Below are 55,859 nucleotides of genomic sequence, written 5' to 3' on the forward strand. Positions count from 1 at the left end.
GTCTAAAGGATGCACTGACGGAGAAGTAGATTGGTGAATGATGGTGTATATTTATGAATGAAGGTTGTGCTGTACAAAAAGGAACAAAGTTGTGAGGTATGCAACGATGTGAAGGAACATGTGGGACACTTGGTGAGAAAAAATAAGTCAGAAACAAAAGAACAATGGTATGATCTCCTTTAGAAAATGGTTAAAGATTGTAAGCTTTTAGAGCAGACACATTAAGTCCAGAGTGGTGATTATTATTTCTGTATTTTGAGAGGCTGTTTTATATATATAACCTGATATTTAGGGACAAAAATGAAGCCAAATAGGTTAGGGTTAAAGAAATTCAGAAATAGGGGTAAGGAAGACAGTGTCTATATTTTAGAACCACACATACTCTTTGAAATCAATGGAAGAAAGGTTTATTTGGTCTGGGACTGAAATTTTCTGTAGTGCATAATCTAATTCAACCTATCTGTATAGCTCATTTGAACAACTGAAACACAGGGAGCACAGAATAAGGAAGAGGTCCTTTAATCCTGTGTAGATTATTGTTATGCCTGGATACATCCTAGAATATATTAAGCAGATAATCAAAAACTATTAGCAAAGTCCCCTGAGGGATGGGAGAGAAATATGGAACTATTAAACCTTATCATCAGAGAATCCCCTGATATTGTGTCAAACTTTAGGGACCCCCAAGTCAATAGGCCATGCCCTCCATCATGAGGCTTACTCTTGTGAAGCTTACGTAGGTAGTGGAGAAACTTAGACTACCTGTAGACATACCTGAGTTACTTCTGGAGGACCTCTTTTGTTGCTCAGATGTGGCCTCACTCTCTCTAAGCCCAACTCTGCAACTAAAATCATTGCCCTCCCTCCTATGTGGGACATGACATCCAAGGGTGAAAGTCTCCCTGGTGACATGGGAGATGACTCCCAGGAATGAATCCAGACTTGGCATGGTGGGATCAACAATTCCATCCTGATCAAAAGGTGGAAAAGAAGTGTAACTAATAAAGTATCCGTGGCAGAGAGAGTTCAAATAGAGTCGAGAGGCTACTCTGGAGGTTGCTTTTCACAAGCTTTATTTAGGACTTGCTACCTATCATAACCTGCCAACCCCCAACCAGTACTATTCCAGCCAATCCTAAAGAATACCTAGGGCAATACATAAGATTCCACAAGCGTTCCAGGCACTAGAGTAACTTTCCAGAAATCTACAACCTCTAGATGGGTCCCTGGTCCAGATAAGTCCTAAAACCTAGCCTAGCTTCTCCAGAACATCAGATAGTTCCATCTCCCTACCCCAAATTAGTGACATATCCTTCCAATATGAAAAATTTAGAATTGCCATAGCCCAAACACCCCTAAAGAGAGGTATGGAAAAATCAAAGGTGATTGAATTATACAGAGAAGATAGGATTTAACAAATGAATTTGAATGCTGAATCATTAAATTGATATCTATTTTATTCTCCAGTATTTCAGAGCAACTAGAAGTAAAAACCTAAAATTGTGACATTATAACCCGTGTCAAAGTCTGAAATACGTTCTACAACTAATTGTGATGCTGTGCTTTGAAATTTATAGCTTTTTTGTATATATGTTCTTTTTCACAAAAAAAAAAGAAGGGAAAAAAATCAACTGTGATGATCAAAAAGTATTTAAGCCCTCTAGCCTCCTATGTTCTGGAGCAGCTAGAAAGAAAAATATGAGAAGATTGTATGGTAGCCAATGACAAACTCTGGGATCTGTCCTGTAACGACTTGCCAAAGAGTACTTTGAAAACTATTGCCTTTTTATATCTGTGCTTTGTATATATGTTATACTACACAATAAAAAAGTTGGGCGTGCCACGGTGGCTCAGCAGGCAGAGTTCTCATTTGCCCTGCCAGAGACCCGGGTTCTATTTCTGGTGCCTCCCCATGCAAAAATAAATAAATAAATAAATAATTTTAAAAGCTTTAAAAAAAAATACTGAAGGGAGTCCTGTTAGCTGAAAAAAAAACAGAAAAGGGAGGTCTGGAGAAGGGAACAGAATTGAAGAGTATCAGTAAGGGTAACTTAAAAGATAAAAAGAGAGCCAGGGAAAAGAATATATACATCAGACAAATAAAAACCAAAGAATAAGATGGTAGGTTCAAGAAATGGCTTTACAGTAATAACTTTGAATGTTAATGTACTAAACTCACCTATGAAAAGATACAGACTGGCAGAATGGATTTAAAAATATGATCCATCTGTATCCTGCCTACGAGAGACTCAGCTTAGACCCCAGGATACAAATAGATTGAAAGTGAAAGGATAGAAAAAGATGTTCCATGCAAGCTATAACCAAAAGAAAGCAGGAGTGGCCATACTATTATCAGACAAAATAGACTTTAAATGCAAAGACATCATAAGAGACAAGAAAGGAAACTGCATATTAATAAAAGGGACAACTTACCAAGAAGAAATAACCATCATAAATATTTATGTTCCCAATCAAGGTGCTTCAAAGTACATGAGGCAAACATTGGCAAGGAAGCTACAGATGTTTCAACAATAATAGTGGGAGACTTCTGTATTAGCTAGGGTTCGCTAGAGAAACAGAACCTACAGGAGATATCTATAGATATAAAATTTATAAAAATGTCTCACATAACCATGGGAATGTAGAGTCCAAAGTCTGTAGGGCAGGCTGCAAGCTGGTGACTCCAATGAAGGTCCTCAGTGAACTCTCTGAAAAGACTAACTAGAAAACCATGGGAATGGAAGAGGGCAAAATCCGTAGGTCAGGCTGTGAAGCTGGCGACTCCAATGAAGGGTATGGATGAACTCCACAGGAGAGGCTCGCCGGCTGAAGCAAGAAAACTGACTGTCTCTTTTGAATCCTCCTAAAAAGCCTTCCAGTGATTAGACTAAATATCACTCATTGCAGAAGACACTCCACTTAGCTGATTACAAATACAGTCAGCTGTGGATGCAGACAACATACTCAATGATTTAAGTCCATGAAATGTCCTCATAGTAAAAGACAGGCAGCATTTGCCCAACCAGACAACCAGGCACCACCACCTGGTCAAGTTGACTCATGAACCTGACCATGACTACTTCAATATACAACTCTGCTCTATAGATAGAACAACCAGACAGAGGATCAAAAAGGAAATAGAGAGCCTAAACAATGTGATAAATGAACAGACATATATAGATTGTTACACCCCAAAACACCAGGATATACATTCTTCCCTAGTGCTCGTGGAACATTCTCTAGGATAGATCATACGCTTGGGCACAAAACATGCCATAATAAATTTAAAAAGATTGAAATTATGCAGAGCACTTCCTCTGACCACTATGGAATGAAGCTGGAAATCAGTAACCACCAAAGAACCAGAGGTTTTACAAATATATGGAGATTAAATAACACAATCATAAACAATCAGTAAGTCAAAGAAGAAATTGCTAGAGAAATCAGTTAATATCTGGAGATGAATGAAAATGAGAATATGACATATTAGAATTTATGGACTGAGGCAAAATGCAGGACTCAGAGGGAAATCTATTGTCCTAAATGCCTGTATTAAAAAAGAAGAAAGAACAAAAATTGAGGACCAACCTGGGAGAACTAGAGAAAGAACAGCAAACTAACCCCAAAGCAAATAGGAGAAGAGAAATAACAAAGATTAAAGCAGAAATAAATGAATTGGAGAACAAAAAAATAGAATCAATAAAACCAAAAGCTGATATTTTGAGAAAATCAATAAAAGTGATGGCCCCCTCTGACAAATAAAAAAAGAAAGAGGATGCAAATAAACAAAATCAGAACTGAGAGGGGGGGTCATTACCATGGACGAAGAATATATTTTAAAAATCATAAGAGGATACTATGAACAACTATATGCCAACAAACTAGATAACTTAGATGAAATGGACAAATTCCTAGAAACACACAAACAACCTACACTGACTCAAGAAGAAATAGAAGATCTTAACAAACCAATCACAAGTAAAGAGATTCAATCAGTCATCAATAATCTTCCTACGAAGAAAAGCCCAGGGCCAGATGACTTCAGAAGGGAATTTTACCAAACATTCCAAAAAGAACTAATACCAATCCTACTCAAACTCTTCCAAAAATTTGAGGAAAAAGGAACACTGCCTAACTTATTGTATGAAGCTAACATCACTCTAACACCAAAAACAGATAAAGATGCTACAAGAAAGGAAAACTACAGGCCAATCTTCCTAATGAATACAGATGCAAAAATTCTCAACAAAATACTTGCAAATAAAATCAAACAGCATATTAAAAGAATTGTATACCATGACCCAATTATATGCCATGACCAAGTGGGCTTTCACAAGACAATCAATCATGTAATTACAACACATGAACAAATCGAAAGGGAAAAATCACATGATCATCTTGATTGATGCTGAAAAAGCATCCAACAAAATTCAGCATCCTTTTCTGATAAAAAATACTTCAAAAGGTAGGAATCAATTGATGTCCTTAATATTATATAGGGCATATATGAAAAACCCACAGCCAGCATCATACTTAATGGTGAGAGACTGAAAGCATTCCCCTAAGATTGGGAAGAAGACAAGGATGCCCACTGTCACACTTATTATTCAACATAGTGCTAGAAATTCTAGCTAGAGCAATTAGGTAGAAAAAAGAAGTACAATGCATCCAAATCAGAAAGAAAGTAGCAAAACTTTCATTATTTGCAGATGACATGATCCTATACTTGGAAAATCCCTAGAAATCTATGACAAAGCAATTTGAGCTAATGATCAAACTCAACAAAGTGGTGGTATACAAGATTAATGTGCAAAAATCAGTAATGCTTCTATACACAAGTAATGACTTAGCTAAGGAAACAATTAAGGGAAAAAATTGCATTCACAATAGCATCTACTCAGAAATAAAGTACTTAGGAATAAACTTAAGCAGGGATGTAAAGGATCTGTACACAGAAAACACAAAACATTACTAAAAGAAATCAAAGTAGATCTAAATAGGTAGAAAGACATTCCGTGGTTATGGATAGAAAGGTTAAATGTTAAGATATCAATCCTACCCAAATTGATCTACAGATTCAATGCAACACCAATCAAAATTCCAACAGCCTAATTTGAAGAGTTGGAAAAGCTAGTTATAAAAATTTATTTGGAAGAGAAAGATACCTCAAATACTGAAAATATTCTAAAAATGAAGAACAAAGTGGGAGGACTAACATTTCCTTATTTTAAAGTTTATTATAAAGTCACAGTGGTCAAAACAGTATCGTACAAAGATAAACATATTAACCAATTAAATCGAATTGAGAGTGCAGAAATAGACCACCAAATCTATAGTCAATTGATCTTTGACAAGCCCCCAAACCCACTGAACTGGGACAGTATAGTCTTCAAAAATGGGCATGGGAGAACTGGGTATCAACAGCCAAAAGAATGAGAGAGGACCCCTACCCCTGAGTAAAAATTAGCTCAAAATAGATCAAAGACTTAAATATAACAGCTGGTACCATAAAACTCCTAGAAGAAAATAAAGGGAAACATCTTCAAGACCTAGTAATAATAGGTAACTTCTTAAACTTTATATCCAAAACACATGCAACAAAAGAAAAGATGGATAAATGGGAACTCCTCAAAATCAAATGCTTTTGTGTCTCAAAGGACTTTGGCAAAAAGGTGAAGAAGCAGCCAATTCAATGGGAGAAAATATTTGGAAACCATTTATCAGATAAGAGTTTGATATCCAGTATATTTAAAGAAATCATACAACTCAGCAACAAAAGAACAAACAACCCAATCACAAAATGGGCAAAAGATATGAATAGACATTTTTCTGAAAAGCAAATACAAATGGCTAAAAAGCATATAAAGAGATGTTCATTTTCATTAGCTATAAGGGAAATGCAAATCAAAACTACAATGAGATATCTCAAACCTATAAGAATGGGTGCTATTACGCAAACAAGTCACTACAAATGTTGAAGAGGATGTAGAGAAATTGGAACACTCATTCACTGCTGGTGGGAATGTATAATTGTACAGCTGCTGTGGAAGACATCTTTTTTTTTTTTTTTTTTACATGGGTAGGCACCGGGAATTGAACCCGGGTCCTCCAGCATGGCAGGCAAGCGTTCTTGCCTGCTGAGCCACCGTGGCCCACCCTGTGGAAGACATCTTGCTGGTTCCTCTGAAAACTACATATGGAGTTGCCCTATGACCCAGCAATACCACTACTCAGTATATACTCAGAAGACCTGAAAGCAGTGACATGAATAAACATTTGTGCACTGATGTTCATAGAAGCATTATTCACAATTACCCAAAGATGGAAACAATCCAAGGGCCCATCAACAGATAAGTGGGAAAACAAAACATAAAATGGAATATCATGCAACAGTAACACAAAATGAGGTCCTGAAGCATACAACAACATGGATAAAACTTGAGAACATAATGGTGAATGAAGTAAGCCGGACACAAAAGGATAGTTGCTGTATGATTTTGCTATGACCCCGGTAAAGGTAAAGTCAGAGTTTCATAATGTAGACTATAGGGGACATAGATATACACATAAGCTAGAGATAGGTGAATGGTTACTTAATAAGGTTAAACTTAAATGTATGGGAATGGATAGAAATGATGGTAATCCATTAGTGGATTTATAAGTTATACTGCCATAATGAAGGTGAATATAATTGAGAGGAGCTGTATAGAGCCATGTATCTCACTGGTTTAACACTACAAATATAAATAAGTTTATGCATGAATCACTTCAAAGGTATGAATCTTGTGCAAAGAGTCAATAATAGAGGGGTGTTCTAGTTTGCTAGCTGCTGGAATGCAATGTACCAGAAGCAGAATGGCTTTTCAAAAGGGAAATTTAGTAGGTTAATTTAATAAGTTGCAAGTTTAGAGTTGTAAGACCATGAAAATGGCCCAAATTAAAGCAAATCTATAGAAATGTCCAATCTAAAGCATCCAGGGAAATATACCTTGATTCAAGAAGGCCGATGATGTTCAGGGATTTCTCTGTCAACCAGAAGGGCACATGGCAAAGTCTGCTAGCTTTCTCTTCTGGCTTCTTGTTTCATAAAGCTCCCCGTGAGGCATTTTCCTTCTTCATCTCCAAAAGTCACTGGTTGGTGGACTCTGCTTCATGGTTCTAAGGCATTCTGAAGCTTTCTCCAAAATACTTCTTTTATAGGATTCCAGTAAACTAATCAAGACCTCCGAAGAATGGGTGGAGATAAGTCTCCATCTAATCAAGTTTAATACCCAATTGAAAGTCACATCTCCATGGAGATAACCTAATCAAGTAGGGATTAGAAGAAACCACTCTCACAAGATGGTTTAGGATTAAAACATGGCTTTTCTAGGGTACATAAATCCTTTCAAACTAGCACAAGGGGTATGGGGGAAAACTACTGTTGCATGCTATGGGTTATATTTAACAGGAAGACACCAGTACCACAGCAATATTAGGGGTAAATAATTGGGGGGATAGACTTCGGGATTTTGGGATTTTCTTTTTGGTGAGGGCGAGTTTATCTGTTATTTTTCTCTTTGGAGCAATGAAAATTTTCTAAAATTCAGGGTGATAATGATCATACGAGTCAGGATACTGTGAGACATGGATTGTTTATTTTGGACATTATCCATGATTCCCAATGGATGAAGGAGGCCAAAGGGTACAATGACTGAGAAGCAGAAAGGCAAACTATGGTGTATGCATATGATAGAATATTGTGCAGCTCCAGAAAGGAATGAAGTCATGAGACGTGCAATGAGGTGAATGAACCTTGAGGACATTATGTTGGAAAATCAGCCACAAACAAAAGGACACATATTGTATGGTCTTTATTAGAAAATACTTATAAGAAGATTGGAGCCTACATTGTAAGCTCTTATAGCAGTCACATTTATTTCTGAGCTTTAAGGGTTATTTCTAGATTCTGATACATTGTGCTATATATGTGTAACCTGGTATTCCCCTGAAACTTTGGGTATCTGTTTGACACCTAAGACTCAGAGCTGGGGTTCTGCAGCTCTGAAAGTCAGTGTTGCTACATACAATGACTGTTGAAGAAACCAAAAAAGAGATCAGGCTTCAATTAGAGATAAAAATGAAGCTGAATAGGTTGGGACTAAGGTCAACCAGAGTATAGAGTAAAGGATAACAGAGTCTGTATTTTAGAACTTCATCTATGTATGAGACCAAAGGAGGAGAACTTAATTTTGTCCAAAATCTAAGTTTCTGTAGCACACAATGTAACTCAACCTACCTGAAGAGTTCATTAAACAACCCAAATGGGAAGGAGAGTTTGTAATTCTGTACAGCTCAATGTAATACTTGCATACATCCCAGAGTGTGTTGAGCAGATAATTTTAAAGTATTGGCAAAGTCCCTCAAGGGATTGAAGAAAAAATATGGAACTATTAAACTTTCCCACCTGGAAAACCTCAAATACTCTCTCAAACAATTGGGACTCCCAAGTTAATAAGCCAATTCCTTGATCTTGAGGCTTGCTGTTATGAAGCTTATTTCTGTAATGGAGAAGCTAAGCCTACCTATAATTAGGCCTAAGAGTTACTTCCAGAGGACCTCTTTTGTTGCTCAGATGTGGCCTCTCTCTGAGTCCAACTCTGCAAGTAAAATCGTTACCCTCCCCCCTATGCAAGAATGATGTCCAGGGGTGTGAGTCTCCTTGACAACATGGGATAAGACTCCCAGAGATGAGCCTGGCCATGGGAGGTTAACAATGCCTTCCAGACCAAAAGAGGGGGGAAAAGGTAACAAAATTAGTTATTAGTGGCTAAGAAATTTCAAATAGAGTCGAGAGGTTATTCTGAAGGCTACTCTTAGACAAGCTTTAGCTAGATATTGGTAACAGCCACAGTTTGCCAAACCCCAACCAACATCATTCTGTTAACCCTAAAGAATACCAAGGGTTCAATCTGAGATTCTACAAAAGTTGCACACACTAAGTTTACTTTTCAGAAACCTAAAACCTTCAGATGGTTCCTAGGGCAGGTAAGTCCTGAAAACCAGAGAGGTCAGTCTCTCCAAGAACATCAATCAGTTTCATCCCCCTATCCCATATTGTTGACACCCCTTTTCAACATGAAAAAAATTAGAATGGACATAACCAACTATCCCTAAAGATTGAGAGAAGGATCAAAAGAGAAAGAGGAGTTATAACAGAAAAGTTGGGATTTAACAAATGAGTATGACTGCTGAATCATCATATTGATACTTCTTTTTAGTCTCCGGTGTCTTGGAGCAGCTAGAAGGAAAAACCTGAAACTGTGGAACTGTAACCCATACCAAATTTTGAAATCTGTTCTATAACTACTTGTTAAAATGTACTTTGAAATTTATTGCTTTTTTGTATATATGTTATATTTCACAATAAAAACAAAAAAAAATCGAGGCTACTGGATTAAGTTCAACAGGTTCAGGTATTTCCTTCTAGCTATTCTTTGTTAAGTTCTCTTGACTCACAGGCCAATACTCTTTTCATGAAGTTGCACAAACAGGTTGTTAACATATCTCATGCTCAGTTGTTAAAGAATGTATTCATTAGACATTTTAGGGCACTTATTTTCATAATCTTCAAGCTAATATGCACCTATTTCTTTGTATAAGTCTTTCTATGTGGGTTTTCCCTCATTCCCAAGTGACTGCCTAAAGTCCTGAATTATGAGAATCATTCTTCATTTATTTGCTACATTAACTAAGTTAACATGCTGCACACAGTGCTTAATAAATGATATATCTTTAAATGTGCCTAATACTGTGGTAAGTACATGGTAAGTATTCAGCAGGTATGCCGGTGTGAATCTGTGGTGGACCCCAGAAAAGCCATGTCCTTTAATCCTCATTCAATATTGCTGGGTGGGAGCATTTTGATAGTTCCTATGGAGATGAGACTCACCCAATTGTGAGTAGTAACTTTTGATTAGATGATTTCCATGGAAGTGTGTCTCCACCCGTTGAAGGTGGAGTTGCTTACTGGAATCCTTAAGAAGAGGAAACATTTTGGAGAGAGTCCCTTTTTGGAGAACCACAAGAAAGCCAGCAGATGCTGCCATGTTTGCCATGTGCCCTTCCAGCTGAGAGAGAAACATTGAACATCATCGGCCTTCTTGAACCAAGGTATCTTTCCCTAGATGCTTTAGATTGGACATTTCTATAGACTTCTTTTAATTGGGACATTTACTCAGCCTTAGCACTGTAAACCAGCATCTTATTTAATTCCCCATTTTAAAAGCCATTCCGTTTCTGGTGTATTGCATTCTGGCAACTAGCAAACTAGAACAGCAGGTATGTGGCAATTATCTGCATCATGGTATTATTTTGTTTTCATGTGCAGTCTAGTAAGGAATAGGGGAGAAAGTAGCACATTTGGGGTCTGAAGACCTGGCTTCAAGTCTGGACTGTCACATACTGGCATGTGAGCTTGGGCTTGTTATCCAACCTGAAACCCTTGTCCCCTCTGTAAAATGAGCATAATAGTACCCTATTTTTCACAGTTGTTTTGAAGCCGAAATGAAATAATATCTGTGAAATCAACTCTCCACATAGTAGGAGGTCAGTAAATATTAGTTGAACGTATAAGAGTTTATCTGATTATGCAACTTTAGGGAGATGGGGGCAAAATAAATAAAACTGTGGCACTCTCATTGGTGTTTTAATGCAAGTAAAACTGGGTTCAAATGAACTTCAGAGGCAAGTGTTAAGGGGAAAGAAGGGATAGAAATGACCCAAAAAGGTAATATGAGGAAGGATTGGGCCAGGTGCTTGGGCCCAATCTCGTATCCGGGAGTATTAAACACTCCAGATTTTTCCAGCACCCAAAGGCAGCACTCCCACTGCCATCACCACCACCACACACGCGCGCACACACACACACACACACAGACACACACACACACACATGATCATAAGCAGTAATGTTTGTTCTATGGGGCCCTTTTCCTACCTGACCACAGCCACTGGGACAGGGGGTGAGAAGTAGACCATTCAGATTCTCTCTTTGGGTTGAGTCCACATTGGGGGAGAGGGAAAGGAGGAATATAAGATGATTCTGGGACATCTTGTACCAGAAAATACAAAGTGTTTGAAGACTAATGGGGTCAGAATAGGACACAGAAGCCAGCTGGAAGGGGCTCCCAGGGGCCAAATTCAAGGCAATTTGAGCATCAAAAAGAATAATTATAGTGTCTATGATACTTTGAATTTTTTTTAAACTACACATCTGTGGTGCTTCTCAAGAGAGAAAAAGAGGGAGAGAGGGAAAATGGTGGAAAGCTCTTCTTTACAAGGCATGCCATCTGATAAATGAGGACAGAGTGATCGAATTAGAAAGCCATCCCTTTGCAACACCCAATATAGCAATTGATTAATGCAAGGATCATCAAAAAGTTTTAGGTAAAATGTGTAGGGAAACAAAATAGTCACACAATCTCAATTATCTCCCCACAAATTTCTTATTGATTATAAAGGGCAAAAGTGTCTTTACAATGGAACACCTAGTGATTACTCTATTAACTATGTTATTAAAATTGGTATCACGAATAGTTGTCTTTTATTTTATTGTGATGAAATAAGAAATGCACAGCATCACCTATGTAATTGCTTTTGCCAATTAAAAGAAAAACAGTTCTTCTGAATCTAATTATGAAAAAACAACAACACAAATTCAGAATGAGGAACATTCTGTAAGATTACTGACCAGTACTTTTAAAAATAGTAAATGCCAAGAAATTAAAAAAAAAAAAAAGGGTGACTGTTCTAGATTTTTAAAAAACAAATAAAAGCAAAAAATGCAATATATAAAGCTTGGTTTGATCCTTGATTTAAAAAAATAAAACAAAGGGAATTTGGAGCATACCTGGGAAATTCTGAATATATACTGAATATTGATGTTATTATTGAATTGTGATTCATTTTCTTAGGCATTAAATAAGTGTATAGTAGTTTAAAAGGGAAAAGACTTTATCTTAGGATATAAATTCAGGGTTGATACATCACGACATCTGCAACTATCTTTCAAATGATTCATCCAAGGAAAAAGGGAGGAGCATCTAAATGTGGCAAAATGTTAACAATTGATGAATCTGATGGAAAGTTTATTGCTTTATACTTTCACCTTTTCTATAGGCTTGACATTTGTTAGATAAATTTGAGAGGAAATCATCTCTTTTCTGGAAATTTGCAATTGGGTTTAAAAATGTAAATCTTATGTTGATCACGTGACCCAAAGACAAGAGGAAACTCAGAAGCCATGGGCATTTGTGCACATATGAAATCAGAAGGAAAGATAGATGATAAAGACTGAGATGGTATAATCGAGGAATGCTTAGAGTTATAATGATAGAAAAAAAGAAAAAAGAAGAAGAAAAACACTTCCACCAAGTGTTTGGAAAAGCAGAAAAAAATGTGGCCTACATAGAAAGATGAAAACAGTCATCCAGAGTGATGAAAAAAAGGAAGACTATGAAGACCCAAAGATTTCAGATGATTTTTTTTACTTTCATTTTCATACATTTTTGTAGTCTGAATTTTTATTTTTACAGGAGCATGTATTTCTTTTATTAAAAAAAAGCTGTTCTCATTTTGGGGGGAAAATAACATTTTCTGTTTCATAAGTGGTCTTTCTAACCCAGGAAATTAATGCAACAATTGTTTTATGGTGGAACATTTATTCATTCAGCAATATTTGTATATGAGAGACTATGGTATTGGTTGCAAAGACTCTGGATATATCGTGAAGGTCCTTTCATCTTACCTTAAATTTTTTCTCCCTATTTTATTATCTAAATACTATTGTACCAACAAAAAATAGAATAGAATTGTAGAAGAAAGAAAAGTTCCCATGTTAATTGTTTCATTCTTGTTCCCCACTAATCCATGCGCACATTATTTTACCCAGTTGTAATCATCTGACCTTCCTTTTACTACTCTCTTTTGAATCTATTGTTCATTAATTTAAAACCTCCAGGAATCTATTCATTTTGGGGACTGCTCTGTGTCAATCCTAAATGCATTTTTCAAGCTTCAAAAGATACGCACTGTTTGTTACAAATGGGAAGCCTGTCTCATCCCTGTCTTCCCAGCTCCTAGCACAATGCCTAGCACCAACGAAGCCCTCAGTAGATGTTTATTGAATGATTGAGCCAGAATGTGCAGCTACGTCACGAGACGGGGGTGTTTATGTGGGTTTAGAAGTGTACACACATGCACGAAGCTATGGAATGCAAATAAGAACATTTCCACCCCAACCCAGAGCCCTGACTCAGAGCCCTCTGGTGCCTTTTGTCTCCAAGCAGCAGGGAATTCAAGCAGAAAATTCACTATTAATGGTTCAATAAAAACATTCAGGTCCTGGATGCAGCCCCAGTGGAGGCCGCGTGGCAGTCTGGAATACAGATGTGCCTCCTCGGGAGGGAGCCCCATTCTCATTTAGTCTTCTCTGTCATCAGGATCCGAGCCTGAACTCCTGGGGCCAGGCATGGGTAACTCTCAACACTGGTGGGCAAAATGACCCAAAAAATCAAAAAAATAAAAAGGCAGCGTGAAGGTTCATCAAGTGCCAGTTAGTCACTCTGAAAAAGTTCCTCTCCTGGAGTTCTGCACTCCATTTCGTTATGCATGGCACAGAGGTTAATGGCCTACCTTCCGTCAGAGAAACAATTCCATTATCTTAACCAACCATGTGGCTTCAGATTTTTAAGAGCTATACTCGTGTTTCAGAGAGATAGATTTTGCAAGTAATTCTATTGGCGCTGGCTGCTGTGCATGCCTGGCGATTGTTCTTTGATTGTAATGAAGGTAGACAGAGTTGTTAACTATGGTGGGGGGGGTGGGGGGGGGGAGTGGAGGTGGGGAGGGGGAGGGGGTTGTTGAGAGGAAGGAAGGACAAGAATCTTTTTTTTTTGGAGGTGGGGGTGGTGCACGGGCCGGGAATCAAACCGGTGTCTCCCACCCAAACATCTTTTAACTGATGCAGAGAAATCAGACTTAGAGATCTTTTATTTTATTTTGAAAAGGGCGAAAGTTTTGTTGTTGTTTTTTAACTACGCCATTTCATATATTCCTCTTCTAGAACTGCTAAGTCGCGTGGAGAGTTAGTCATCTCACAGGAGCCACAGTGCGCTTTCTGGACGTGGCTGTCTTCTGGGAAGCTGGGGAGAGGGAGGAGGACGGGGCCCTTCTCTGCTGAGCACAGGCTGTTCCTATGACTGTCTGGCCTCTGATGGTGGTAGGGAAGGAGAGATTTGACTTGATCCAGAAACAGGAACTATTGGGAGATTAGGAGATTTTCATAGGACTTTTTTTTTTTTTTGGCTGGGAAAATAGAACGCTTCTGGTACAGTTGCTAAACTGACTACTCTTCTGTCTGTTTCTAGCAGAATTTTGAAGCTGTAGTCATCCGTGTGGATACAACCATGTAAAGACAGATGAATACCTGCAATTACACTAGCCCGCTTTCTCCAATCAATAAGTAGTTAATATCACCCTTTAGCTTAACTCCTAAAAGACTGCCTTAAGCATATCGCTTCCCTGCTCAAAAACTTTCAACATCTCCCTGTTGCCTGGGTAAAATGCAGACTAGTGAGGTCATCATTCAAGGCCTTTTCCAGTCTTCCCCAGCCTGCATTTCCAGCCTTGTCTCTACTTTCCATTTCCACATGGTCTCCTCCACTCCAGCTCTTTTGACCTGCTCACTGTCTTGCCCCTTCCCCAATCTCCAGATCTTCCCCATCCTTCAAGACCCCGCTCAAATCTTCCCTGACTGCAAAACCTTCCCACCATTCCAACCAGGAGAGCATCTACCTCCTTGTTAAAACTGCCCTAAATATCTCTTTTTAACCCTGTAACTGCCTTTTACTTGCAGCTCGTCTTCCCAGCCAGAGGATGAGTTCTTTGAATGCAGAAATTTGTATCATATTTCTTTGATTCTTGCTGCCAATTCATATGTGCTTTGTGTATACCAGTAAATATTTGGGACTCAAGGAATACAAGTGGGATTGATTAACTTCACTTGGGGGTGGGGGGTGGGGGGACACTGTGCTCAGCTGGAGAAGAATAGGAGAGAAATATATGTTGCTTTCCTCAAGCTGGTTTTCTCCTGGACAGGCAAGATGTGAAACCAGCAGAGAACAGCATGCAGTACAGATTATATCCTGCAGATATATTTCAGAAAAGTGTTATGGAAGTTCAGGAAAGGAAAAGGCCAATTATTATTTGGTTGTAAGAGGTGGTTGTACTTGAGATGACCTTGAAAGATGACTATTGCTTTCTGTATTGTATGTGGAACTTAGAGTTTTCAAAGCACTTTCATTTGTATCAACTGAATAAATTCTCATACCACCATTGTTAGGTACTACTTTCCCATTTTAAGGAATAAGAGTCCAAGGCTCTGAAAGCAGGAGTTGATTTGGCCAAAGTCACATGGTTAAGACAGGAAGCAAACCCCGGTCTTTTGAGCTCAGGTCCAATGTGCTATTTAGTGCACCCACTACCTTCCAATTCTATCATTCCTTGCCTTTGAACCAGATTTTTGGGATAAGCAATTGAAACAAAATGAAAATACCTTTTAAAAAATATTGGGCAATATTAACCTAAAGAACACCTAGGGCTCTAAGTGAGGCTTTATAAAGTTTCACACACTAAATTTACTTTCCTGAAACCCATTACCTCCAGAGGGTTCCTAGGCTAAATAAGCCCTGAAACCCAGACGGGCCAGCCTCTCCAAGAATATCAACTAGTTCCATTCCCTTATCCTATATTATCAACACCCCTCTTCAACATGGAAAAATTAGGAAGAGCACAGCCCAAAGGTCCTTATAGAGTGGCAGAAGGATCAAAGGAGAAGGAGGAGTTATAACAGAGAAAACAGGATTTAACAAATGAGTATGATGCTGAATCACTATATTGATATTTCTTTTAGCCTCCAGTGTTTCGGAGCAGCTGGAAGGAAAAACCTAAAGCTGTGGAATGGTAACCCATACCAAACTAGGAAATTTGTTCTGTAGCTGCTTGTTGGAGTGTACTTTGAAAATCATTGCTTTTTCTTGGGGGTTTTTGTATATGTATTATAGTTCATGATTTAAAAAGAACATTAAAAAATGTTAGGCAAGCAGGCATACATAGGATAGATTGGAAGAGAGAGAGAAGGAGAACTGGGAGCTCAGACAAATGGCAATAAAGATGAATTGATTACACTTGATATCAAACAGAATATAAAAGATGAAGGAAAGAATGAGAAGGAAGCTCACTGAGATTAGGGCTTTATGAGAATGTGATTGCTGACATTGGAAACTTGGACAGGAATTGACTGGACAGAAATTTGGACAGAAATATGACAACACCTATGTGAGCATCGAGGTGACATCCATGTAAAAACTTGGAGGCACCAGAAATCCAAGGGAGATGTTCTAGTCTGTAAGCTGCTATAATGTGATGTACCAGAAACAGAAGAGCTTTTAAAAGGGGAATTTACTAAGTTACAAATTTACAGGTCTAAGGCCATGAAAAGGTCCCACCTAAGGCAAGCCTATAAAAATGTCCAAATTAAGGCATCCAAGGAAAGATACCTTGGTTCAAGAAGGCCGATGATGTTTGGGATTTCTCTCTCAGCTGGAAAGGCACATGGTAATGTCTGCTAGCTTTCTCTCAGGCCTCTTCAATGGCTTCCCCAGGGCTCTGGCCATTCTGTTGGCTCTGTTGGTTCTAGTAGCTCTCTAGCTTTTTCCAAAAGGGTTCCCTCTTATAGAGCTCCAGTAAGCAACCCCACCTTGAATGGGTGGAGACACATCTCCATGGAAACCATCTCATCAAAAGTTACCACCCACAATTGGGTGGGTCACATCTCCATGGAAACAATAAGAAAGATCTCACCCAGCAATGTTGAATGAGGATTAAAGGACACGGCTTTTCTGGGGTACATAATAGCTTTAAATCGGCATAGGAGAGTTTGTGCTGGGAGAAAACCGGTGAGTCCCCCCGAGGGCAGAATTGTGAAAGCAAATGAACTCGCATAGAAAATGTGTGACTAATTTAAAAGAGGGACAAGCTGGAGAGAGGTTTGTATCTACCACAGGGAACATCCCAGGTTTTAGGATGCACCTTCTGGTGGTGATGGAACCATAAGATCTAGCATGAGAACTGCATGGGGTGCTCTGGCCATACTGTGAGGTGGCAAAACAGGAGACTCTCCTAGGTTTGGGGGCAAGAGAGTAGAAGGAACAAACTGTGCATGTTGGTCACCAAATATTCCACCATGACTTTTATTTCCCTTTCTGGGGTTGTAGCCCCAATCTCTGATAAGGACAACTTCATTCCCCCACCCCCACTCCATTCCAATTCTTATACTTGCCCACGTTAAAGCTAGGCTGCCACTTTTCTGCCTACTCAGAACCTGCAATTTACTCTCAACTTGACATTTTGTTCAAAAAAATAAGATAAACAACCTGTCATCTCGCTCTTCTCACTCGAATTTCTCTTTTACCTTCAGTCTGATCTACAATTAGCATCTTATTATGTGCTTTCCAATTCCCTAATTGTCTGAATGATTATAGTATATGTTGTCTTGGTCACCACTCATTAGCATATGTCTTGTCCCACAGACTAGCTTCCTGAGGGCAACGACACTTGGCTTCGGCTTCCTTTCATTCTCACATCACCTAGCACAGCACTTGGCTAAAAGACGGAATCGTAAAACCTACGCTGCAAAGGCAATATTTGGCTACTGGCATTGAAATCATACTCACCTAAGTCTTCATTTAAAACCTGGCTCATACCGATCACTGGTTATAAAATTCAACTTTCCCTCAATAGTTCAAAAACTCATCCATTTTAGGAAGCAAAGTTGTGGGGAAACGTGTGTATCTCTCTAGTTTTAAAATCCATTCATGTTTTGATTTAAAGTAGTTTAAAAGGTTGAAGAGGGTTTGCTGTCTTTGAAAATAAGAAGCAGCTTTTCCAGCTGGGACCCTGCTAGTCTGGTTACTAAGGAGACCAGTTGGATGTAGGTGCAGTAATTAATCAGTAAATACCTAGCAGCCAAACACTTGGTGCGGGGAGAGGCTCTTGACTTTGAGAGGGAAAACTGCTTGGTGGATAGAGGTTGCAGTAGTTCAATGTGGGAGTCCAAATAAAGGTGCCTTCTTCCCTCTGTACTCCCTCCACTGGAATTTTCTGGAAGTTGTTTTAAGAGCATCTAAATCTCCTCAAAACTTACCTGTCAGAATGAAACGGAGTCTCATTCTTGCAGCCACTCTGGCTTGGGCCTCTCTATTGCCATGAGGAGAATAAGCTCGTATCACTAAAAGTCACTTCCACTATTTAAATGAATGTGTATTATCAGCCAGCAAAGCAGAGGGTCTCTCACTACTCTATGACCAGGGAACATATCTGAAGGAGGCCTACTGACCACAGACACATGATTCAGTGGTGGTGACCCCTCAATTCCAGTAGAATGCCGAGGAGCCTGCAGTCTTGCAAAGCCAAGCCCTTAAGTGATTCTGAGCGCCCCACACTTCCCACTCTTCCTAGTTCATTGTTGCTTTTATGAGAGGCAAGGTTCTGACCCCCCTGTACTAATGGTGGCTTTCAACTCCCTCCTTGCCTTCATTTCTGCCCTTCTCGTCCCTCTGCTCCTAGTGAAGACAGCTTAACAATATGCAGCTTCATGTAACCCAAAGAGAATGTCCAGGTCATTTGGTTCAACTTTTCTATTTTGTAAATGAGGAAAGAAAAATTCAGAGAATGAAAGTGACTTTTAACACTCTTTTTTCCACCTCAACTACAAGGGAAGAAAAGCATTTAGCACCTGAATTTCCTGGGAATGGCTAGGTGCTCAGAGACAGTATATTAAGATATAATATACAGTATAATATGATATAATGTGTCACTAATATGGACTTGCTACATGACCAAGCAATCCCCTTTCTAGGTATATACTCAAAAGAACTGAAAGCAGGGGCTTGAACACCAGGGTACATAGCGGCATTATTTACAATTGCCAAAAGATGGACACAACCCAAGTGATCATCAAACAATACGTGGAAAGTAAAAATGTGGTATATATAAATATATACACATATAAATATAGGAATATTATGCAACCATGCAAAAAATGAAGTTCTTGTATATATGACAACACAGATGAACCTTGAAGACATCATGTTTATGTGAAATAAGTCATACACAAAAGGACAAATATTGTAGATCTCACTGATATGAAGTCCTTAGAATAAGAAAATTCATAGAGTCAGAAACTAGAACACAGTTTACCAGTGCCTGAGGAGGGAGTATGGAGGGAGGAATTAAAGCTTAATAGGTACAGAATTTCTGTTTGGGGTGATGGAAAAATTTTGGTAACAGACGACGGTGATGATAGCATATAACATTGTGAATGTAATTAATAGTACTGAAATATATATTTGAATTGCTTAAAGAGGGAAATTTTAGGTCATATTTACGTTTCTAAAATAAAAATTTTAAATAAAACAAATATTCTGCAAGTAAGAGAAAATGCAAATCAGTGGTATAAACAAAATATAGTAAATTAAAGTTATTGATGGCTCCAAGTAATGGCCTCTGTATAGCTTTAGCATTTGTTCTGTAACTTTGCAGGACACTGATTCAGGAATGGCCTTGGACTTGCTTTAACCAATAGCAAAATCAACAGAAATCCAGCTCCAAGCTTATAGTCTCAAGAGGTTCTTTTCGACTGTACTTTGTGCTTGCACCTCAGCTTTGCCATGAGACTATGCCAGGCTACCCTGCTGGAGGCATATTGGAGACACATGAAGAATAAGACACATGGAGAAGAACCAAGGAGCCCCAGCTGACAGCCAGTCAAACTCTTGAAGCCTAAAAGTCAAGCTCGACAGAAGAACTGCCCTGCTGAGCACCCCCTAAACTGCCAATCTGCAGAATCATGAGCCAAATAGTTTTGTTGTTTTAAGCCTCTGAGTTTGATGTGGCTTGTTATGTAGCAACAGCTAACTAAACCCTAACTGATATTTGAAATAAAGGTTTGAGGTTTTTACTCTTAAGAAAAACAAAAGCAAGTTGGACGTAGGCAGTCCTGGACTGGGATGGTAGTTCCCCAGTCCTCAGGTATCCTAAATCCTTCTATCTTTAAGCTCCATCATCTTTAGCCTGTGGCTTCTAGCCTCAGAGTTGTCTCATGAACCAAGATAACTGCCAGAGCTCCAGCCATCACATTTGTGATGAAAGAGGATGGGCAAAGAATCAGCCCTCTTTGAACAATCTTTCCTGGAAACCCACCCAGTGACTGGCAGCTTGATTCTCATTGGCCACTCTTAGCTGCAAGGAAGGCTGGAAAATGTAATCTTTTAGCTGAGCACATTACCACCCAGAATAAAATCAAGGGTACTGTTTGGAGAAGAACAGAAGCATGGGTAGTGTATAAGAAACCAGCCATATGTGTGAAATCAGGCTCCAGGCTTGACATTCATCAGGATGTAAAACCCATGTCATGCAATGAAAGTGTGTTGATTTCCCAAGGAGCTCATAGTGGTAGCTTTAGAACATAGTTTTTTAAAAAAAATGTAAGGTTTAGGTAAAAGAGGTCTAATTGGGAAATCATGAGTGTGCTGCTTTCCTGGGCCCTTTTGCTATGAACACAGATAGATGAGAATTTTTATTCCTAGCTCTTGTTACTCATAACCCAGGGGCAGGCGCTTGCTTTTTCCTCCTTCCTTCCTTTCTTTCTTTCCTTATCAATTTATTGACATATAATTCATATAACAGAAAGTTCAGCATATTAAAGTGTACACTTTGGTGGTTTTTAGTGATTCCCTATGTTATGCAACCATCCGCCTTTTCTAATTCCAGAACATTTCCATCACCCCAAAAAGAAACCCTCTACCTATTCAGCAGTCAAGGCAGGTGCTTTCCCTAATCCTCCTCTACCCACATCCAGGTTGACAAGAGAGTCAGATTTGCCACTTGAGTGAGTGCTTGAGCTCACTGACTGACCTAGGTAGGCTCAAACCCTGGCATTCGGGAATATTTTGGATTGTCTTGGGAGAGGCAAGGAGAAGGTCATGATGCAGTTCACCCAGGGCAAGGAGAGGAGAGGATCCACATGGATGCTACCGAATCCAAACCTTCCAAGCTGAGCTTACCGTGAGCTGTGTTCTTGCAGGCCGATCCCCACCTGAGCAGCAAAAAGGAAGGAAGCTGAACATTCAGGAGCAGAGACACCTCCAAGGGGCTTGGCGTAAGACCCTCAGGTACAGAAGCAGCTTTGAAGCACTCTATTGTGACACTGGATACTAACATGGGGTGTCCAGGTTCAAGTGGTATTATTCAGTGTGAGAAGGATTGGGAGTGGGGTGCAGAACTAACACTTATTAAAGGCCGCATCTGTTCCACATACAAACAGAATCTCATTTTACTATTCACAACCATCCTGGGAGGTAGTATACCCATTTTACAAAAGGAGAAGCTGAGGATAGCAAAAATAAGTCACTTGCCCTGATGGTAGAGCCAGAATTTCGAACACTTCGATCTGATTTTAAATCTCAGCATCTTACATTGCACCACGCTGGGGGGACCTGTGAAATGCCTTCGGATCCAGCCTGTGGCAGGTAGAGCCACCCCTGTGCAGTGGCCTAGTTGTTATTGCTTGTGGGGCAGTGACATGAGGAGGGGGCTTCCCTTATCTTACCTCTGGGCTTCTCGTGTTTGGTGGGAGCCTGGCATGAGCTTCTCCTCCCTCTGCCCACTTGATATTCTTTATTCCTCAGGCAAAAGAGGTTGCTCAAGGAGACTCCAGGATTTGGGGTCTGCCTTGTCACTGTCACCAGGAGTCTTTTTTTCTGACTGACTTGCCAGAGCGTTCTCAGTCAGTCCTCACAGCGCCTCTGGAAGCAAAGGGAAGGCAGCTGTAGGGCTCCTGGCTGAACCAAGTCCAGGTAAAGCAGGCTTGAAAATGGACTGATGGGGAGATTGGGATATCACAGGTTTGATTGCAGAGCGAGGCGGGGGGAAGGGGGAACAGCCAGGAAGGATTGGAGGTTCTGCTGTTCAGCTGATTAAGGGGGTCAGCGTGTGTATGTGTCATCGAGGTGGGCAGGGAAGGGGAGGGGAGGGCTGTGCGTGTGGAGGGGGAGGATATATATATATGCTGGTGTGGCTGATTCGGCAGAACCCAGCTTCACAACCGAGGGAGCCCAGCTACTGACAGCTCTCAGGTAGGCAACTGCATGCGAACTCCAGCCCCTCCGCAAAAAAAAAAAAACTGCTTGGAGCCTCAGGGCTGGGAAGGGCAACCTGGGGCTCTGTCCTCAGCCTCTCTCCTTTGTCCAGTTTGGATGCTGCTGGCCTCTTGTGAGATGATTTCTTCATTCGTCTAATTTTCAGCACTTGGATAGGGGGCTTGAGGGTTGGTGGTGATTTAAATCTTGAAGGGAGGTGCAGAAGAAGAAAGAGCTGAACTTAGAAAGGAGGAAAAGTTTTGATTCCCCAGTCGTGGCCCCCACTTTCTTGCAGCTGCACGTTGAGAAGAGGTGGCTATCGGGATGAGGTTCGCTGAGGGGCAGACCCTTGGGAGGGGGCTTGCTTTACAGGGCTACCCTCGGGAAGCCCCCTAGTTCCCTTGTGTTTTCTGTTTTCCCCGACATCCTGTTCCGACTGGTTTTCAATGTATCACCGAACTTGATGCTGTTTGGATGGGAGTGTTTAATCCCGAGGGAGCCCTTCTCTCTTACACACCAAATAGAAATTGTTAACGATGATGTAGGGAAAGTCCAACCAGGAGGGTTTAGATCCACCTGCACATGCCAAACGCAGTCACTGTGAGTGAATTTCATTGAGGATTTCTGCAGGATGACCTTGGTCTCCCAGACCCTGACAAATGTGGAGGTCTTTGCTTTCTCTACATCCTTCCCTCTTGCTCATCTCTCCCACCTAAAGGTCTTTGCCCAGATGCGGTGGAATGCCACTTCCAGAAGTCACAGCATCCGCACTCTCCACTCTTCCTCAGTCTCCTGTTCTTTCTCCTTCTTTCTTTATGCATCTTTCTCTCCTGTGTGTCTCAGTTCCGCTCCCTTCATTGCCGGTCCCCTCCTCTCTCCTGTCTCACTCTGAACATGTGCAAGTTCTGGGGGAATTTCAAGTAAGGCAGGATGATTCGGGAAATGGACTATTTAAAGCAGGCTGCTTTGGACTTGAATACTCTGAGCCTGGGCTTAAACATCTGTGTTTAGCTTCCTTGAGCAGCCCATAATTGCCCCAATTATAACCAAAACATTGTTCGGCAGCCTAACAAAAGATGAGCTTTGCATGGCATTCACCAGCAAGCCTAAACCAGAGTTCTGAATACAGAGGGAAAAAGTAACTGCCGGGCTTCCTATCAAAACCTCCCCCCCCAAAATACTGCTCTTTCTTGCTGCTTGTGGTTGTCTGCTGTATGTACAATCCTCTTGCTCATTTACAAAGTGTGACATGGAAATATTCTACAAGCTTCCACTGATGCTGTGATACCCTTAACAAAAAGGATTAGTGTTCTTTTGAGTTTGCTGAATTTTCTGCAGGGGAGGGTCTGCAGGGGAGGGTCCCTGGAAAAAAGTTGTGCCCCCATCATCAGCACCTTAGCAAAAGGTGCTTTTACCATCTGTCGCTGCCTTTGGAGGGCGCTGGGAGGCAACCCGTGGTCATTTCTTGGGTGCAGTTCTGTTCTCTACAGGGCGACAGCCCCTGCTTTATCAGCTGAAGGCTGAGGTTTCTCAAGGATTTAGAAAATGCAGGGGATTTTGCATTGTCAATGAAGGGAGTAATTGCACGATTAGACTCAAACCCATGCTCTCTGGAGCCTGTGACAGGAGCTGTCACAAAGCTATTCATATTCCATCAATCAGGTATTTATCATCTACACTCCACCAGGCAGGGGAGGCATGTTGGGCCTCCGGTGGATTCAACAGAGGTGATAATGACAGCCCTTTACATTTGTACAACGATTTACATTTTAGACAGTGCTTTCACACCTATTATCCCCGGCAACAACCCTGCAAGGCGGGTGTCATTATCTCCACGTTGCAGTTGAGGACACTGAAGCTGAGGTTAAATCATTTGTTCAGTACATGGCAGAGAGAGAGGACTGAACCCAGCCTTCCTAGCTCCAACGCATCTTGCCTTTTGGTCTGCGGGAGATTATAAACTCATTGGAAGGAGACAACACAAACACACGTGAGGGAATTAGGGAACAATGCAAAGCTGTGTGTAATTGAGTCCTAAATTGCATGGTTCTGGAAGCAAGGGCTGGAGGAATTGGGGGAAGGAGTGCTGTCTCGAGGTGGGCCAAAAAACGCAGGGGAGAGTCTGGGGGGCAAGTGGTATTAGAACTGGGCGGGGAAGGAGATAGAATTTGGATGGCTGGGCTTTTGAGAAACAAACACCTACAAAGAGGACAAAAGAGTCAACATATATTGAAACCTATGATGCACGACTATGAGCCAAACTTATTTACCTGCTTATTTCATTTAGCTGCCACTACCCCCGCCTCCCGCCCCCCCATGGTAGGAATGTGAGATTTAGAGTGAGTTTTCTGATGTTTGTATCAATGTGGTTCCATGATCCTCACACACACACACACACACACACACACACACACACGCACGCACGCACACCACCTCCTCAGCTCCCCAAGAACACAAAGGAACCTTTGAAATCACATTTGTTCTGATCTGGGTGGAGCTACTCATAGGCTATCCTAAGAAAGGGATGCCCTTTCTCCTCAGAAAAAAAAAAACAGGAGTTGTCATGAAAAGAAGCTGTCATGGCTCCAGTTGCCAGGAACTCATTAGGCAAACCGGATTTTCTAGAAAATGTTTATCGAAATACCTAGAGGTGCTCCCACCAAACTCACATGAAGGCTTACCTCTAACGGCAAACTAGCTATGAGATTGGGGCACACACCAACTCTAGGAATGAGCCCATTTTCTGGCTATAATCACCTTCAGTATTGCCTTTCTGTGATCCTGTCATGTTTCAAAATACTGGCAGCTGCTTCAGCATTGCAGAAGCACACCCTCTCCAGCTTTGAGGGGCCCCACTTGGTGGGTGGAGAGTACAGCTTGCCTCGGAGGAGTGCACAGTCCCCCTGAAAGCGTCAGTGAATCTCTAACCAGGGCTCTGCCTTCCCTCAATGGCTCAGAGCCAACCACTTCCCTCTCACACTGCCTCCTGCGCTCTTCCCCACCCCCTCTACCCATTCATCCTTTCATTCATTCAGCAAACAGGCACTTGCTGAGTTCCTGACAGAAGCCATGAAGTACGAGGTGGCAGGAGTATAGAGCTTCGGACAGTTCTAACCTTCCTCGGAACTCACGGTCCCCATAGCTGACTGCTAATATGTCTACACCTGTGGTCCCACCGGTGTAAAGGGGCTGTGCAGGCCCCACCATCACCGGGCTTCAGGAAATTGGGACTTTTTAACCATGTATATATATGTGGTTAAAAATATATATATTTAGCATGGGCAGGCACCGGGAATCGAACCCAGGTCTCTGGCATGGCAGGCAAGAATCTTGCCACTGAGCCACAATCTCACCGCCTGACCATATCTTTCTTACTCTGCACTTTAGTGGGCTTTATGTTGTAAATATTTTTAAAATAAACCTGGGAGCATGTGCGCAAAACTGTTTCATTGCCAGAGGTACAAAGTTAAAAATGTTTGGTCTAGATTCATCACTCCTTTTGCTTATCTGCATTTACTAATCCTTCTGAAGAGAACATTACGTACTTTTATTGTTAAATAAAAGCTTTCTAAAATCATTTAATGCCAGAGGACCCGGGTTCAATTCCCGGTGCCTGCCCATGTAAAAAAATAAAAATAAAAATAAATCGTTTAAGTTATTTTGACAGTATGCAGGGATCCTGGACCCAACCAGGAAGATGAAAGCTAAGGTGATGCCTTCCCCTGGTAGCAGCCCTGATGGAACATGTGTCTTTTGCCCTCCTCCAGGCCCCTTCTTGAAACCTAAACCTTGCTGCCCTGTGAAGCTGCTTCCCCAGAAACCCTCACCTTTTCCCCCTCTTCCCTCCTTCTTGCTTCCTCTTACTGGGGAAGGACAAATATTTTGCCATTCATAAAGTCAAAGAATGTTAGCCATCTAATCCAACTGTGTGTTTTTACAGAAGGGGAAACTGAGGCCCAGAGAGAGAAGGAGTCTTGCCCAAGATTCACAGGTAATGACAGAACAGGTCTAGAACCCAGGATGCGTATTTTCAAACACAGGGCTCTTGCTTTTTCATTGCTCCCCAGCAGCAAGCACACTCGGCCTGGGTGGGGCAGGGAAATCGCTGCATCCTCCACTTCCTCTGGTCTTAGCCCCTTCCTCCAGGTGGGTACTTAGAGCAGAATTACTTATTAAGTCTAAGTGTTTAAGTCAGAAGAGGAAAACAAACTAAAGAGGCCCCCTTGGTGAACAAACACAAGCTCAGTGTAGGAGTTCTGTCTGCAATAGGACAAATAAATCAAGCATATAAAAAACCCACCCTTGTGCCCTTCTGATGGACGTGCAGCTGTGGGCAATGAAAGATTCTTCTATGAACTGGGGAGAGGCAACAGTAAAGGGGTTACAATGAGAGATGGGGAGCCCCGAGTTCAGGGCCTTAGAATCAGCTCACCTACATGCAGAAAGAGTATATCTCCTCAAATACCCACAGAGATTGTTGAGTGTGAGTGTGGAAATCAGATAAGTTTGAGTCCCCACTCTACCTCTTCAAGTTATTTCTCCTTTTCAAGCCTCAGTCTTCTCAATGGCACTTACCGCAAAGGGTGGATGCTTACAAAGTAATTAGCACAGTGACTGACACATAAGGCTCGAAATGTAATAGTCATGTGATTAATTACTATTACAAGCAAATGGTGTCCTAATGAGCTTCCACCAGGATTTGCCAACCTTCCCAAAGCAAAGTCAGCTTATGGAATTTATGGTTTCCCAGAACACATGATTTGGAGTCAAAATGCCTGAGTTTAAGTCCTGGCTCTGCTACTTATAAACTGGATGATTTTAGGCAAGTTGTTTGACCTCTGTGAATTTATGTTCATCCCCAAAATGGGGATAATAATAATCCTAAATGATAAGGTTGTATATGAATTTTAAAATGTGTTGTAACCTGTGGAAAGCAATATTCTCTGCACGCAGTTGATGAGAAGGAGGGGTATGAATATGCCTGTGGCATAAGGGCTGCTCCCACTTTCTCTTCTCCATTAAAAGCAGCAAAATTACAGACTTTCTCATAGGTCATAAGACAAAACTCAATTAACACTCAGTTTCGGCTAAAGCTTCATATGTTATCCAAACAGATAAACAACTAAGTATATTGCCTTGGAAGCAAGATTATGTGCAAATAGATTAAGGCTAAAGCATAGTGGTATTTTATGTTTTTAAAGAATGAAGCACAATTAAATTTATGAGGTATCATATTACCAAATAAAAGGTAATCAAACATTTCTTTATTCAATACAAGATGCCCAGATTGTAATACTGTCACACAGAAGTGTTAGCCAAGTTGACTTTCCAAGAGAAATACAAGCCACATGAAATTCAAACATTCTCAGTTAAGTTTTATTTACTGATGGTCCCTACTGTTCAGTAAACAAACAAAAACACCCTATTATCATCCCCATTTTGCTACTGAAAATACTGAGGCTCGCAAAGGTGAAATAACTTACCCAAGGTCACAGTTACTTAAGTGTGAAGTTTAAACATAAATGTAAGACATGAATTAACTAATTACGCACCTTCATTTTAATTGACACTAATTTATATACAGAGCTGTAAAACACAGATGTGGTCAAATCTCCTAAAAAGACTTGAGGCACATAAATGTGGTCAAGTCTTCTAAAAAAATGAAAAATTTCTATTGGGTTTTCCAAAAAAATTCAAAATCTAACTTAACCTAGAACACAATTGTACCAGAAGTTGTGAGCAATACCAAAAAAGTACAAAATGTTATTCCTTTTATAATGATATTTACATATATTTTGAGCTTTTGTGTCTATTATCTCATTTAAATATCACAAACCATCTGTGAGATGGGACTATATTGTCTTGCCCTTTTTACAGAGTCTTTGAATTGCAGAGAAGAAAGGATAGTGTTGCAGTAGATGATTTCAAAGTAATAGGTGGAGTCACTTGTGAAGGTGACATGGGGCACACAGGGATAAGGCGGTTGGAAGTTGTAAGAAAGTGGAAAGGCGCCATGTAGAGGTATGCCAGTGGACAGCAGGGAGGGCCCTGCTCAAACCAAGTATTATTTAATAAGGTTTCCCCAAGTGCCAAACCAAGGAAGCCCCACTTTATGAAGGAAGGCTATCGACTAGGACACAAGTTAATGTTTCAGAAGCTCAATCTTTCTTTACTTCATCTTAAATCCCATTTACCCAGAATTTGAGATAACAAATGCCATTTGATCCACCAAACATTTCCTGAATGTGCAAGTTGCTGCGGTTAATGAAGTTCATGAAAAACCTCAGCCCCAGAGCATTTCATTAACATCTGTCACAGCTTATCAGCTCGGTCTGCGTGACCATAATGGATTGCAATTTTGTACAAGGAAGGAAAGGAAACAGCGTCTTTTCTCCTCGCCTCCCCTTTCATCTGTGACAAACAGCTACTGCCATCATGTGGTCATAGAGGGTACAGCCAAGCTGTTCTGGATAAATGCTACAAAAATGTCTCCGGACTGAAAAGACTGAAACTTAGGAGAATAAGAAATACAAATGTGACTCTCAAATTGAACAAAATTCAGGCAATCTTCAGTTTAAGACTGGGTCATGTTCTAAAACATTTGCTTAAGATGCTGGCTGTTTGAAACTCGAAATATATCTTATCCTCAAAAGAACCTGTAGGAAATAAATAAACAAAATACGAAAGGAAAAGAACCTGTAGCTGATGATGAGCTTCTGTAGTTTGTCTGCAAACACTTATTTAACCTCTATAAACCTAGTACACAGCACTATTCCAACCATGCCGAATGACCACTTTGTAACCGGTTTTTCTGTCAGTATGTGCATCAGAGTTCCAGCTTAGGATGGATCTCGTCTTGTACTGAAACAAAACTCGTTCCCACCCTTCCTTATTCAAACTGGAGAATTAACTAATAGACCCTTCATCAGTGAAGCTACTTCAGTAGCTCCTCTGCCATGAGCATCTTGGGCATCCAATGAGGTGAATGTTCTAGACATCTCTCAACTTTACATTTGCTGAGAAGGAAGAGGGCTCTTCATTGTCATTTGTCAAATTTTTCCTGAGCACCTCCTAAGTGCCTAGCCCTGTGCTGGGTGCTGGAGATACAGAGAACCATAGAACATGACTCTCATCCTCACGGAGGGGACAGTCCAGTGGGAGAAATAGACACATAAATAAATGCAAGTTTATTATGTGAAAAATGCCAATAGAGAGACAATAACAGTATTATAGAATAAACGTGATGGGCTGGGCTCTTTGTTTTATAAGCTCTTCTATAGTACCTACAATGCATCAGATGCTATTTTAAGTGCTTACAAAGGTTTACTCATTTAATCTTCCTTCCAACCTTGAGATAGATACTATTATTCTCATACTTTTACAGATGAGTTATGGAGAGGTTAAGTACAGCTAGCAAGCTGCAGAACTGGAATCTGAACCCAGGCAGTTGGAGTAATGAGCAGATGTGATAACAGGCACCACCACAACATTGCAAGTAGGTCTGTTATGCCTGTTTGACAGATGAGGAGCCTGAGGCTCACTTGCTTCCCGCTATGACCTGCTGTTTCATGATGCCATAGAAATATAGGAAATTCATCCAACCCAGACCATGAGTTGGAAATGGCTTCCCAGAGGGGATGATTCTTGAGGTGTGTTTGAAGTATGAGCTACGGAAGAGGACTCTGGGCATAGGAAACAGCAAGTGCCAAGACACAAAGGCATTAAGGAGCTGCGCATGATTTACTAGGACTACAGGAGATGCAAAGGTGACTGATAGGAGATGAAGCTGGACAAGTGGGCAAGAGTCAATGCTGAAATAAATCCTTGGCATTCATGCTGACAACAATAGAGTTATCGAAATTATTAAGTATGAAGTGACACCATCAGATCTGGAAATAACTTGGAGGAAGGCCAGATCATCAGGAGGACTAATTAAGAGGCTATTACAATAATCAAGGCAATAATCTGAACTAAGGCACTGACCCTGGAGACACAGAAGTAAAAAATGAATCTGAGATATATTATTTTATATACAAGTTTGTGTTCATTATTCATTAGCCAGGGACATCCCATCATCTAAAGATGACATTCAAACCCCTTAGAATGTCAAATAAGACCCTGTTCAATCTGGCCCCAGTTTGGCTGGGGGCTTCCGTTGGGGAATATGGGCAGGAGACCCCAGTACACAGGTCTGTTCACCCTCCGCTCACAATCTGTGATCCTGAACCCTCTATACCTTTGAAAATGCTGTTTCCTATGTCTCTCAGATGCCCTCTTTTCTGTCCTCTTGGCAAATCCTTACTCATCTTTTAAAACTCATCTCAAACGTCACCTCATTTATTTGACAATTACAGAACAACCTCATAGTCAACGGGTATGAAATGTTGTATGAAATGCTTTGCAATGCACGAGAAGAGTTCGGCTCATTACCCAACGTGACCACTGGGTGACTTCAGTGGCAGAATCCCTCCCTTCTCCAGGTGACCTACTCTATTTAACATCTTCTTTATACCAGTGCTTCTCAAACTTTAACGTGTACTAATCACCTGGGAATCTTGCTTAAAACAGATGTTTATTCAGTGGTTCTAGGCTGGGGCCTGAGACTCTCCATTTCTAACCAGATCCCAGATGGTCTACAGCCTACATTTGAGTAGCATGACCTTACACATTTTCTCAGTCAAATCTGCTGAAAAGGATAAAGGCAATTATTTTTGCTTTTCTACACTGAACTCTTTATTGAGACAAAATATATGTTAAGAATGAAATGCACAGAATTTAAATGTACAATTCAATGAGTTTGAGAAATGTATGCACCACTTTGACTTACACCCCAATCCATCACCCAATTTCCATCACCCCAGAAAGCTCCTTTGTGCTCCTTTCCATTTAATGCTCCAGGTAAAGATGGCTCTACAGGTACCCAAAATGACATAGTCCAACGCAATAACTTTCAAATTCAGGAGGACTGACCAAAAGATAAATATTAAAGAGGAGGAGGAAAAACTGCACATTTTTCAGGAAAGACGCATAAATATCATTAACTACTGACCTATTATCTTAGAATAGTTTCTTGTTTCATTTTTCAGTAAACAATTCCACATGCCAAGCCCTGAACATGATGCCAAATACAAGGTGAAGGACATAGTCCTGTCCTTGGGACGAGAGGAAGTATACAAGTCTACCAAGTCTCATATCTTACGCATCTTACTCTTGTATAACACTTTGCAAAACTTCTTACATATCTCACAATCTTCGACAGCAACCCAACACGACAGATATCACAATTCCCATTTTATAGCTATGAAAACTGACGCTTAAGGTCACACACTGCTAAGCTGCAAAGCAATTAATGCTTTTAGCAGCCAAAAAGCTCTGTCTCCACCATGCCACGGTTGCACCAGGAAGTGCTCAGGTAGCTTTGAGGAACCCAGCTGCTAGCCCAAGCATGAATCTCAGGCCTGGCTGGTGGGATCAGACCACCTGGACCTCTGACAATCCTCTCCCTCCTGAGAGGTGAATCTCAGGCCCCTGGCTCCATCCCTTCAAAGGAGTTTCTTCCCTGCATCTCCAGCATTAGTGTCTCCATTTCTGACGAGGCTCTATTAAAAATGGCTCAACTAATTGCCACCACCCTCATTTGCATTGTAGCATCCTGCTTTCTGCGCCTGGACCATGAAAACCCTACTTTGTGACCTCCTGCTGCTCAGCCTCTTCTCAAGTGTGTTCAGCAGTTGTCAGAGGGACTGTCTGACCTGCAGAGAGAAGCTCCACTCAACCCTTGACAGCTTCAGCATGCAGGTAAGTCCAGGAGGCTAAGAGGGGACAGCCTTCTCAACTCCACACTCCCTCTTGCAGAGCAGACATGAACCAAGGCCTCTCTCAGAGGCCGCATGACTCCCCAAAGTCACATAGCCAGTAGAAATAGATCAGGGCATCTTTTTGTTGCAAATACTGCAAGATTCCCATTTTGCCACATTCAAATATGGACATATCTGTATTGCGGTTTCGTTCTTTTTATTGCAATAATGCACACTCATTTTAAAGAATTTGACAAATTCAGAAAAGTATAAAAAGAGAAAATCAGGGGGGTGCTAGGGTAGTTCAGTGGTAGAATTCTTGCCTGCTGTGCAGGAGACCCAGGTTCAATTCCTGGTCCATGCACTTCCCCAAAAAACAAATAAGTAAAACAAACAAAACAAAAAATTTAACAAATGGTGCTGCAATAACAGGATACTCACATGGAAAAAATAGTGAAATGTGACCCTGCCACACAGCATACCAAAAAAAGAGAGAAAATAAGAATAACTTTCAATTCTACCAGTCAGAAAAAGAACCCTGCTTTTTCTCACTTATATATCAGGATAATTTTTACATGTCATTAAATATTATTTTTAAATATTTCTTTTTACAAATATAGTATAATTTATTTAACCATTATCCTACTGTTGAAGATATATGCAGCCCTCCATTTTTTGTTATAGATAATTCTACAATGAATATCCAGGTACTAAATACTCTCATTTTTTATTTTCAAATTTGAAGTGCATATCCAGTGTTAAATTTTTGTTCATTAAACAAATTGTTTCCTCAACTCCTTTAGTTTCAGTCTAAATAGTAATTCCTATAAAATCCATGTTACTCAATTATTTTTCCTTTGTAGTCATATAAACTACTTTCAAAAGATGCCAGGTTTCAAACCCCTTAACCTTTTAAAAACAACCCACAGTAACCACTGATCCTAAAGCAAATGTGTATATATATAAACCATGTATACTTTTAAAAATTTTATTCTGTTCCATTTTTTTTTTATTAGAGAAGTAGATTTACAGAAAAATCACACGGAAAATACAGAGCTCCCATATACTCCCTTCACACACAGTTTTTTCTATTACTTTGCTTGAGTATGGTAACTTTATTACAATTAATGGAAGAATATGATTATGATTATACTATTAAATATAGTCCATATTTATACAGCTATATTAGGGTTCACTGTGTTCTACAGTTCTATGGCTTTTAATTTTTATTCTAATAACATATACAACCTAAAATTTCCCCCTTTAACCACATTCAGATATATAATTCAGTGGTGTTAATTACATTCACAGTGTTGTGTTACCATCTGACACCATCCATTCCCAAAACTTTTCCATCATCCCAAACAGAAATTCCGTACCAACCAAAAATTAACTCCCCATTCCTTACTCCCACTTCAGCCCCTGGTAAACTGTATTCTAGTTTCTGACTCTATGAATTTGCTTATTCTAATTATTTCATGTCTGTGAGATTATATAATATTAGTCCTTTTATGTCCGGCATATTTCACCCAACATGATGTCTTCAAGGTTCATTCATATTGTTACATATATTGGAGAAATAATTTTCATTCTTTTATATAGCTGAATAATATTCCATTGTATGTATATATAATATTTTGTTTATCCATTCATCTGTTGATGAACACTTGTGTTGCTTCCATCATTTACAAGTGTGAATAATGCCACTATGAACATCGGTGCACAAATATCTATTCAAGTCCCTGCTTTCAATTCTTTTGAATATATACCTAGAAGTGGGATTGCCAGATCATGTAGTAATTCTATATTTAACTTTCTAAGGAACTGCCAAATGGTCGTCTAGTGGCTGCATCATTTTACATCCCTACCAACAATGAATGAATGCTCCTATTTCTCTACATCCTTTCTAACACTTGTTATTTTCTGTTTTTTTTAATTGTTACCATTTTGGTAGGTTTCAAATGGTACCATTTTGTGGTTTCAATTTGCATTTCCCTAATCGGTAATGATGTTGATCATCTTTCTATGTTCTTATTCACCAATTGCATATCCTCTTTGGAGAAATGTCTATTAGAGTCTTTTGCTCATCTTTAAATTGGGTTGTCTTTTTGTATTAAGTCATAAGATTTCTTTATATATTTTAGATATTAAATCCTTAGCAGATATGTGATTTCCAAATGTGTTCTCCCATTTTCTAGGTTTGTCTTTTTACTTTTATAACGAAGTTCTTTGTGCACAAAAGCTTTTAGTTTGATTAAGTCCTATTTATCTGTTTTTTCTTTTGTTACTCATATTTTTGGTGTAAAGTCCAAGAAACTATTGCCTAATACAAGTTCTTGAAGATGCTTCCCTTTGTTTTCTCCCAGGAGTTTTATAATTTTGGTTCTTATATTTAGGTCTTTGATCCATTTGAGTCCATTTTTGTATATGGTGAGAAATAGGGAACCACCTTCATTCTTTTGCATATGGATATCCAGTTTTCCTGGATAAATTGGCCAATATCACCCTGATACCAAAGACAAAGCTACAATAAGAAAAGCAAATTACAGGCCAATATCTTTTCTGAATACAGATGCAAAAGTCCTTGACAAAATACCAGCAAACCAAATCCAACAGCACATTAAAAGAATTATACACCACGATCAAGTGTGATTTATCCTGTGAATGAAAGGGTGGCTCAACATAGGAAAATACAATTAATGCAATATACCACATTAATAGAACAAAGGCAAAAAAAAAACAAAAAACAAAAAACAACCCACAGGATCATCTCAATTGATGCAGAATACACATTTAACAAGATAAAATTAGGGAGTAGTCCCACTTCAACTTTTTGGAGAAGTTTGAGCAGGACTGGTGTTATTTCTTTTTGGGATATTTGATAAAATTAACCAGTGAAGCCATCTGATCTTGGGTTTTCCTTTGTAGGTTTTTGTTAATGATTCAATTTCTTTATTTGTTATTGAAACGATGTTTTATTGTTGGACTAATGCATCCCGTGGCATCTCCCAGTTCCCAACAATGGAATAGTATATAGCCTGACAGATTCAGGGTCTTCCTGTCCCAGCTCAGTAGTTTTTGAGGCTGTTTTCTATACAATAATAACTATAATCATGAAGAGCATCCCCAGATATCCCATTCAAAGTTAATTTATTCATCTTATTTATTAATTTTGGTCTTTTCTGAGCACCTACTATGTACCAAGTACTGGGCTAGGTTTAGGAATCCATAGGGAGCAGATGGATGGAGCCTGCAACTAGTGGGAGAGAAAACATGATTCCTAGATGATAGAGTAATTAAATGGCACTGGGAAAGCACAGAGCAGTTGACCCCAATCTAGTTTAGTGGGGTAGAGAAATTTGAGTCTATATGACACCTAACAATAGTGGGCAATATGATAAAGGACATATATATGAAAAACCCACAGCCAACATCATATTCAATGGTGAGAGACTGAAAGTCTTCCCCCTAGGATCAGGAATGAGACAAGGATGCCCACTGACACCACTATTATTCAACATTGGGTTAGAAGTTCTAGCTAGAGCAATTAGGCAAGAGAAAGAAATAAAAGACATCCAAATCAGAAAGAAAGTAGTAAAATTCTCATTATTTGCAGATGACATCATCCTATATTTGAAAAATCCCAAAAAATCTACAACAAAGCTACCTAAGCTTATAAACAAATTCAGCAAAGTGGTGGGATACAAGATTAATATGCAAAAATCAGTAGTGTTTCTATACATTATTAATGATCTGAGGAGGCAATTAAGAAAAAATTCCATTCACAATAGCAACTGAAAGAATCAAGTATCTAGGAATTAACTTAGCCAAGGATGTAAAGGTCTTGTACACAGAAAACTACAAAACATTGCTAAAAATAATCAAAGAAGACCTAAATAGCTAAAAAGGCATTCCACATTCACGGATAGGAAAGCTAAATGTTAAGATGTCAGTTCTACCCAAATTGATCTACAAATTCAGTGCAAGACCAATCAAAATTCAAGTAACCTATTTTGTGGAGTTGGAAAAGTTAACTATTAAATTTATTTGGAAGTGAAGGGGGTCTCAAATAGCAAAAAAAAAAAAAAAATCCTACAAAAGAAGAGTGAATTGGGAGGGCTTACACTTCTTGACCTTAAAGCTAATTATAAAGCCACAGTGGTCAAAATAGCATGGTATTGGCACAAAGATAGACATATCAATCAATGGAATCAAATTGAGAGTTCAGAAATAGACCCTCAGATCCATGGTCAATTGATTTTTGACAAGGCCCACAAATCCACTGAACTGAGACTAAATAGTCTCTTCAATAAATGGGACTGGAAGAAATGGATATCCAAATCCAAAAGAATGAAAGAAGACCTACCTCATACCCTATGGCAAAAATTAACTCAAAGTGGATAAAAGACCTAAACATAAGAGCCAGTACTATAAAACCTAAATATTATAGTCAGGACTATAAAACTCCTAGAAGAAAATAGAGGGAAACATCTATTTCCCTGTATTGTTAGGAGGTGGCTTCTTAGAGCTTACACCCAAAGCACGAGCAACAAAAGAAAAAATAGAAAATGTAAACTCCTCAAAATTGAACACTGCTGTGCTTCAAAGGATTTTGTGAGAAAGGTGAAGAGGCAGCCAACTGAATGGGAGGAGAGAACATTTGGTAACCATATATCTGATAAAGGTTTGATATCCAGTACTTAAAAAGAAATCCTACAACTCAACAATAAAATGACAAACAACCCTATTATAAAATAGGCAAAAGATATAAATAGACATTTCTACAAAGAGAAAATACAAATGGCTAAAAATCACATGAAAAGATATTCATCTTCATTAGCTATTAGGGAAATGTAAATCAAAACCACAATGAGTTATTATCTTACACCTACGAGAAGGACCTATTAAACAAAGAGGAAACTACAAATGTTGCAAAGGATGTGGAGAAATAGGTAAACTTATTCACTGCTGGTGGCAATGTAAAATGGTTCAGCCACTGTGGAAGACAGTTTGGCAATTCCTCAGAAAACCAAATATTGAGTTGGCCTTTGACCCAGCAATTCCACCATTCACTATATACCCAGAAGAGCTGAAAGCAAGGACATGAACAGATATTTGCACACCAATGTTCATAGCAGCATTATTCACAATTGCCAAAAGGTAGAAAAAAATCTAAAAGTCCATCAATAGATGAGTGGATAAACAAAATGTGCTATATACATATGATGGAATATTATGCAGCAGTAAGAATTCATGAGGTCCTGAAGCATGAGACAATAGGATGAACTTTAAGGACATAATGGTGAGTTTAATAAGCCAGTCACAAAAGGACAGATATAGTATGATTTCACTAATATGAACTAACTGGAACATGTAAACTCAGAGCCTTAAAATGTAGAATATAGGGAACCTAGAGATAGAAGCTAGGGAAGGGGGAGTGGTTACCTACTATGTACAGAATTGTTAACTAGTTTGAACTTAAATGTTTGGGAATGGATAGAGGTGATGATAGCTCATTATTGGGATTATAAGTAATAGTGATGCATTGTAGGTGAATTTGATCAAAAGTGGTTGTTTAAAGTCTTGTATATAAATAAATTCTTGCATGAACTATTACAAATGTAAGAAAATAATAGAAGGATATATGGGTAAAACATAGCTATTGCAAACTATGGACTATAGTTAATAGTAATCTTTTAATATTCTTTCATTAACAGTAACAAATTTACTACACCAAAATGATGGATTAACAATGTGGGGTGGGGGGGGTAAGGTGTATGGGAGGATTTGGGTTTTATTTTTTTTATCCCTATTTCTGTTCTGGAGTAATAAAAACGTTCTAAAATTGATCATGGGGATGTATGCACAACTATGTGAAGATACTGTGAGCCACTGATTGTATACTTTAGATTGTTTGTGTGATGTATGAATAAATTTCAATAAAATTGAAAAAGGGAAAAAAAAGGTGAGTGGGAGTGAAGGGGCAGGGAAGCATGTCCTAGGCGCCCATGTGGCAGAGAGGGGATGGGAGTGGATGGAAACATGTGTAAAGGCCTATAGTATAGAAAGTGTGGACATTTAAAGAACTGGAAAAAACTGAGTTTGGCTAGATACAGAGATTCACATGTCTTTTCTGTGCCACAGCCCAAAGCTGCTTTTGAGGCCACCTCAGACTGGCCCAGAGGGGGTTAAAAGTTCACCCAAGTTTACATAGAAATCATGATAGAGTTGATTAAGCAATAATTTTATAATCACCAAACTATTAAGGTTTTTGCTTGTGCCATAGATAAAACTAAAGATTATACAGAATTCTTGAATCCTAGCTTTAACTCCAACACTTTACCTGCTCCCCAAACTATTAGGAACTTAACTATAGGAATAATCCTGATTCTGCTCTAATGTATCTTTTACAAAGTAAATTGAAATTCCTAAGTAGGTGATTTATTTGTAATAATCACGCCAGATTGTGAAACACTAGTTGCTCTCCCACCCTCTTAGGCACTGTTGTAGTGTCCTTGACTGCTTAAGCAAATACCATGAAATGTCTCAGCTTAAATAATGGGAATTTATTAGCTCACGGTTTTGAGGCTAGGGGAAAGTCCAAATCAAGGCATCATCAAGGCCATGCTTTCTTCCCAAAGATCATGGCATTTTGGTGCTGGCTGCTGGCAATCCTTGGCTCCTCTGTCACATGGCAATGCATATGGCAGCCTCTCCCGGCCTCTCCATTCTCTTCCGGGCTCTACTGAATTTCAGCTTCTTGCTTTCTGTGGCTTTCTCTTTATATCCAGCTGAATTTCATTCCGCTTATTAAGGACTCCATTAAGAGGATTAAGACCCATCCTGATTGAGGTAGGCCAACCTTAATTGAAGTAATCTCATCAAAAGTCATACTTACAATGTGTTCACACCCACAAAAGGGATTAAGTTTATTAACATGTTTTTCTGGGATACATATAGCTCCAAACAGCAACAGACACCATAAACTTGGGTTGCCCTGTATTATAGATGATGGATGCCACTGACATAAATTATCTCCAGTTTCCTTATCACCATTTCAGAATGTCTGTTTTCTACCCCACCACCCTCCTATCTGTGCTCTTTCCCCTTTCTTCTTCCTCCTTTCTTTGTATGCTTAATTTTCTTCCCAAGCATTCTTCTTTTTTCCCATCTCCCACTTGCTTTTCTTTCCCTTCATTGTCATGTTTCCTGAAAGAATAATCTACACTTGAACTTTGACTTCCTTGCCTTTCAGTCTCTCTGAGGTTACCAGCAACTCCTGATTACCAAATCTTCCTTCCCCTTTTCCTCTGTGCAACATTTGATCTTGTTGGTCAGCTCCTCCTTTAGGAACCCCACCCTACTCCTATCCTTCACTCTTATCCTCTCTTGGTGAAATTTCCTGGTCCTCTTCCCACCACTGACTGTTCTTTTCCTGCTTCCCATGTTGGCTTCTGTTCTTCTCCCCAAACCCTAAATATAAATGATTCCCAAGATTTCCTGCTTCTTATTCCAATGTACTTGTTCCCTCTGAGAGTCCAGCCATACATTCCACACCTTCAGCTCTTCCAGAGCTGCAGGTAACTTCCAACTGTACACTCCTGACCTACTCTCTGCTCAGCTCCAGACCCACATTCCTAAACACTTTCCATAGTTACCAGAGATCCTACCTTCCCTCACTGACCTTCCAACTGCTCTGGGAACATTCCTGCCATTTTTGTACATGCCTTTCTCTCCTCCCTCATCTGATAAATCAGACACATACTTCAAAAGCCAGCTTAAGTTTCACCTCTTAGAAAATTTTCTTGATTTTTCCACTTGCCTACAAAAGAGTCAACCACTCCTTCCTTTGTGCTTTGACTGTGTTTTGCATTTGCAGGCACCTCACTCACTGAAAGTGTAAGCTTCCTTCACTTATGGATCTGGGTATCCCCGGGACTGAGCACAGTGTGTGGCACAGAGTAGTGCTCAGTAGATTTGTCCTGCAGAAACTGTAAGATAGTCCCATTTAATCTCATATCAGGCACATCCACTGCCAACTTGGAAGACTTTTTACATTGGGGTCTTTCAAAACCAGTAAATTTGGAGTGTGCTTCCATTTCTCCATATCTTAAATCCATGGGGTCCAGCCAATGTTGTTATATTTACTTCTTTGAAAATGGACCAGTTATAGCCTTATCATGATGGATAAAACCTTTATAATCCCTTCTAATCCCCCAGAAGAACTGGACACGTGGTTGTTTTTGTTCTAGTTTGTACTCACTTTTAATCTATTTTAAAATTTGTAATGGAATATCTAGAAAACTGTAGGCAACCACATCTCATTTTCAAATCTATGTAATCCCTTCAGTATATCCACACTGAATAGCAGGGAGGGGCTCAGATATTTTGTTGAGGGACACCTTCCCAAACCTTCTTCTAAGTTACGTGAGCCTAGCCTTCATCAAGAGTTCCTTTATTTCTCACCCCAGTTAGATGCTCCAATTATGGGTGCCTTTTCATTAGACTATAATTTTTGTTGGTAAATAACCACGCCCCCAAATCCATTTCAGTGTGCTGGGCTGTAACTTAACTGTGAAAAATACCCCATTAACTCAAGACAAAAAAAAAAAATGCCTAGATTCATTGAGTTATTTTAGTGACAAAGGAGAAGGTAACTCTCAAGAAAGTTAGGGAAATTTTATTCAAAACTCTACAGCATAATAAACTACTGCTACAACCCAGCTCTGTCCTAAGACCAAAGAATACACCTGGCATGGAGTTCAGCATGAGTTTATTAGGACTTATGAACAAGAGAAGATCTTCCAGGGTGGCAGCTGGCCATGGAAAATGAAGATTAGTTCTCTGCAAAAGGCAGAGAGTGCTAGAGGGCAGCTTATAAGGGTTCAGGACATGGAAATGTCATAGCATGTGACAACTCAGTTTCAGCAGGGTCTGGTGACACAGGGGTTTGGAGATTTGTTATCAGCAGTGATCAGGGTAGGGGAATTTCAGTGCCTTACTGACAATATCATTTGTACATTCTTTTCCCCCGAGGGGGTCTGATGACCTTTTATGTGTGTTCAGGTCATATAGGCAGCTACGTGCAATTATCCTGCACTCAAAATGGAGGAAAATTCTCTCAATATCAAGGGGAATCCCAGACCCTGGATCCCCACAACTATATTCTGGCAGTTCTTTCTATCTCTAATAAATGAAAAGTCTTAGCAGTTGATTTGCAGTAGGAGTTATTATGTTTGTCTTCTTTCCTATTCATCAGTTGGCCTACTAGTGTTAGCCCTCAGATAATCTAGCAGAACCTTCTAAAGCTAATAGCTTTCAAATGTGTCTTGGCCAGAAATGATTTGACTCTTTAGTGGCAGAAACTTGGCAGTCTCTAATAGCATCATATGCCTTTTCTCTACTTAGTACTCTAGTCTCTGATCCCAGACGTCCAAATGGCCCTTTGCTCAGTTCACTACAAACCCAGCTTTATAGATCAATTTGGCACCAGTCAGAGACTTTCCAGATGCTCATCAACACTCTGGCTTAATATAGCAGTGTCATCAGTATGGGTGGTGCAAATGTGTCCAGCTTAGTTAATAGGTGCAAATGTGTCCAGCTCACTTAATAGGCCATTAACTCATCTCTGGAAAGAGGCTGAAGTCTCCCTCCGAGCAGAGGGTTAGACATTAAGCTCATATGCCCATCTGGTGTTACAAATGCTGCTTTGACTATGGATTCCTCATATTTGCCCAAAACTTCTCTTAAATCAAAAGTTGAGACGATTTTGTTAGTACCTAATTCACCTAACAGTATGTCAAGACTGGATATGGGCTGTGCTTCTGATTTGATTATGGAATTTCACTTTCTATAAATGACACAAAATCTAATTACCTTCTGGGCTTAGAAACTCAGGGGCTCACAGAAGATCTAATAGCCTCTAGGTTTAACAACTCATCAACCTGTTTCTGTAAACTCAAGTAGCAGAATAATTCAACAATGATTTTGAAGCTGCTATGCTGGGAGGATTGTACCAGGTTTGCTCAAAGGTTCATTTCAGCTCCAAAATTCTCCAGTTCTATGGGCTTTTACAATGCTACACGGGCTTGCCTGCTTTCTTGTTGACTCTGAACAGCAGGATCACTCAAACTCACCACTATCAACATTTCAGGCTGGATAATTCTTTGTTAAGGCAGATGTTTAGCAGCATCCCCACGCCACACCTAAATGCCAGTAGCAACCCCTCCCTCCATTGTGACAACCAAAAATGTATCCAGATATTGCCAAATGTCCCCCGGGGGCAAAATTTCTCCCTAGTTTAGAACCATTGCTGTAGTGTAATAACCCAATAGGATTGTGATCTGAAAAAAAAAAAAGGGCTGCTAATTTGTTCTACTGGCTTTCTTTAGAGTATTTCAGGAACAGGCTAAGTACAGACCAAAGTGACTTTCTCTGAAGGAATAATCTCTGACCACCATGTTCCATAATGGCCTTTTCCTCCTCAGAACGAGTTCCAAAGGAGGAAATTTCAAAGTGGATTACAGCCTTAGAATCACCTGGGGTGCTTTTATAAAATGCAGATTCCTGGAACCCACTCTTGATTTACTGAATCAGAATCTCAAGGGATGTGGCCCCCAAATTTGCATTCTAACAAACTCCTGCAACAATTCTTTTAGACGCTGAAATTTGCAACTCCATTGTTCTAAGTCAGCCCATTCCATATATGAAAGCTGCCAATCATTTTTTCATACCCAGTGACATTATGGGTGTCAAAAAGTGGTTTCTCAGGTGCACAGGTGGCTCAGTGGTAGAATGCTCACTTTTCATGCAGGATACCCAGGTATGATTCCTGGACCATGAACACCACCCCTACCCCCCAAAAAAGTGGTTTCTCTATGTATCTCTGCTGAGTTTGCACTGACCATGTGTTAGTTCTGTCAGCAACTATTTTCCATCTGTTAAGTAGCTCTGGAGGAAATCTAATTGGAAAAGATACGCTCATAGAAACCATGGCTTGAATACCAGTAAGGGCCAATATTACTGCCTTGGGGAAACAGGCAGATTTAGGAAAGGAAATCCTTTGGAAACCTCACAGAGAAGGAGAATAGCATCCTGCAGGATACTGTCTCTTTCTCCTCTCTAGTCCGGAGGGAAAAAAATGTAATATTCCCATCAGAACCTTTTGGTCTCATAGGATCCTTATTCTGGTATTAATTTCCACCAGTTAATATTGCAAACAGGTAGTTAAGTAGGAGATGTCCTGGGTTGGAAATTAAGACTTTTGAGTTCTTGTTCAGGTTTTATTATTGTCAAACAGTGTAATTCTGGGCACATTACTGAACCCCATCATAACATGCAAAAACAGGAGTACATCAGTGATTCCCAAACCAAGGCAAATATCAGAATTAACTGAGGAGCTTTTTGAAAATAAGTTTTCCTGTCTCTATATCTCAGGGGTTTAATTGGGTCTTGAAATTCTTTGTTACAAAAGCTCTGCAGATAATCTGGGTTCACACCCAGGTTTGAGACCCATTGGACCAGCAGTTGTTTAAGGTCCCTCCTGGTGCTAACATACTATGAAATGCTTGCCTGATACACAAAAAGATCTGGAACAATCTCCCAGCATAACCATTGGGCGACTTCAGCTGTACAATCCCTCCTTTTGCCTGTTGATTTCTTCAATTTCACATACTCTCTACTGGGCTCCACTTTGTATCCCTGGCTTTAGATGCCTGGAATGCATACAGACCCTTCCTATTTAACTTACAGCTAAAGAGGTCCTTCACCTGGAAACCCATGGATGGGCTTTAAAAGATCTGTGAACTCTCTAAAAATTATATGCAAATTTGACATTAGTTTTATTTATATGATAAAAGGGTGGGTCCATAATTTTTATTACATTGTCAAAAGCGCCTATGTCCCTAAAAAAGGTTAACAACCTTGTTGTAAAGGGACAGATAAACAAAGAGTTGCAGGAGGGAAACAGGTGCTGTATCAGAAGGATGTACTAAGTGCTAGGGGAGTTGAAGTTCTGTTTGCAATGAGCTGCAATTCCTGTTCTGCTAGTGAATCCTTTTCTCATTTTCTTTTTATTTTCTTCATTTTTACTCTTAGCTAAGTACAAGGTAGCTTCTTGATTAATTTGAGCTCGGCTACACAAACCTTTATTGAAACCCTGCTACTAGGGATGGAAAAGATTCCTGTAAGGGATTCCCACAAGGGACTCAAACATGAGAAAGATGTGATCCCTGACTTGTCACATTCTGCCTCACAAGGTATTAAAACTCTATTAAGGGTGGTACAATGGTGGCTCAGCAAGCAGAATTCTCACCTGTCATGCTGGAGACTGGGGTCTGATTTCCAGAGCCTGCCAATGGGGAAAAAAAAAACTATATTAAGCATTAAAATGTCCACAAAAGCAATATAAAGTCATGTGGGAACACAGAAGCAGAAGAGAGCAATTCTGTTCTGGGAGATTGAGGAAGATTCCAGAAAGGAAGAGCACGGAGCTCGAGAGAGCCCCAAAAGATGGATAGAAGGAGATCATTCCAACATAGGAAACAGAGTGAGAAAAGGCAAGGAGGTGAGAAAAGGTTTGAGGCATTAGGAGCTGTCCCAAATGCTTGAAGGGAGGTATGTGCAGAGGAATATGAAATAAGATTTGAAAAGGTAGACTGGAACCAGACAGTGGAGAGATCTGAAGGCTCTGCTCAATATTATTTTATGGAGAAAGGCAAAAAACTGTGGGCAAAGTAACAACACAATTAGAGTTATTCTTTGGAAGAGTACTCTGCCAGAAGTATAAAATGGATTGGAGAGGCAATGATGGACAATTCAATTAGGAAGCCAGGACAACCTAAAAGGCAATGAATGAAGTCTGGACTAAGGCAGTAGCAGAGGTAAGGAAAGGAGGAAACAAACATGTATACTAATTGGATTGGGGGTGGGGGTGGAATGGAGATTAGAGAGAAAGAAGTTAAAGATAAACCCAGGGTTTTAAATTTGAGTAATCTGGGAAATAGTGTGTCTAGAGACCAAGCAGAGGGTATGTTTGGGGTAGGTAGAGTATACCAGATAGGAATTACTTCACCTGCTAGTAACAAAGACCTAAAGCAACATTGGCTTAAATAAAACAGAGATTTGATGCCTCATAAATGAGCTCAGGAAGTAGAAAGCCCAGGGCTGGTGTGCAGCTCCATGATATCATCAGTGTCCCAGACTCCTTCTCTCTTTCCACTCCAGAAAAGAGAGATGCTTCCATCCTGAGTCACCTTATGATTTCAAGATGACCAACTAAGCGCCAGCCAAAGTATTCACCTTCTAAGCAGGAAACTGGAGGAAGGGGGAAAATGATGCTTTTCCCAGCTAAGTCACCTCCCTACTCTTCCGGAAGCCCCACCTGATCGCTTCCATGTATATGTATGTCATTGGCCACTTCTGCATATAAAGGAGGTTGGGAAACATATATGTTGCCTCTAGGACTAAAACCAGTGTTCTATTAGTAAGGAATCAAGAAGACAAATATGAGATAGGCTGCAGTAGTCTATGCCTCAGAAGAGAAAATGGGTTTCATTGTTAACAAGTAGCACTTAACATGCTAGTCAGACATTTTGGTCAGGGATCAGCGAAGTGTCTAGGGTTCAGGAGATATCAGATGCTAGAAGTAGAGAATTGGGGTGCCCTGATGGAAGTGATGACTGAAATCACAGAAATGAACAAAGTCAGCAAGGAACAGAGTGTAAAGTGAGAAGAAAAGTTTAAAGTTAAAGTCTTAGGAATGGAGTGGGGAAAAAGCACAAACAGTCTGAGAGGTGAATGCAACATCGGAGAGTTGGAAGAAGGAGGGTGTGGTCCATACTGTCAAATGCTGTAGGCCCAGGAGAGTGAGAACTAACCAGGGCCTTTGTATCTAATGTCTGGGAAGTCACTTGTTATCCCCAAGAAGGCAGATTTAGTGGAGTGGACTAGGGTGGAAACCAGATTTCATGAAGTCGAGAAGTAAATGGAAGCTACTGAAAAGGAGGTATCAAATGCAGGCCACATCTTGGAGAAACCTGGCAGTGACAAAAAACGGTTGGAGAGAAGGGTGACAAAGGCTGGCAAGAGAAATGGGATTGATGGCAGTGTTTTTTAGGGTGAGGGGAAAGGATCTGTGAGGTTTATGACCTAAACTGCCTTTACATCTCACTCCTTGGTTAAGGGTCAACTTGGAAAGCCTGCCCACAGAAGCACCTGTACCACGGTAAACACTTGCATGAGTGTTTTGGATCCACGTATAGGGTCTATGGGGCACACAAACCAGTCTTGTGATGTCCTACATATACCCAGACAGAGCAGTAACTCTTGGTACCCCCAAAACCTGGTAAGAGCGTCAAGCTTTGAAAAACAGCTCTGCACCATCCTGCAGACCCACTGTGGTGGTTTGAAGCTGTATGTAACCCTGAAAAATGTTAATCTAGTCCTGTGGATGCAAACCCATTGTAAATAGGACCTTTTGATGAGGTTACTTCAGTTAAGGTGTGGCCCAGGAAGGGTCTTAATCCTATTACTGGAGTGCATTACAAGAGAATGAAATGCAGAGAGAGAAAGGGCATGGAAGCAAGAAACTGAAATCAACAAAACCCAGAAGAGAAGGGAGACACTGAAGATGCCACCATGTGCTTTACCATGTGGCAGAGGAGGCAACAACTCTCATTTGATGCCTTGATTTGAACATTATCTTGGCCTAAAAACTGTAAGCAATAAATTCCCATTGTTTAAGCCTATCCATGTCATGGTATTTGCAGGAGCAGCCTAGGAAACTAAAACACCCATGATGGCAGGATTAGGTTGAGATGAAGTTTCCATATGGTTAAGACCAGAAACACAGATGAGAATCAGAGGTGATGCCAAAACAGCAAATAAGAAGACAAGTGGAAGGAGACGCTTCCAGGAGACCCCATCAGAGAGGGGAATTTGGGGGGGGACCAGGGAGTCATGTCAGGAACAGTCAGAAGGAGCTGGAGAAAAATCATGGTCAGACTGGAAGTCTAGACTAGAAGTTGGTGGTGTTGAAGAGGCAGAGCCACAGCAGACAGTTCTCCAGGGACGTGCAGAGATATCTCTTTCCCAACCTGAAACTGGAATGCAAGTTTAGCCTTAAATGCCTAACCTGCCTACCTCCCCCACAATCTTGACCCTTTTTTCTATAAATGATGCATAGTGATGACTAGTACATATGGGATGGAAAAATAATAACAGCAGTATTAAGCTCTACGTGGTGACCTTAAAATAAGCATGCAGATTTAAATACATACTTTAACGTGCCCAATTTCTTAAAATAATCTGGCTCCCCCAAGTCTGTTGAGAGAGCAAAATAAAATTAATTTTTTAGAGGTGGTCCTCACAAGCTGTGCTTGGCTCCAAAAACTCAATTAGGGATATAATAGGATGCAGGTTTTTGACACATTCATTCTGTACTAACTTGCTGTATCTACCTTGGGAGGGTTAACATCATCTCTCTGAGCCCTGTTTGTTTGTAAAATGTCCAAGTTTCACCTGATGGTTCTCTGATTATTTGCAATTCTGAAAGTCTATGAGCCTAAATAACTACATATAAAACTGTTAACACTATTTGGAAATAGATGCTTTGAAAACACTTGCATTAGTATAGATACAGATTATAAGAGGGATTTTTCTCCTCCATTGCTTTGGATTAACAGAGGTCCCTGTTTCTTTTTCCTTTCTCCCACCTCTGTCTTTGGCAGGTGTGCATCCTTGAGTGTGAAGGGAAGGTCTTCCCAAGCCCTCTCCGGACTCCATGCACCAAGGTCATGAGCAGGGATTCCTGGCAGCTCAGCCTTACTGACCCAGCTGCTCTCTATCAGCCAAGAGCATCTGAGATACAGAATCTGAAGCGAATGCCCCGTGTTCGGAGCCTATTCCAAGAGCAGGAAGAGACAGAGCCTGGCATGGATGAGGCTGGGGAAATGGAGCAGAAGCAGCTGCAGAAGAGGTTCGGGGGCTTCACTGGGGCCCGGAAGTCGGCCCGGAAGTTGGCCAACCAGAAGCGATTCAGTGAGTTTATGAGGCAGTACCTCGTCCTGAGCCTGCAGTCCAGCCAGCGCCGGCGCACCCTGCACCAGAATGGTAATGCGTAGCCAGAAGGGGAAGCCCCCCAGCTGTACCATCCACTTCAAACCATGAGTGAGTTGGGCACAAATGAGCTGGGGGCCAGAAGAAACTCACACACACAACTGCCTTAGCCTTTCTCCAGTACTAGAAGAACATTGCCCCCCCCCCACCACCACCACCAAAATGCACACACACCTCACAGAACCTCAAGGAGTACCACTCCTGGAGGAAGCTGTGAGGTAAATTCACCTTCCTGCTACCTGGGAAGACTAAAAGACCCATTTTTTTTCCCCTAGGAAGATTTTTCTAGAATTGCTCCTTGAGGCTAGCCACTTCCATTTAGACCTTAATTACCATGGCAATAGTGGTAGTATGTTAAGGAAACTACTTCCTCTGTATGTCTTCAGGAGTTTAGTTGCTGTGGGGACCATTGAGTGGGCAAAAAATACCCTATCCGGTTACCATAGCAACCATTCAGCTTACCTTTCCTCAGAGACTCAATCCCAAGAACTAATAGCTGGACCTACTCTTGGCCTTTTGCAAAGAACCTGATTACTGTGGTTATGATGCTGCTATCTCTTCTTCAAAGACAGCTTATCAATCCTCTATCCCCTTCTCCCTGAGTCTCAAGGTGACTGGACTCCATGGAAACCATGAAACTTGCCCACTCTCCACCAGTCAAGGAGTTCATGTTAGGACTAGTAGTTATGCTTTCTACTTTTCTCTCAGTCATCTGCCCATCCTATACCTTGCCAGAGATGGACAGATCCCATGTGGCCAATGGCATCTTTACTGAACAAGGCTTTGAGAATTTTGTCCAACTGATCTAGTGGCCTTTAGGGATCCACTGTCTTTCCTCACCTTTCACTTCTTTCCAGGGTTCCATTTTTGTTCGCCTTTATTCCTCTCTCCCTTCTTTGTACTCCCTTTCTTCTGGTCTGCTCCCAATCATATTCTCATACATGTCCATATAATGCATGTGTATGTTTATATATGTACTTATAATACATATCAGCTAATATACATCAAAGCTCTTAGTTCATTGCTTGATCATTACAAACCCAACTTTCCTTAGTCCAGCAATCACTACATAACTTTGAACAGCACTGGGAACTAACACAATGAAATTTTCTGAAAATCTAAGAAACTCCTAACCTACAAGCATATGTGCCTTAATCTGTACATGGAAATACAATCATCTAAAGAATCCATTCCTCTCCTTAAACAGCCTAGAAACTTATCCTCATGCAAAGAACTAGTCAGTCCATCAAAATCATTCCAAATTATGACCTAAATTGGGCTTTTCCCTGATCCTCAAAGGTATTAAAGAAAAAAGAATATGTGTAATGTTTTATTTTGCTTCCCACAAATAAAAAATACCAGATCATGAATAATCTGCCTCCAAAATATATTAATTCAAAGTATATTAATAAATGTGTTAATCTTTTGCCCCCACTTTTCAGCATGGGGGCAGCCCACATAGCTCTTTGCAGGTAGGTAAGTTTGTTTGCAAAAGGCCCATTGCCAAATATGGACATTGCATTAAGTTGTGAGAAGGCTGCTGTGTTTATTTTAGCAGAATGACTAATCCCCAAAGGCCCTGAATTAATCTGCACTCTGTTTTTGAAGTCATACTTTTGGATCCTTAACAAGCATTCTAAACTTATCTGCACATTACCTAATAGTAAATCTTTCAGAAGTGACATATACTGAATTCTTTCAAATCTTAAAAGTGTTATTCTTTAAAGTTACTTTAAGGGACATTGAATTCTGAACTACAATTTTCTTTACCTAAAGACAGTTTAAAATCAGTCACATTAGCAAGAATCAATCCGTTAAAAAAAAAAACTGTCACCCTATTCAGGTAATTGACTTTTCTAATTTTCTATCATGCTCCCAACTGTGATAGACTGAAACAGAGCTGGTAACTAGCCTCTGTCTGCTACTTTGCTCAAGATGTCAAGTTCTTAAATGGGAAACATTAACCAGCTCATTTGGGTATTAGTCATTGTTCTCCTTTCTCCTTCTGCAACCATCTCTCTGTTTCTTTACCCCATGCATTCATGGTTGCTGAGTTCCAATATGTATATGTATTATGAGTCTTAATTCATATTCACACACCTCTACCTGCTTGACACATAATTATAATTTCTCCATCTTGAGGGACTCCTGTTGCCAAAGCTGTTCTTGACTTCTACAATAACAAATGCCAATCTATACTTCTATGGTTGGGTGGAAATGGGGCCACATAGCACTGGCATGGGATAATTAACCCTATTCAGAAAATGTAATGATGTTCTAGGAAGGAGGGGAATGGGGTCAAGGACCAGAAAAACTGTGAAATAGGCACAATTGGTTTTGGTATCTCCCTTCTCTTTCTCTGACCCTAGTACTGCTCTCCTGTCTTCCACTGGCCCTTCTAGACAGTAGAAAGTGAGCAGATTCATTCGTAGCGAGTTATTTGTGATACCAGGCTTAAAGAGACTTGTGATATAAGAGAATTATAAATGAGGATGCTATTTACCTGAAAGAAGTGAATTGTTAAATAAGCAATTCCAAATACCAGGGAATAAGAGAAACTGCTTTTGTGCAGAGGCCCTATGGCTATGCCTTTCAAATTATAACTCAAGGTTGGGCCACGGTGGCTCAGTAGGCAAGAATGCTTGCCTGCCATGCCAGAGGACCCGGGTTCGATTCCTGGTGCCTGCCCATGTAAAAAAAAAAAAAAGTTACAACTCAAAGACTTTTCTTTATTCTATTAGTCTGACAACAGACTCAGAGCCAAGGGAAACGGATATGTGGAGGGAGTTAGGGAACCCTCTGCTTTGTTAGTGATTATTTATTGGTTTGGTGGCCTTTCTTTGCCTCTTTTTGATCGTTTCAGTCACTAGGACACATAGGACTAAAGGGTCAGGAAAAACTATTGAGTTTGCCATTTTAATCATTTCTGTCTCCCCAGGTGTCAGGGTGATCCCCCAAACAGCATGTCTCCAGTCCCAGTCCTGCCGGCCGAGAATCAGGATTCCTTCTTCCCCAAGGCTCTGAGCAGCTGCAGGCTTTGTGGGCTTTGCTTCCAGGTCTCCGCCCCCAGAGAGCAGAGTCTCTATGTCTGATTTGTCTCCCCTCACCTCTCCATGGCATGTTTTACAACAATTCTGTTGCTTCATCAGAGTGTATTTTTGTAATTCCTCCAGCTGACATCGAAATGGCCCCATCTTTCCTTCTCACCTGCTTCTTTCCTGTTCTAGGGGTGGGTTAAAGGAATATGATCAATCAAATACACAAGCCTGGGGTTTTGACTTGTCACTGCCATAACTTGTTTGTAAAAAAGCTGTTCTTTTTGACTGTTTTAAACAAGTATTTCTCCATTAAACTTCTACTGAGCATATGGTTAATAAATTGGTTTGCTGTTTTTAGTGGAATGACTGAGAAGAACAGACTCCAACACATAATCAGAACTGACTCTCCCTGAAAGGGAGAGGTGAAAGGCCTACGGCTCTGCTTTAGGTAAAGTAAAACACGTAACATCCATGAGCATAAACGTTCTGATTGGACTATTTCCAGACCCAAGCGGAGCAAGCAGGGGGAAATTAATGCACACGGCCGTGTGAAATGCATGGGTAGTACAGATGAAGGCAGCGATTCTCAAAATTTGTGTGCTTCAGAATCAGAGAGAGGGCAAATTGCTTAGCTCCAACCCCAGTAGCTGACTTAGAAATCTGCATTTCTAACAAATTCCCAGGTGAGGCAAATCCTGCTGGTTTAAGACCACACTTTGTGAACCATTAGAATGGGTCATGAGGCAAAGGGCAGAGCCAAAGGAACCTTCTGATGTCACTTTTATTCCAATTTAACAGTAAATAGGTTAAGGTCTGCGACTGTAAACATCTAGACAACAAATCTATGACACACTCCAACAGAGTAATTGAGGAGAATTAAGGAAAGGACTATTTACAAAAGTAGACAGAGATGCTGGGAATCAATCAGTAGGCCATGGTAGAGCACATTGTTGGGGAGCTGGGATGCCCCGGCAAGTGGGTTACTGGAGCCCATGAGAAATGCAGTTATTAGTAGTTCTCAACAGAGACACACAGCCACATATACACTGTGGTAGGGAGGGAGAGTCAGGGAATTCAATCGCAAACTTCTCTCTCCTCCCACCATTTGAACTCCAGCCTGGTGTCTCCTGTTGGCCAAACCCAAACGGAAGCCAGAAATTAGGGAATCCATTGAGGCAGCCATAAATGTAAATCTCCTAGGACACAGAGCTACGAATGGGGAATATCTGGTACAAAGACAAATAACCGATTTGCAGAGGAGGGTTGGGTGGAAGTGTCCACCTGTGAAACAACAGGAAGATTCTATTCTAGAATTTCTTAAGAGGGGAGGGGTGGGACACGAAAAATGGAATGAGGATAAAAAAAAGTCCTACATTCTACCCCAAGAGAAGGAAGAAAAAGCTATTCTCCCACACCTACCTTACAGGCTTGACTTACTTCTACCTGAAGTCCCTGCATCTTCTCAGAGGTGGCTCTGCTGGAAAGACCTCAGTTCCCACCCAGAAACTTCTCAGCGTCTCTCTGCTTTCCTTCCTCCTCAGCATATTGCTGCCTCTCTGCGCTTCAGCAACTCACTACTCCAGCTCATACTTCTGTACAGCAAATGCTGGCTTGAAAAAGGAAAGGAATTAGCAGAAAGTCTCCCACCCCCCATCCCCACCTTGGATCCTAAAAAGGGCAAAAATGTTCCCTTATTTTAAATGTACTTTGAATGTTTACACACATCACCACAACGGCTTCCTCAAATTTAGTTTATTCTACTCAGTCTTCTCTAAATCTATAGTTGCAGCATTACGTCTTTCTAAAATTCAGCAACTAAAATTGCATAGAGCAATCCCAGTAATGCAGGGGTGGGGTGGTATTTCCTGCTTCTAACACCCTTTCCACCTAGGTCAGCTTTTAACTAGCCATTTTGGCCATCACAGTACCTAGAATTGACATCTTTAGGGAGTGGGCCATGTTGCTTCCTAGGTTCAAAACCCACCCTAAGCAGAGTGTGACTTACTTAGGGCGTAAGTCACCCTAAGTACTCGAGGGCCTATTATCTCATACTTAGGTATTCTTGAACAGACCCAGGAATATGGCCACAAATGTGCCCCAGTTTGTCAATATAAGCAGAACAGAAGGAGTTACCACCTGGATTAGACTCCTACTGCCATGATCTCCTATTTCAAGATGCTGGCAAGTGATTTACCCTCTGTACTTCAATCTCTTCATGTGTAAAATGGGAATAATACCTCCCTCAGAGAGGTTATGTTAGGACTGATTCAGGAAGCCCATGTAATTACTTGGCCTAGTACCTGGTAAGTGTTAGGTGTTATTGTTATAAGCAAACGCACGTGTATGCTTTGCCAGTGGTGTGACTGCTACCGTCTCTTTAGCACCAAGGACGATGACAATCTTATTCTTTGCAAGGGGGAGGGGTTTAGGCACAAATGAAATCAGACAATGTACCATTTTATTCTTTATAAAATATATTTCATATTGCTGCTGTAAAAACATTACATTTCACATTTTTTTTTAAAAAAATTTTTAACAGTAAAAATAATACTTGGAAGACAGCTGGGGGGAAAAGGCGCCAATAAGACAAATTCACAGATGGGATTTATCTCCCTCTTCTCTGTTTTGCCCCTGGTAAAGTCAGAATCTGGGATGACCAGAAAGTAACAGAATCAACTTCTTCAAATTAATCAAAGTTTCCATATCCAAATTAATATTGTCCTCAAGGAGTCACCTTGGGAAGCTATAGACTTACTACAACAATGTGGCCATTGCTCAAAAACACTTTCTGAAATTACAAAATTGCTTTCAGAGCCAGTTTAAAAGTCACATAAATAAATCCAGGTCATTTTTTTTGATAGTCCTTTTACTTTGTACCTAAGACTTCACTACCCTAGCCTGCCCATAGACAAGTATTCCCCAGACTTGTCTCAGCACTGAACGACCACAGATGCAGATTTAGCATCTTTAAGGCTATTGAACAGACAGTACCACAGATTCCGAAGGTTAACTGCAAGGAATATTTTGAATAAGGATAACATTGAGGGAGTAAATATACAGTTTCCCAAGGTAACTGCTTTGAAAATCAGTCCCATTAGTTTCCAAAGTACACCCCTGGCATCTTCAATTGGATTCTGTTGCCTGGATGGGCGGGGAAGTAGGGAGATACAAAGATGAAGAAAACAGGTATAATCACTTGATCAGTTCACAAGCCACCCACCCCTGGCCCCACCCCACCACCCACCCACCCCCACTCCCCGAGAGAAACAAATGGGGCAACCCCAAGGACAGACCACATGTCAAGAACCAACACAACAGCAAGAAGACAGAGGTGCGGGGCAGAGAGAGGGGCAGAGGAGACCAACACCACCAATATAAGAGATGGAGCAAATGCGGACAGGGAAGGCTGCAAAAATCAAAAATCAAAAAAATAAAATAAAATTTAAAACCCTCCATTTCTAATTTGTTTCATCAATTCCTTTTCTTACATTTCCTTTTCGGCTCTGTGTATAAATGGCATAAAAGACTACCTCACTTAGAGAAAATCTTTACATCCAGTTTTATCTGAACAGTCCAAACTGAAGGGTCAAAATTAAAACAGCTTTTCAACAGAACAGACTCAGCAAAAGCTCTGGTTGAGGAAACTGCCTAGAAGAGAACAGATGACTCTCTAGTTCTCAGAACACTACCTGCCCTCACCAATGAGACCTGAAGATGAACAACATGGAAAGAGAGTGGAATCCAGGAAACCAATAACCTGATGTCAGCTTTTCATTTCCAGTGAGGCTGAAGAGATAGGAGAAAGAACCCTGCGTCACCTCTCACTGGCCTGGTTTCGAGTTTTACCAAAAGACAGAATTCCAAATAATTTTTTTACTAAGTTATAAAAATATACTCCATCACCATAAGGCAGCATGGTCATCAAGCCCAGGTGACTACCATCCTTTACAACACACCCCTATTCTTAGGTTTGCAGGGTTTTTTTTTTTTTTTAACACTAAATGTGCCTTGGATTAAAATGATATATTGCCCATGAGAAGACGGCCAAAGGAGCTTCAGTAGGTAGGTATTCACCAGGGACCAAGAGGACAGCCTTGATTAGAACCAAGGAGTGGACTCTGCAGCTCAGTCCCAGAAGAGGTGGCTTGGTGTGATTCCCTGAGCCCCTAACATCTGGGACACAGTTCCAGGAGTCCTACCAGGATAGCCGGCCACTGATCAAACCGACCCTGAAGAATTCCCAAATAGGTCACACTTGAAGAAAGGTGAAGTTCCAAAACCAAAACCGTCCTACTCAAAATGTCCATCTTGCACAGCCCATAGAAATGGTTATTTGGCATGGCTAAAAAACTCCTTACATCTTCGTCCTTCTCAACAACCATATAATTGCTTATTTACCTCATAAGCAATGCAGTCCAGCCTCCCCTAAATTCCTGTGGCCTCCAGAAATACCAAGGGCCTAAAATCCAGTAGCTGTTAATTCAACCCATGTTTTCCTCATGTGATTTCCTCAGCTTTAATCTCACAACCCCAAGACTATCTTTAACCTCTCTCATCCTGTCTTTAGGCAAGAAACAGTGCTCAGCGGGCATCTGGAAAGGTTCATGCATCAAACTGACCCTTCATATCTCACAATCTGGGCCAAACACAATTTGGTGAAAGAGTCTAGA

At 40.4% G+C, this 55,859-nt stretch overlaps 1 protein-coding gene and 1 non-coding gene across 2 annotated transcripts; both read left to right on the forward strand.

Moving 5' to 3' along the window:
• The first annotated feature begins 31,910 nt into the window (after positions 1 to 31,910).
• PNOC (prepronociceptin) lies at positions 31,911 to 51,509 on the forward strand. The gene is made up of 3 exons (XM_077151855.1): positions 31,911 to 32,036; positions 47,764 to 48,145; positions 51,090 to 51,509. The coding sequence occupies exons 1-3, from the start codon at positions 31,911 to 31,913 to the stop codon at positions 51,173 to 51,175; spliced, it is 594 nt and encodes a 197-aa protein (XP_077007970.1). The 3' UTR covers positions 51,176 to 51,509.
• TRNAS-GCU (transfer RNA serine (anticodon GCU)) lies at positions 32,329 to 32,399 on the forward strand. The gene has a single exon. It is a non-coding gene; the product is annotated as a tRNA-Ser (tRNA).
• Positions 51,510 to 55,859: the final 4,350 nt, after the last annotated feature.

The sequence above is a fragment of the Tamandua tetradactyla genome, chromosome 3 (assembly GCF_023851605.1).
Source record: "Tamandua tetradactyla isolate mTamTet1 chromosome 3, mTamTet1.pri, whole genome shotgun sequence".
Lineage (NCBI taxonomy): Eukaryota > Metazoa > Chordata > Mammalia > Pilosa > Myrmecophagidae > Tamandua > Tamandua tetradactyla.

What these genes read in the sequence shown, in the direction of transcription:
- PNOC (XM_077151855.1), top strand. Translation starts at nt 31,911, where the DNA reads ATGAAAACCCTACTTTGTGACCTCCTGCTGCTCAGCCTCTTCTCAAGT. An exon ending in TTGACAGCTTCAGCATGCAG is followed by an intron (nt 32,037 to 47,763) that starts GTAAGTCCAGGA and finishes TGTCTTTGGCAG; the next exon opens with GTGTGCATCCTTGAGTGTGA. An exon ending in GCGCACCCTGCACCAGAATG is followed by an intron (nt 48,146 to 51,089) that starts GTAATGCGTAGC and finishes CTGTCTCCCCAG; the next exon opens with GTGTCAGGGTGATCCCCCAA.